The 72,089-nt window shown below is 37.4% G+C and overlaps 2 protein-coding genes across 7 annotated transcripts in view; both read left to right on the forward strand.

Moving 5' to 3' along the window:
* Positions 1–1,392: 1,392 nt before the first annotated feature.
* Positions 1,393–50,436, forward strand: taf3 (TAF3 RNA polymerase II, TATA box binding protein (TBP)-associated facto). Its single transcript, XM_058773090.1, has 7 exons — positions 1,393–1,696; positions 3,338–3,598; positions 37,547–39,255; positions 46,306–46,385; positions 48,540–48,795; positions 49,001–49,107; positions 49,851–50,436. The coding sequence occupies exons 1-7, from the start codon at positions 1,531–1,533 to the stop codon at positions 49,963–49,965; spliced, it is 2,694 nt and encodes an 897-aa protein (XP_058629073.1). The 5' UTR covers positions 1,393–1,530; the 3' UTR covers positions 49,966–50,436.
* Positions 50,437–62,967: 12,531 nt separating this feature from the next.
* gata3 (GATA binding protein 3) overlaps positions 62,968–72,089 on the forward strand; it is a 16,397-nt gene continuing 7,275 nt past the window's right edge. Inside the window, exons 1-3 of one of the 6 annotated variants that reach the window (XM_058773819.1) lie at positions 62,968–63,119; positions 68,687–69,050; positions 70,184–70,720. In XM_058773819.1, coding sequence (XP_058629802.1) covers positions 68,825–69,050; positions 70,184–70,720 — 763 coding nt within the window. In that variant the 5' untranslated portion in view covers positions 62,968–63,119; positions 68,687–68,824. Of the gene's footprint in view, positions 63,120–68,150; positions 69,051–70,183; positions 70,721–72,089 lie in introns of those variants that run through there. The other 5 variants (XM_058773822.1, XM_058773823.1, XM_058773821.1 and 2 more) reach the window with 5 other exon arrangements.

Here is a 72,089-nt window from a genome sequence, read left to right on the forward strand (position 1 = left end):
AAGTAGAAAGTTTGACCATATGGGTCACTCATACATTATTTAATCAGCTGCCACTGGAGCTCAGATTCTGATGGTTATCATCTGAGAACTGATGCGCATCAACATACCCAACCGTTGTTTTTGTTTTTTTTTCTTCTGAAGACATTTTTGAGTCATCCAAGTTCATTATGCATTAGAATAATTATTATTATTATTATTTATTTGTGAATATAAGTAAATGTTTCAGTGCACAATTGACAATCAAACATTTTTATTTGGAGCAAAAATAGCTGAAAAGAAATCATTTATAGCGTTCCATATATATTTTACTAGTAATATAAGCATATGAGCTGACTTTGAAATGACTTTTTAGCATCAAAAACTATTTTCTTGACATTTATGTTTGCATAAAAGTGAATCTTTGACCAAACTTTACACAGTGGTGAAATTGTTATTTTGGAAAATATTAAATCCAACTCAGTCTTTTCTGAGTAAATCATATAAATTGATATAAACTTTTACTTAAAATAACTAATAAAACAACTAGTAACCATACTTCTACTGTAAGCTACCATAATACTGTTAGAACAAAGGTAGACACAGATATATTAAATAAATTGAAATGATAACCTTTGCCATAAATATGTCTAAAATATATGGATGATGTTATACAAATCCACATAATTCACACAGATTTATATATATATATATATATATATATATATATATATATTTTTTTTTTTTGTACCAAATGAGTCACATAATTTATGTTCTGGGTAAATCCTTATATGATCCTATTATAACAATCTGGGACATACAAATTGCAATTTAATATAATTTAATGCACGTAATAAACAGCAGAGCAGCCCTACAAATAGCTTAATTTGCACGTGACCATATAATATGCCACATATGATTATCATTATTAATGCCACGTACAAAAACAATAAAATACACTGAGATGCAATAAAAAAATATATTCATTCAATGGCAAGAAAAGCAAAACACAGGAATAATAATAATAACAAACCAGTGCTGGAGTACAATTATAATACAAAATGTATAATATACATGGTGGAAAAAAGTGGATAAAATATAACTCCATGCAACAATCTGATATTTCGTTTCAATATATTTATGAGAATCTCATAGGACCACTGAATTGTTTGTTGAACCGGTTCATATAAATGAAAGGTTCGAAAAAACTTTAATTACCAGCCGTAACCTTTTGATTACGGGCGTATTATCTATTACAAAGGCCACTCGAAAACAAAGAAGAACAAAAACTATATATTTATAAAAAACATTTTAAAGGAAATATTCAAGGCTATTTTTTCACTACTAACTTATTATGCAGGTGGTCTAATCGAGCACGCTATAATCGATCAGACTCTCCGCTCTTCTGCGCATGCGCGATCGATTGCTCCGCAATGTTTCGCTCGGTAGGTAAAGATGGCGGCTCCTATGGAAGCGCCAGTGTCCCTATTCATGTGAATTACCAAAACAAAGCCTTTCCAGGCGCCGTGAGAGCGGACTTTCGGGACTGGAGACATGTGTGAGAGTTACGCGCGCTCGCTGCTGCGGGTCTCCGTGGCGCAGATGTGTCAGGCGGTGGGCTGGGATGCAGTGCAGCTGAGCGCCTGTGATCTGCTGTCCGATGTGCTGGAGAGATACTTGCAGCAGCTGGCCCGGAGCTGCCACCGATACTCCGAGCTCTGTGAGTCGTTTAACACTCCTTTCTGACCCTTGGAGTAGTGTGCACTAGAGTGAGTTGGTGTACACTGTTGATGGTGTGTTTGTTGTTAAGCCCCGCCCACTACAAGTGTTGTTTGCATGCTAAGCTAACTAGCTCCCCAAATGAGGATTTTACTGTTATTGCGTTAAAACGTTCTTAACGACCTACTTTTAGTCCGTTTCTTTGGCTTCTTAACGCGTTGTTTTTTGTAAGACGTTAGTTTGGACGCTAACGTTTGCCATCGAACTTCCCTGTCTGTATGTTTTGACAGCTGACTAGAGGCTAGTTAGCTGACTATTTAGGTTTTAACAGATATATCAGCTTTTTGCTTAACAGACTGTATGTTGCTCAAAATGAGGTGGAATGTGAAATAGTATCCCTCTCGGAGCTTGAATGTTTGCTGCACCTTAAACCAGATAATGTGGAATAGTTTGCAAGCGTGCAGAGTGTGGATTCCCACTTGTTGCCATAGTGATGATGTTAGCTGCAGCAGCATCTGTGTGTAGTTGCTGTTCATGTGTTTAAAACAGTGTTATTTTAATATCATTCATATTCTGTTATAGTATGTATGTATTCATTTTTTTAGGAATTAGTTTTTGTTTTCATATATTTTAAGTCAAGTTTTAGTTGTGCTTTTAAAGTGTCATTTCAGTTGTGGTTATTTCAGTACATCAAATTTGCATGTAGCTAAAATAAAACAAGTTTAAGTTTTATATATATATATATATATATATATGTATGTGTGTGTGTGTGAAAGTGAGATTTTGCAAAACATTGCTCATTTATGTGGCATTGTTTTTTTTTTTTTATTTAAATGTTTGGAATGTTTTTTTGTTAACATTTGTTTTGAAAGTGTTATTTTATTATCATTGAGAAACTATTATAGTTTTGTCAATATCTTAAATTAGTTTTCATTTTTGAAGTAATTAGTAGTTTTTTTTGTAGTAAGTTTTAGTAATGTTGTTTGTCTGTCATTTTTTTTTTTTTTAATGGTCTTTTTATTAATTTTTATTTCAGTTTTAGTAATTTTAGGACATCAAGAAAGTTGAGAAAAAAAAAGTTTATTTAGATTTTATTTTATTTAAGCTTTTTAAATTTAACTATAATAACACTGATTCAAAACAGATATACTTTCTTTTATTTGTGCATTTATTAATAAAGCAACTGTATCTTAACCTGCTTGTCGTCAAAGTGAGAGTTTACAAAGCGTTGCTCATTGGGGACAATATTTTGCTGTTTTTATGCTTTTAATTTACCATGTTTGTAAAGTTTTTTGTGAAACTTTGGTTTGTTTGCATGCATATGTAGAAATGTTTTGAAAACTTGGTTGTCACATGAAGGCATTTGTTTTTGAGATGTAACTAGTAACATTATGACACAGCAGAAAGGTATTTATTTTATTTAGTTAGTTGTTTGTTTAGTTAGTTAGTTAGTATAATAACCACTAAACTGGGTATTTTACCTTGTCTGAGGTAATTTCCTACTTATTGGTGTGTTTTCTTTCTCTCTTTAAATGTTTTAGGCTTAAATTTGATATTTTTGTCCATTTATTTATTATTTGTTTGCTGAACACACATTAATTCCATATGTTGCATAGCATAATGTGTCTCTCTTTTCTTGCAGATGGACGTACAGACCCTGGACTGAGTGATGTGGACCAGGCTTTTGGACTTTTGGGAGTCAGTATATCTGAACTCGAGGACTATGTAAATAACATGGAGCCTGTTGGCTTGCCACAAACTATCCCTCAGTTTCCCATCAGCAAGAGCAGCGTTCTTCAGTTTCCTGCTTCTGGCTTTGACACGGACGCCCGTGAGGCCCTGAAGGGCGAGAGGAGAGACTATATCCCAGATTACTTCCCTCCGCTCGTCTCACTGCAAGAAGGTACGTACCACCATCGCTATAGAGGCAGAACCAAATATATGCAAGCAATAAGTTATCAAAAGATAATAGAACAGTGCTGAGTAGAAATAACAGTTGATGCTGATTTATTGGCTACTACATTGGCAGATGTGTTTTGTCTGAACGAAAGTGGTATTCTGGGCCCATTTTAACTTGGCAGTTTAAAAATAAAACAGTTTAATGGCAGCAAATGATACACACAGAAATATAGAATTTAAGTGAATAGTAAATTACAATGTTTTTAATATTTAATATTTATATTTTTAATATTTAATTTGAATTAGTAATTTACCTGACCTGTGGTGTGTTTCTGTAAACACTGAAAGAAAAGAATGATAATGCATGATGCATAATATTTTCACATGATCCTTAAAATGTTCTGCAGAGAAATGGGGAAAAAATTATTAGTTTACATTCGTTCCAAATGTTTTTCTTTGGTCACCGCACACACATACTAAAGGAAAATAGAATTAACAAAAATTCAAATTAGGTGAAAATAACTGTGTTTGGAATCAATCCAGTCTCTCATAAAAGAAAAAAATATGGTTTTATTTATTTAATTTATTAAATATTTATCTAAGTTGCATTTCATGTTAAATTATTCTAAAGATACAGTTATTTAATAGTTAATAAAAGCAGTAAAATGGAATAGCTCTGTAACACATTATATACATTTTCCATGGTCTCTTCCATTTCATTATTTTCCCCTCCACATGAAATATTATTTTAAACAAATTCCAGTTGATCCCCGATGATAATGTCTGATGTCTGATACCTTGTGGTAAAGTAAATAGTGTGGACCTAGATTTATCTGAATCATCTGACATAAAAGTGTTGCATTATTTAATACTTTAGTTTAAAATGATTATCGTTCTATTATTATATTTCTATTAATTTATTATATATATATATATATATATATATATATATATATATATATATATATATATATATATATATATATATATATATATATATATATATATATATATATATATATATATATAATTAATTAAAAAAATATTATTTTAAACATATGTACTGTAAATTAATTAATCTTAAAAAAAATGCACTTTATATATATGTCTGTTCATTTCTGTCCCGTACAGTGGTGCACACAGGAACCTACGTATCCCATGATCCCCCAGTGCTACAGTCCTTCACTCTCACCCCATCCGGCTCATATCTCCCACACACAAACACACATTCGCCTTCTCATCACACACAGCGGAGGCAGTGCCAGTGGGTGGTGGAGGGGCGGACATGATCAGGGTTGTTTAGGGTCGGACAGGAAGCTCTCTGGCTGTGAGGTGTGTTTGTGGGTGTCGGTGTGTGTGAAACAGGAAGTCGGTGGGCTGTAGGCTTTCAGCCATGTTTGTGTGAGAAGCTGGCGGAGGTCCGGCCCGGATGGCAGACATCCCAGGTGTGTGTGTGTGTGTGTGTGTGAGAGAGTCCAGCCAGGGCAGGGGGTCTAACTGGGCTTGGAGCCAGCGCTCAGCTGGATGCCCCTCTGCCAGAAGAAAGACTCGGGGTCTCTTTTTCTCCCTCTCCTCCATTTCCATTTGTTTCTTTTTTCCTGTCTCCCTTTTCTTCCTCATAGATCAGTTGGAGGTCGTATTACACCCGAACACACTTCCACACATTCATGCCACAAATCTACATGTGCTCGTATAGGCAAAACAGACAAAAGTTTAAACATACAGTACATTTTTCTGTAATATATAATATGTACTATATGTATTTCGCTCCAAACCACAAAGGTTATGGAGCCCCACTGTGTATTTGAGTGTTACGAACACAAATGGATTTTTGTGTGGTTTGTATTTTTAGTGCTACTTTCTTTAGGAAACTTCTTTTTCACTACTGCTCATGGTTAAGGTTAGTGATTTGTACAAACCCCTTATAATAAGGATTAATTGTTGATAGAGGTGGACAATATACCAGCAGATGCGATTAACTGGTAGAAATTTGTCAACCAGTAGAGATTTTGGACTATCGTCTCTATCGCGGTTACATGCTCATGTGACGTTGATGTGCAACTAGGTCATGAAAACTTGTTTTTACTCGGTTTTAAGCATTGTGGTTTAGAAACAAGTGACGTTAAGCCATTAAAACGCAATCAGCAGTGAAAGAAAACTCATTGCGCTATATGCGTTTATTTTGCTGCTTTATAGGCCTTCAACAGGTAAATACACACACTTGCATGTGTTAAAATGCCCGTCTTCGCAAGTGTACTTGTAAACACAGTAATTTAGATCTTAAGTGAAGCAAACAGCTGAGAAAGAAAACGCACATTTAACAGTATATTGGATCCAGGCAGCTCTTAAAGTGACAGCAGTCTAATATTCCTGCTGTCTGTCATTCATGTTAATCAAACAACAAAAGAGAAAATCTCTCACTGCTCTTCACTTTTGTAACTTTTATAAGAAGAAATATATATTTAATTCACAGAGTGAAGAATGTGCAGAGGTTTTATAGGCTACATTTGTTTACTTTATACAATGTATGTAGCATTTCTTATTTATTTGTTTTTTTTGTCCTATTGATTTTAATTAGTTTCTTATTCTTATTTAATCGCTGACTGATTACTTGTCTTCAGTGAGCTTGAGGATTTTATTTATTTATTTTTTATTTAGGTTAGTATTTTTGTGATATTGACACTGGTAACAAAAATTATGACATTTCTACGGTATCAAAAATTTTGATATCATAAATACCTGATTTAAAGCAAAAATAACTGTATATTGTTACTGTGAAATTAAATTACTCAAATCGTGATATTTAAGATTTTGGTCATATCGCCCACCTCTAATTGTTGACATGCAACCCATCCTGCATTATTGCAAATGGGCCAAAACACTAAAAATCTCGAAGACTTCCATTTGAAGAAGTGACCTGAGACACTAAAAAACAGAATATAGACTTAGACTTTGGGATGGCTGATTTGTTTGAGAACGCCCTATAGCAAATCCATATCAACCAGTGTTATTTTAGTATTAATTATATACTGTTATTTATATTTTGAATGAGCTTTGATGTTCAGTTTTCTTTTTAGTTGAAGTTTGAATCATTTTTATATTTATTATTTATAATTATCTTTAAATGTATATTATTTTATCATATATTTTTTTATTTCTATTCAGCTTTTCAAATTTTTAGTATTAGTAACTTTAGTGCTTCAACTTAAAATGTAAATGTTTCATCTAATATTTGTTTTATTTTACATTAAGCTTAATTAAAATGAACAAAATAGGTTTTTAAGGGAACCAGGATATTAAATATCACCTTAGCAACATTTCCCCCCCCCCCTAGTCTGTTAGTATGATTCACTTCTGCAGTAGCATGTTTAGCCACAGGTTGGCGCTATGTGACCATATTTTTGCCCTTCGTCTGAACGTGTCTTTTTTTTATTTTCTCCATTTCTCTTGTAATTTATAATACTATGTGAATGAAGATTTGAAGTTAATATTAAGATTAAATAGTATTATTATTATTTGCCTAAAATGCATACTGTTTGTTCAAGTAAACAGTGTAGACAAATAAATTCTATTAGTTTTTGAAGTAAAAGTGAAAACTCACCAGCCTGCTAGAGTGTTTTGCAGGGTTGCTAGGGACTTCTGAGTGGTTGCTTACTGACCCAAGTCAAAAGACCTCACTCATAAGACCGTATGATATTCTTGTCCCTAGATGGCTCAGAGAAAATATAAGAAAAGTAATAGCGCACTTCTCCCTAACAAGCCACACAATTTGTGTCAGATATGCATAGTACAAACAATTAAACATTGATAGACACTGAGATCAAATGCACAACATTGAAAATGTGTTTTTAGACCATTCTAATTTTCATTACATGAACACAGATTCGACAGAGTTGTTGTCGTTACTGCAGTGGTGGGTTTTCTCCCAGTCAACAGGCTCTTGTTTGTCTATTGTGTGGGAGCGTATTGTTGTTCAGTCCTGAGGGAAGAAGGTAATGGGAGGTAGAGAGAGCGCGATTGCATCTGTACACTGAAATTACCAGTGATCACACAGGCTGATAAAGTCTCTCCGTCTATGCAGAGAGAGAACAAGATTAAGATGACTGCTCTGGAAATTTACAGCTGTAAAATAAAGCTACGTGAACGGACTGCGCTTTTGAACCACATGCTGATCCAAATGTGCGGCACAAGAACATGGTCCTGTTGGTCTTTATGCTGTAGAGGTGGTAGATGCAATGTCCTTACCACCAGAAACAACTCGATAATTATCTGCATAATTTGATGTGCATATATTCTGTACAATGTGACATAATCACGGTCAGTCAAGACAAGTGTATGCTAAATATAAAGCTGTGTGGAACAGTGATTTAGATCAATGAGATCTGGATGGGCAGGCCTACCCAGCATGACTCCACAAAACGAGCAACGGGATGTCCCAATGCTCATTGCTTCTCGTGGGATAGTTAAGAAACTGAGATTTACTTAAGAGTCTGTTTGTATAAATGCAATTTTTCTTTATTATAATGGTAGCTTCTAGTTGCTATTGCATTGCATGCTTTGCTTGCAGGTTTAGCATCTTTAATTTTAACAGGAGCTGCTAGTTTAGCTGTGTTGCATGCAGCATAGATAGCTCAGTTGATTATAATAGGTGCTGCTGGGTTTGCATGCATAGTCATAAACAATTTTATTGATTTAAATAGACATTGCTAGTTTTGTAGCATTTCATGCTTTCAATTTAGACAGCTTTGTTAATAGTAACAGGCTTCTATTTTTGTCCAATTACATGCTTGCAGCTTTGAAAAAAAAACCTTTTTTGCATTGCGTTGCATGAATGCATCATAGCAGCTTTGTTGATATTAAAAGGCACTGCTAAGTTTGTCGCATTGCATGCATTAGACAGCTTTGTTGATATTAACAGGCACTGCTAATTTTGTCGCATTGCATGCATTAGACAGCTTTGTTGATATTAACAGGCACTGCTAATTTTGTCGCATTGCATGCATTAGACAGCTTTGTTGATATTAACAGGCACTGCTAATTTTGTCGCATTGCATGCATTAGACAGCTTTGTTGATATTAAAAGGCACTGCTAATTTTGTCGCATTGCATGCATTAGACAGCTTTGTTGATATTAACAGGCACTGCTAATTTTGTCGCATTGCATGCATTAGACAGCTTTGTTGATATTAACAGGCACTGCTAATTTTGTCGCATTGCATGCATTAGACAGCTTTGTTGATATTAACAGGCACTGCTAATTTTGTCGCATTGCATGCATTAGACAGCTTTGTTGATATTAACAGGCACTGCTAATTTTGTCGCATTGCATGCATTAGACAGCTTTGTTGATATTAACAGGCACTGCTAATTTTGTCGCATTGCATGCATTAGACAGCTTTGTTGATATTAACAGGCACTGCTAATTTTGTCGCATTGCATGCATTAGATAGCTTTGTTGATATTAAAAGGCACTGCTAATTTTGTCGCATTGCATGCATTAGACAGCTTTGTTGATATTAACAGGCACTGCTAATTTTGTCGCATTACATGCATTAGACAGCTTTGTTGATATTAACAGGCACTGCTAAGTTTGTCGCATTGCATGCATTATAGACAACAGCCACTGCTAGTTATGTCGTATTGCATGCATTACACAGCTTTGTTGATATTACAGGCACCGCTAGTTTTGTCGCATTACATGCATGCATCATAGGGAGTTTTGTTGGTTATTATGGAAGCTGCTAATTTTGTTGGATTACACATATGCATCATTGACTATGTGCAGTGCAGACAACTTTGTTAATTGTAATGTGAGTGTTGCAGTTTTGCCAGCCTTGTATTCAGTCCCTTTCCTTTATTAACGCAATCATCCCATCGACACGGTGCAAGCGACAGAGCTGGTTTTGTTGCAGCACATCGCGCCGCTCTCTCGCAGTGCAGATGCTGTGAATCTCCAGTTCCTGATTATTACCTCAGTCTCTGCTAGCGTGTGCCGTGCTTCTGTTAACTTATGAATTGAGCAAGCTCTGTATTTGACTCGCTTCGTTATCGGCTCTTTTCAAAGCTTCACAAGGGCGTAAAATGATTAGAGGAGAGCCTGACAATGCATGAAGAGATTTGCACAGTTTCCGTAGATGTCAGGTGCAGCCGTTACACTCTAAAAAGAGAAAAGGATGAATATTAAAGGCCTCCGTCTTTTCTCCTTTTCTTCCGCCGCGACATTCACATCTTCTTTAGAGAGAATAGGGCCCAGGGCCCGCTCTGATTGGTAAGGGCACGCTCCCGTAGCCAGGAGAATCCGACCTGATGAAAAGAATTTTGTCTTTTAAGTATAATAGTCATTACTGTCTCACATTCACTCTGCCTGTCTCTCTCAGGTCAGCCGTACCCTGTTTTTACCGAAATAGTGCTGATTCACAGGCTAGAGCCGACGCTTGGTCATTGTCTGGATAGAAATGCTTTGAGAACATATTTTAACTTATTTTGATTTAGCGTCTTGCCATCTTATTTTCACTGATCCTACCACATCTTCAAAAAACACATAACAACAAATAATTTATTCATAAGAATTAATTAGCTAAAAATATTTACTTTTTTTTTTAAATATTGAAAAAATATTTTTAATTAGAATCTAAATACTAATATACAAATAAATCAATACTCCTGCTTTACCTTTCTACCTAAACTAATTTAAAAATCAGCAGGTTTAAGGGGCCAGACAATGTTAACATCCAGAACGGCCTTTTCTACCATGGAAACATGCAGAACGGTTCCAGATTGGCCACTGGTACCCTATCGGTAGAAAAGGGGCTTCGGTGTGCTGTTTATGTCTGTCTGTGACACTCTCGCTGATGTAGTAACTCCTGTATTATCTCTCTCCCCTCCTCTTATCTCAATGTATTTCCCTTCCTCGTCCCCCTTTGCTCATGGAGAGAGAGGGCTATCTGCTCTTTGTAGTTTTCTGACTATTTATGTCGGACAAGGTCAGAATCGTTTAAACTTGCCTGGCTCCCTCAGACCCAAAGATAAGATGAGAGCAGAAAGGATTGGGATCGATGGAGGAGTGCAGATTTATTCTCCTCTCTCTCTTCCACTCTCTCTCTTTGTCTCTCATCCATCCTTCTTGCTCTTTTACAGAGGTTTGGCGACGTTGGATCCATTTGTCTTTTTTACTTTCCATTTGTCGACCCCTTTAAAATACTGTACCTAAACGGGCCACTTTGCTCATCCAGATCAAATCAAAGAGCAAATTAAAACGCTATCAAATAAATCTGACGGACAGTTCGTACTTGCGGGACAAGAGGAGAAGCCTTCGAGAATTTCCTTGTTGTTTGAAAAATTCAACTTTATGCCTTGCTTAAATTAATAGCTCACTCCAAAATGAGTATTCTGTCACTATTTACTCACACTCATGTTGTGCTAAACTTTCTTTCGTTGAACACAAAATGAGGAGTTTTGAAGAATGTTCATGCTGCCCTTTTCCATACAATAAAAGTGGGTTTTCATATCTCAGCAATTCCACATATTCCACATTCCTTGTAAGGATTAATTGTGTTCTGCATCATTGACATCAAACAAAGCTAATTGATAAGTCTTTATAGCGCACAAGTTGTTTGGCCCATTTTTATGAAATTGAATTGTTTAGGGCTGCACGATTAATTGAAAAAAAAAACCCTGATTATCAAATTGCGAAGGCTTAGATTTGTTTATACAAATATATGCGCTGCATGTTTCAGATTCAAGCACTGTTTTATTTGACATTAGAGCAGCTCATGATCCCGGGTTTTCAGCATCTCAGAGTGGCTCGGTTTGCATTCTCTGCATCTGCTCTAAGATCGAGTCACTTTTTACGTGCGTTTGGGAATGCAGTGTATACCAACCAATTTTTCACACCTGTAATGAGAATCACTTATAAAATAAGGGCTCCTTGCTTTTTTTTTTTCTGCCTAAATAAAGTTTAATGGTTTAAAAATGAAGAAATTTACAGTTGTTCTAATAATAATTATTATTATTATTGTTGTTGTTGTTATTATTTTATTAAATTATTCTTACTACACTGTAAAAAAAAATTAAGGCAACCAGCTTCAGCAGATTTTTGAGTTTTCTCAACTTGTTGTTTTAAGTTTATACAACAAAAAATCGAGAATCTCCCACAAAAATAAGTTGAGCAAACTCAATAATCTGCTGAAGCTGGTTGCCTTAAAATTTTGTTGACACTCCTTTTTTTTTTTTTTTAACAGTGTATTACTATAAAATAATAATTTTTTAGTTATTTATATCTTCTTTATTTTACAGTAAAATATTACAATAGTAATATTTTTGTTTAATAATTTCAATTGATAAAAATAATAATAATAGTAATGTGTCGGCCTCCTGAATTAGGCTGTGGATTCGGGGAACAGTGGGTATTTTGCACGCACCCCACTCCAAACTTCCTTTCCATATTTAATTTCGTTTATTAAATGCAAAAGTTTTGTTTCAAAAACATTTCTAGATTAAGTTCTTATTTCCAACAAACGAAAATGTAAGCCACAATAACGAAGTGGTCAAAAAACTGTGAGCTACCACCATGCCCGGTATCCAAACACGATCCCCCAACTTCCTATTCCCTGCCCCTATATGGTGGTGCATACGTCCCTAAAACCCGGCAGGTGGACAATACTAAAACACAAATGTATAAACACATACAAATAATGGTAACACTTTACAATAAGGTTCATTAGTTAACTACATTAGTTAACATTAACTAATAATGAACTGCACTTATTCAGCGTTTATTAATGTTTGTTAATGTTAATTTCAACATTTAATAATACATTATTAAAATCTTGTTAACATTAGGTAATGCACTGTGAACTAACATGAACTAACAATGAACATCTGTATTTTTATTAACTAACGTTAGCGAAGATTAGTAAATACAGTAACAAATGTATTGCTCATGGTTAGTTCATGTTAGTTAATACATTAACTAATGTTTAACTAATGAACCTTATTGTAAAGTGTTACCCAAATAATAATAATAAACAAATGCAAATCATCACGAATAATCGGCTACACCAAGTAATAATAATAATAATAAAGTCATATTGCAATTATAATCACAAATGTTTTAACCAAATTGTGCATCTCTACAAACTGGCACACCAAATCTGGAAGTGTGCAATTACTCTATTTTCCTATAAAACAAGTCACAATTTGTGTATTGGTCACTGCTTTGATTAAATCAATTAAATGAATGATTCATTGACACAGACAGTGACTTGTTGCCACCTACTGGTGGTTTTAATTTCATTTTTAAAGTATCATATAAGTTAATAATTCAAAATTGCACATTTTTTTAAGGTGGCAAATATTGCCTTGTAATGTGAAAGTTATTTATTTTTTAAATTTGACAAATTGAGGGAAAAAAGTGCTCCTAAAAAGAAATGTAAGCGAAGAGCCCTGTCAAAATCCTTAGACCCCATTTACTTTCATTGTTTGCAAAAGGGCAGCTGGGACATTCTGCAAAATATCTCCTTTTATTTATCACAGAAAAAATTCATATGGATTTTATCAACACGAGCACGACTGAACGTTGACAGAATTTTCTTTTTGGTGCGAACTCTCCCTTTAGATGTGTTTGTTAGGTGCTGTCGAGTGAGCTCTGTGTGTGTGTAGAGAGAAGCCTCTGGTCTTATGTTACTCTGTCGTGGCTTTATGATAGATGGCTCAACCCAACCCTACTGCCCCCTGTCACAACCGTTTACATCCCCCCCGTCAGCCCACTGCGTGGATGAGAGAGAGTGTGTGTGTGTGAGAGAGAGACAGAGAGGTTCGTGTTTGCTCGTTGCCACTCTCTGATTGACAGGTCTGGGATGACTCCCTGCTGCACTGGGCCAGGTACCACGAGCCTGTCTTGAGTGTGTGTGAATGGCAGACAGACAGGAGCCGGCTATTGGGCTCGGTGGAGAGGTCACCTGACCCAGGATCAGTCCTGGAGAGCTCGCTACCCTCCTCTGCCCAGGTGTACTAACACAAAACGTGTGTGTGTGTGTGTGTGCAACGAATTTCCTCTCCTATCTTTTATTCCCAGTCCAAACTCTCACATTCTCTGAGGTTTCTCTTATAATTAGGCGACTTGAAAGCGTTTTTGCGACCGCCTCGGTGAGATCTTCATAAAACACATAATCCACGCCATTTTTGTGTCTCCCAAAGAATCGTTTGATTCTTTTGTCACCGTTTCCAGCATGTCCTATTCTTTTCGTCCTACCGCCGCTCTCTTTTCATTCTCTGTCTGTGCCGGTTTTGTGTCCTTCGTTCCAAACTTGATCCTCTTCGTAGCTGAAACGCTCGTGCAAGTGTAAAGTCTTCAGATACAGGTATGAGCAAAGTCAAGCTTATTTTATCTCTATAAAGTTTCATGTCACAGCATGATGTGATTTATCACAGCTCCAAAGTCAAGTCGGAACTTTACAGGTGGATCAGGATTTTTGTTTTGTCTGTTTTATGTGAAAATATAGCCTGTTTTTTTTTTTTTTTGTACAGTTTTGAATAGGGATGCACCAATTTTGAAACTTTGGCCAATATTATAAACAAGATATTATAATCATGTATTGCTATTTGTAAAAAATGTTATTTGTTTGTTGATCAATGTATGTAAATTTCAGTGACATATTGAATGTCACTGTTTTTAATTAAAATTTATTAAGCTGGGTAACAGTTGAAATTGTGAGAAACATCCACAAGCATAAACACTAATTAAGTCACAGTTTTATTTATTAAACAACATGTAGTTTTTTGTTTATTTGTTTGTTTTCTAGTACAAATGTGCGTTTGATTATATAGTGTTCATGCATTCATTAATTTTTTTAATGTTAAAAAAACAACTTATTGTTGAACCCTTCTGTAGTTGCAATGCACTTGGCATAATATAGGTTTAGGAAAAGCCGTAATATTATCTACTTCTAATATTGGTCTATATGCAGATTAAAATAAATAAATACACACATGCATAAATGTTGTATTGCAATAATTATGAGTTGCTTTGAATAAAAGTGTCTGCTAAATGCACGGATGTGAATGACTAAGACACACTAAGATATTTTTTTACAGATGGCTGTTTTTTTTTTTCTTCTCTACAAAACGCTGCAGTTCACCGGCCTGCCTTTGACTCTTTTCATGCCTCTTTACAGTAGGACATCACTGATATCTTTAGATATCCTGATAAAGATGTAAATAAAGCAGTTATGAAGGGGGATTTGAGGGGAGAAGTGATTAAGGTTGTAATTATTAAGTTCTCCTCATTCCCACGTTACTGTCTTCATGCTCGTTCAGTGGCAGGATATGTCGATTTCATTTGATTTGGTGTGATGTGATTTGTCTGACTAAGCTTTTAAGATGTCAACTGCCACCCACTAATTTGGCTGTTGTGCCTCTAGAAACTATTATTTTCTTCTCAATACCTTATTCGGCCCTTTTTACTTACAAATAAATCATTAATTAAATACTACTTTTGAAATGCACTAAAAATTTTGATGGCGTTATACAGTAAAGATTCATTATCAGATATTGCCAGAGAAAATATTTACACCCCTAGTAAACATACTAAATAAAAACTAAACAATACAGATTTTTCGTCTTTACATTTATTTTGCACTGATTTTGTTGGCAGGATAAATTTAGGCATAAATTGTTGTATTTTCTATTACTTGTTTTTATTATTTTTCTGAAATTATTTTATTTTAAATAATTATTTGAAGTGCACAAATAATTCTTTAAAATGATTTGTGTTTTAATAATAAAAAGAATTATATATTTTATTTTTTATTTATTTATTTTTTATTTTTTGATCATGTTTAGATATGAACTTTGTCTTTTTGTCAGTTCATAATTCAGTTTCTTTTATGCCTGTGTTCTGTTAGTGGGAGTTTATTATTAAATTGTGACTCTAAACATCTCACCCCACCAAATATCTTGCAGTACCTCTGCCCCCTTTAGATGGCACTCTTGCACCAGCCAACCTCTTTCCTTCTTTCTGTCTTTCTGTGTCTACGTCTCTCTCTCCTTTGCTGTCTGTCTGTAGCACACAAACATATTCCACGTGTTTTCTCTGGAATCTCTCCCCATGTTTGTTTATATAAAAAATGTACTGTACAATATGTGAATACACACTCTGCAGCGGGCATTGACCTGGTCCGTTGTCCTCCTGGTAAGCGTAGGTGTCATGTGATTAGCTTTGAGGGCCACCGTGTATCTTTCTGGCATTATGATATGAAAGACGGGCTCTTCCAAGCCATGACTCTGGCAGGAAAAATGCTGTTCGTACATTCGATCGCCGCCTACGAAATTCTCACCCACATGCACACCCAATTATGTGGGGTGATACCTTAAAGTCTGCTTTACTGCGTTACGCATATTTGGGTCTTTCTCGGCCTGTCTTTCTGAATCTTTTAACATACAGTTCTTCTAACCAGTGGCTTGGCTAGCATTTTTGGCCGTTGTCGCTTTAAATGTTATGTTGTTATTGTATACATAACCTTTTTGTTGGGAATGTGCAAAGTGACACATGCTTTATACAGAATAATTAGTGGGTTGTTTCAACAGCAATAAAAATTATCGAAGCTTCTCAAAGAAGGTTAACATTTTTATCTATCAGCTTGTTGTAGGTTGCTTTATCTTAATTATATACACGTGAAATAATTATTTTTACTATTAAGTGTGTATATGTGTGTGTGTGTGTGTGTGTATATATATATATATATATATATATACACACACACACACATATATACATATACATATTTGTGCTTGTGCTGAATGTAGAGACTCAGAGAGCGCATCAAAACTGAAAATTATTAAAGCACACCGAATTTGAATTAATCTAGAAAGAAGAAAGAATTTATATAAAATTTAACTAGCTGACCTCACTAATGAACTAGTTGGTTGTTGGGCCATCCGGACCTATTCTGAAGATTCCTGTTCTTGTTTCCTGAAACGGAAAAGTGTTTGACAGTTGTTTAGAAATTCATAGATATTAGCTTCTGTTGCTGTTGGACTCGGTGAGTTCGGGTCAGAGTAGTTTTGTCGGGGCCACCGTGAGTGTTTGTGTGTTGAAACTCTTTTAACTGATGCTGTGTGTAGTGGGCTTGGTTCGTCCGGTGGATGGGAGGGGTAGGAATGTAAATCCTTCCCCAGAGAGGGTGACAGGCTCGCGGGCTCAAAAGAACCTCTGCCCCCGGTCCCAGGGCGCCAGGGTGGGTCACAGTTAACCCGGGCTGAAATAGCTGGTTCCTGAGTGTATGCTTGTGTGTGTGTGTGCGCGCAGACAGTGCAAATACTTTTCTTTTTTGGCTGGCAGCTACTTGCTTTGCCACCAGTAACCTTTGTTATTAACACTGAATACATTTTTAGGGGTGTAAATATAGTGATCTGACAATAAAAAGTTAATGCATTGTTTACATAATTTATTACTAAAGTATAATTACTATACAGAATTTCATATGCTCAATTTGTTCTTAATTTCAGTTGTAAAAATCCACCAAATTCTGATTTCCAGTTTACATCCCATGCGGATTTGAACATAATTATTTTTGTCAATATTGCAGTAGGTGTAAATTGTTTATTTGGGCTGTTTTTCATTTTTGTCTTTACATTTAATATACTTTTTAAGTATGAATTATAAGAAATCAAACTGAATTGAGTCAGATGGAACTGAATTGTATTGACCCATATCAAATATTTGTCAGAGCAAATATTTAAGTTTCTGTGAATGTTAGTATTTGTTTAATGTTAGTTTCTGGTTTCAGAGATTTCAGAGAACTAATGTGTATAAAATAGATTTTTCTATGAGATCCATCAATTAAAAACCAATTACACTTTCCGAATTAGGCAAAACGGTTTATGCATATAAACATTCAGTCTAAAAATACTTGTAAACATTTGTTAAAACCATTATTCATAGTGCTGATGTCAACAATCTAGTTCACCCTTAAATATCAAGTGTTACGCTCTAAAAGTGTGTTCCAGGGGTTCTCTTGTGTGTGTGTTCAGTAATTGGGCTCACACACACACACACACACACACACACACTCAGTGCTGCTGAAGCGTTTAGCGGTGCCAGGGAATTAGTGTGTGTTTATTGTCCTAGCAGAGAGGGAGTCTGGGTAAGCACTTAATGCCACCATAGGAAACAAGAGGTGGATGAGACCAGCATTCTGAAGGAGGGTGGAAAATCACTGCACATGCTGCAAGTCAAGAGGTGCTTTTACCGAAGCAGATGGAACATTTACATTATTAGTCTAATAGTCTAATTTTTGCTCGGTTCAACTTTCAGATTATTATTTTTTTTGTGATATGCATAGTTCATTACATGAGTAATATTACATGATTGTGTGCAAGATTGTGTAGAATGAAGAGCGAGTGTTTGTATTTTTATGTTAATGCGTGTAGCATTTGTTTAGGATTTCCAGCATCACTTAAAATTCATTTGACCTGTACTGTGGTAATCTCAAACTCATCTTATCTGTTTGAGGTTTCTGGTTTTGATACGCTCCCCGCAGTCGTGGGAAACCTGGGAATATCAGGGAGTTTTAAAATTGTGTTTTTAGGCTTTGAAAAGTCATGGGATTTAATAACATATTTTGTAAAAAGTCATTATAATTTTATTTTCTAAAATTATAAATGTTATAATTTTATACAGGCTAATTTTATCATTTATATTAATGATATATTTATAAAATGTTTATGTGGGTGTGCTTATTTAAAATCTTATACAGTAATCACAAAATGAAGTCGTAAGCTGGGGTTCCATCTAAAACATTTGCGAATAAGCACCGTTTCCATCCAACAAGTCAAAGAGAAAAAAATCGTAACTTCCTAATAAACGGGCACTAAATATCACTAAGAAAAGTATGAGAAGACACTGAATATAGTAATTTTCTTATATAATAAATTACTTGCACCTGAGAGCGAGCAGACGAAACACAATAAATGCGCTCATTGCTTTCGGAGGCGGATGCCTGCTGTTTGGAACACAGTCTTGTAAGACAGTTCTGAGAGGCAGTTATACAGAAATACTTGGACTTTGCTCAGGCATTTCAGAATGACCATAACAACATGTCAAATGCTGTGCAACAAGATCAGTCTGCTGGTTAGTGAAATTATACCGTCCCGTCGTGCAAATTCACATGATTTTTTTTGATGCGCATGGTGGAATTTATTTGACAAATGCATTTTAATCTTCCGTTATTTGCATAAGTCAACCCTTTTTCGCATAAGTCAAAAACCACCTCAAGCGAGCGTAAAAATTATTTATTTATTTTATTTTTTTTAATTGGGTATTTCCATCACTCGTTTCTGATGCGATACTTCAAAATGTGATGGTAATGGTAAGAGTCCACATCACAACTATAACGATAAAGGCACTGAGAAACGATATCGTTGGAAAAATTTCTTTCAGAACAATTTTTTTTTCAGCTGATGAACGATAAAAACATTGACAACCTAAGGACGCTAATATCGTTATCTTTATAGTTATCGGTCTTGGTGTGAACGGGGCTTAAGAGTTAATATACTCTTTATTAGACTATAATATATTCTATAAACTCTAGATTATATATGTTACTCTATATACTCTTATATATTCTACTTTTTATTAATGTACTCTGTAATGTATTATACTCTAGCACTCTAGATGTCGTCTAGGTTGATTGTATAGTCAATGTCCTCCACCACCAGTCCTGAAGCTTGTGTTGTGTGATGAGTGACCAACAAAATCTGCTGACAGACATTTTCCCCATGATGATCACGAGCATCTAAAGACGACACACCTGCCTGCTATTTTGGGTTTCCTGATGTGATGTTTGTTTGCATCTCTCTCTAGACCATATGCGGTCCATATATAGTAAGGAAGTTTTTTTTTTCTGCTGGCTTAGTTGGAAAAATTGTGACTGGGGCCCATCACAAAAATATAATTAAATAGTTTTTTAGTAGCATTGGTGTCAATTTTTTTTCTTGGAGACTTGCGGTTTTTCGTATTCGTCATCCTTTCCTATGCTTGCTACGAATGTGAAAACGCAGAAAATCGAACCTGATCCGAACTTTTTTATGACGGTCGAAAGTTTCGGAGGCAGTGTGTAAACGTGATTGACACATCGTGAGGTCGCATTTATTTTTCAACGTGCTAATTTTTCGGACGAAAATTTCAGACTTGGTGTGCAATGTTATTTAGAACATCACAGAAAAGTTTCCAAGACAGCATGTGCTAGATTAATAAACATATAACGTAATACAAATAAAATAGCCCTAGGCCGACCGGGCAAGTGATAGGTCTGGGTCCTGTCGTTATTGTTTCGTCTTCCACATAGAATTACTCTTTATTTAAGAGCATTTTCTGTTGTTAAATAGCTACCTGACTTTGCTTCTAATGCTAACCGCCTTAGGTAGAAACATCTAGAGACGGATGTTTTGGCGGGAGGTCGACCCTGACGTCGAATTAGGTCCATTTTGAATTTGCACTCAACAAAGTATTGACTTTCACTGTGCCAATATAGGACTGTCATTCAGAATATTGGCAGACTGTAGCAAAAGATAATTACTGGCTAAGGTTTATGTGATATAAATGATCTGTCAGGGGGCAGAATGAGGGAGTTTCTATTGAGGTGTGTCGGGGCTGTGGAGTGGAGCAGGAAGCACACTTGTCCACCGACAGAAAGAACGGTAGCTAGATAACGCATATCGGTTTTGTGCCGTCAGAGTTGCGGCTTTGGCTGTAACTTCACACGTTATCTGCATAGGTAGTGAAACTCTGCATTTATGAATTATATCAAGCAGAGGCTGTGCTGCTTTTTATGCGAATGTACGGTTTTGTGTTTGTGTGTATCTTATGTCAAAACGACTATCTTTTCGATGCACAGGTAGTTTGTGTCATAGTATGAAATGGCAATTGTTTGTGATTTTTGTTTGTTTGTTTTTTTCTGTTAAAACAATGAATAAATGTATAAATATTTCTGCTATTAACTGTCATTTTATTCAATTTTTTTTTCAGTCGGCCAGTATTGAAACATAGTCCTTTAGGTCATGTGATATGTTGCATCATATTTCAGATCTTCGAATATTTTCCTGATGTTTGGAATTTTTGTTCTTTCGTATGAAATCCGATGAGAGATTTTGATTTCACTCTTAATTTATAATTTTAAATGTAAGTCTAAATCAACCTTCATAATTATTTCAGATCTTCAGATTAGTTTGTTTGTTTATAAGTTATTTATATAATATATAAATTATGGTTATTTATATAAAAATTCCTGTTAAAAAAAAAAGAAATATATTTATTTTATTATTATTATTATTATTTTATTTTTTTAACAGCCATTTTCTTCCCATTCTTAACTGATCCACAAGTATTGAACGTGAGTTTGAGAAGACCATGCACATTATTTCCTACAGGAGCAGAAAATATTCCTGAATGATATAAATATTTTTCAAAATTTTGTTCAATTTTTCTAATAGCCATGTGAACAGGCACAATTTAGCTTGCTTTGGTTTTTATTTAATCCACCAGTTTTGAACAGGCTAAATTTTGATTCGATTCTTAATTGATCTGCCAATACTGAACATGAGTTTGAGAATGCCATGTGCATACTTCACATGAAAGCAAACAAATATTGCAGAACTTTGAAAATATTTCCTGAATGCTATTTCTTTTTTTTCTTTTCTTTTTTTTTAATGGAAACCATTTGTACTGAAAGCAGCAATTTAAAACGTAACAACAAGAAGACAGAGAGATGGAGAGAGTACAGTGTAGACAGCCGAGAATGGAGAGCAAAAGATTGGATAGCAAGATGGAGAGGAGGGAAAGACGGTGGGGCCGACGACGCGCCTGCAGAATACAAACAGGGTTTTTCCATCTAGAGCGTTTGCCCTCATGGCACCAGCAGAGGCAAGGAAACACAGCTTAGATTAATGCACTGATAGGAGAGTCGGGCGAGAAAGAGAGATAGAGCGACTGGATGAGAGACGGACAGAAAGAAGAGAGTCCAGGATTAATTGGATGACTTCTGGATTGAACTCGTGATGGACGAGTCTTCAAAATGAAGAAGTGGGAGGAAAAAACAATGGCAAATCAAGTAAAATACTCTTAGTGGTAAACCATTCGTGCCATTTTATTTTTACAGCCTAAACGCATTCTAAGTGGACCTGATCCCTCACACTCGCATCGACCGCTGCGATATAAATAGTCAAACCTCATTCGTCACCGAATTCACCGAAACCTAATCCACATACTCCGTATCTTGCTTTGTTATATAGCTCTGTTACTTACTTGGCTTGTAACAAATGTAGAGAGATGTGGCTAACAGACAGCAATATGCCCACGTGGCATTATCAGTTATCGCTGACTGGGTTTCTCTGCGGCCCGTAGCTCATCGCATTCCAGACACGACGTGATCGACTGCAGTTGAAACGCGAGAGAATCCGATAAACGTGTTCACATCTACTTGCACTGAAACATACCCTAAGACGTAGCCGCTTGTGAATCCTAGTCAAGCGGTGCAGATAAATTCTGCATAGAGGATTGCAGTGGGGCTTTTCTCTTCGTAGAGTTAGAGTTAGCGTCAACTGTTGTGTTTAGGGATTTACTGGTTTCTAAATGTCATATTTTATGTAGCATGACTGAGGGACTCTTGTATACTAACATACTACTACATCTGTAGTATGCAGTTTCTTTCGCCATCCCACAATGCAGTGCACTTGACCCTCCTTTTGTTCAGTGTGATCATGTGCACTTATTCAGTGTTATTTAAACTGCTATTTTTTTTTCACTCATTATTTGATTATTGATTGCAATAATGTTCTTGCTTAAAAACAACAACAACAAAATTAACCTAGTGTAGCCTATTCTGTTTATTGTTTTGTTTGTTCTTGCTTTTGTTCTTACCGGCTTGCTTTCGTTCATTTGTTTGTTTGTTGTTTGATTGTTTTTGCTTCCATGTGCTTTTGTTTCTTTTTTTTTCTTATTTTGTTCTTGTTTGCTTGCTTTTATTTGTTTGTTTGCTTTGCTTCAAGTGCACATTGAAGCTTTGATGTTACTTTTTTTACTCATTATTTTATTGAACTGACAAATGTCATATATTTTTACCCAATTTGAATGAAAAATGCAAAATCAGCTTAACTGTTGATAATTCCAAGATAATAACTGGGCGCCGTTGATCATTTCCATGATAAGGTCATGACAAAAGTATAGCATATTATATTTATTCTGTGTTATCTTTGTTTATTGTTTTGTTAGTTCTTGCTTTTGTTCTTACCTACTTGCTTTCGTTCAGTTGTTTGTTGGTTTTCTCATTTGTTTCATCGTCGTTTATTATTGTGTTTGCCCCAACATGCTTTTGTTCCTTTCCTTTTAATTCTTGTTTTGTTCTTGTCTGCTTGCTTTTGTTTGTTTGTTTGCTTGCTCGCTCACTTGTTGGCTTGCTCAATTTTTACTTTGCTCGTTCGTTCTTTCTTTCTTTCTTTCTTTCTTTCTTTCTTTTTCTTTCATTCTATTCAGTGCTCTCTCTGTTACACTGCAGTATCAGGAGTATAGTTCTGTATCAGATGTTATATCATGCTGTAATTCTGTTGTTGATAAAGTGTTTGGCCCTGTGCGTGTTGTGCTGCTGTTATCATGAATCACACAAGCACTTGAGAGCGTGTGTGTGTGTGTGTTATCACTGATCAGAGTGAGGTCGTCTAGGCCATGTGTTGCTTTATATTTCATCATCTTAGGCTTCTTATCTACTGTTGGCTCCACATAACCAAGCCCCTAATTCTGTTTTACCACTGACATACACACAAATACACCACCTGCAGAAACGCACATGGATCCATATTATGAGTGGCGAGGCAAAACGGATCGAATGATCACTCTGTCTTTGGCTAATATATCATTTCAGTGTTATAAGATGATTTCCACTGAAATGTCCACTGCTCTTATATTGATCAGCACTCAACTACATGACGTAACTGTGATGTTTCTCCCTGAGGAAAACACTTGCATATGCACACAAACATGGACACAAAGTTCCCAGACACAGTCTGGCCCTGCGCTGACCTGTGTTGCGCCGTTTATCTAATAACATAATTTAAGGGATTTCCTGAGTGGGCCGAGGAGTGCAAATCCCTACACACACACACACACACACACACACACTCTCTCTTTTTCTCTGTATATTGTAGTATGTCCTGTATGACATGTAGAAAATGTCGGGCTGTAATCAAATTATCCATATGTTTATGAAGATCTGTGTTTATATATCAGTTAACCTGAGTAAAGAATTACAGCCAGTTCTGACCCAAACTTTATTTAGGTGTAACATTAGATAAAAGTATACATCCAGCTTCTTCTCAACCCATCACAGCCAAAACACACACACACACTCTCTCTCTCTCTCTCTCTCTCTCTCTCTCACACACACACACACACACACACACACACACACACACACTTATCTATCTAAATGACTTATAATACAATTCTACTGTTTTTATTTTATTTTATTATTATTATTATTATAACGCTCATTGTTATTGTTATAGATTAACTCAAACTCTACCCATAGAAGAAAACAGAATTTTTGGAATAAAAAAATATCTATCTGTCTATCTATCTCAAAGAATGACACTTATTCGTTGTCATCATATTCATATTCTATGTTCTTTATTCTCTGTATGTGTGCACTTTACTCACAAATAATTGTCATTGACTCTCAAAAAAAAAAAAAAAAAAATTTTCTCCATGCTCCTTTCTTATTTCATCACATGCTCAAGCACACAATACACCCTGACCAATACACTGTCCTTCCTTGAGTTCCCATCTTTCTCCTCGGCAGTTTCCTGTGAAACGGCTGAGCTCAGCAGCTGATTGGCCAGCTCTGGCGACGGGTTAATCATGGGGACGGGTGTTTTTTAGGAGTCGTGTAATGGCTTCCGATTTTCTCAGGGAGGAAGCAAAATGTAAATTAAGCAATTATGTATCTTAACGAGGGTAACACGGTATTTATAGACCTTAATAACCTTAAGTGGGCTGGTTTGGAAGCTCGTCAAGGGAATTAATGCAGTCTAAACAGCCTGCTCTCCTGTTTGACTTGGAGTGGCTCCCTCCACATGTCTGCTGTCGCACAGAAATATGAAAATGAGTTTTACAGGCAGCCGTAGTGTTGGGCGCACAACGCATGCTGGAGCTCTTTGCGCTTATTGTTGTGTTTGGATACCTTTTCCTAACTTTGTAAGAAATGGGTAAATTTAAAAGTCAGAAAAGTTCTGACATGTTGAGAAAACTACATGAACTAGTCAAACCCACTAATCTTTTTGTGGACAACCACATCGACCCATACTTGGGTATGACCTTGTTCTCACTTTAATACCACAAGAACAAATATCTGAGGTTGAATGTCTTCACCTCAGACTGTTTTTGGCCTGTTCAAGCTTTTTTTGGATTCACAGTGTCACTGTTCTGCACCAAAGAGAAAAAAGTTGTACGTTCAGAAGGCTGATTTGACATTTGAAGTGAACTGGAACAGAGCAAGTGCCTTCTGTGGTAAAATATTTGGGCTGCACAATTGTGCCGACGGCAGCACAAACGTATTTTTGTAGGAGTAAGCAGCCAGTCTTTTTAAGTTCAGCCCATCTTCTTAAACACACTTTTAATATATGGGGGTTTTTAGATTGAGTTGCGTGTGTCTCAAGTGGTAGGCTAGTTTGGGATTATATTCCTCACATATTGAGATTGAGGAGCTTTATTTTACTGCTTGCCTGTAGTGTGTCGACCCAGCACTTTGTACGATTTTAGAAAATAAAAACAAATTGGAAAAATTAAAGTAATCTTAATACACCAATGTGAAAGCAAGACACATTTGAATGTGTTTTCCGCTGTGTTTGGGGGGGGGAGACCCTCCTGCTTTCTTCTCATAGGATTATTATTGTTTCTATTTGTTTGTGGTGAAAGTTTGAGTTTAAAAGACATCAAATAACAAAAAAAAAAAATACAAAAAACAACCTGACCATGGCAAGTTTCTTAAATTATCAGATAATTTGACTTTATGATTAGGCAAGGTTAGTTGAGATTGTAAAATGTCATGTGGTGTAACTATATATATATATATATATATATATATATATATATATATATATATATATAGTTACACCACATGACATTTTAAAATCTGTGTGTATATAATATATTATACTACCAGTCAAAAGTTTTTGAATAGTAAGATTGATAATGTTTTTTAAAGAATTCTGTTCTGCTTACCAAGCCTGCATTTATTTGATCTAAAATACAGCAAAAATAAATATTTTTACTATTTAAAATAACATTTTAATTTGAATGTATTTTAAAATGTAATTTTATTCCTGTAATTTCAAAGCTGAATTTTTTGCATCATTACTCCAGTCACATGATCCTTCAGAAATCATTCTAATATTCTGATTTGCTGCTTAAAAACATTTCTTGTTATTGTTATGTTAAAAACAGCTGAGTATAGAAAGTTTCGTAAGAACAGAATTTATCTGGAATAGAAATAAAGAAATCTTTATCACTTTTGATCAATTTAAAGCATCCTTGCTAAGTAAAAGTCTTCATTTCTGTAATTTATTTCCCTGTGGAACGAATAAATGTAGGCTTGGTGAGCAAAAGAAAATTCTTACTGTTCAGAAACTTTTGACTTGTAGTGTATATAATTTAAATGATTGAAAACATCTCTCACTCACTTTTTATTATTTATTTATTTTACTTGATTTTACTTTAAGCTTTTACTGAAATGTTTCCAAAAACCATATCAAACTCATTTGAATACAGAGAGTGCAACAATTTTAAACCACCTTATATGCAATTGACCCATTTTGATCTAATTTCTATAGCCTTTTAAAATATTCCTATTGGAATTGAACTCCCATATTAACGTCTCTCGCTTGGTTAAATGAGGCTTCAAGTTGCATTGGAAATTCACCTGAACGGGGTCGTGAAGGCGTACGTTCGGTTGTTGCTTTGTGTGATTTGGTGTGTCTGTAAGTCACCTGTGTGTGTCGACACTGATACACGCCGGCACCAAGTGGAATTTGTCCTGGTGCCATTCTGTCGAATTTCTCTCTTTTTTTTATTTGTATTTTGTTCGTACGGGCGCGAGGAATCCTGGCCCTCTCTATCACAAAGAGATGCAAATCTCTCTCTCGCTCTCTCAGTCTTCTGCCGTCGTTCAGCCGTTACGGGAAGGGCAGACTGCTGGCGCCGAGCTGTTTGGGCTCTCTTCAGTACACGCACACACTCCCACACGCACACTTGTTCTCCCACACGATGCTGTCACACAACATACCAACACACAATGTATGCACATGCATGAACTTTGTTTGGTATTTCACCCATTATTAATGAATACAAATATATAAATATGCCACACACACACATATATTTGACTGCACGCGCATTAAATGCATCCATTAAGCCTAAATGAGGCGTATTGTTGTGTTGCGCTGGTCATGTAGGAAACGTTCAAGACTTTGGTTCCACAACCCTCATGCGGGTCCCCTCCACTAGGCGGTAGACCCCCTCTGTTTCTTTTCCTTTTCTCTGCTGTTCCTGCTTGTAGTTCACCAAAAGGTGAAGAGTTCATAGACTCCGAAGCGGTCAATTCAGGTAGACCACAGGATGGTGACCTGTCAAAGCAAACTCATCCTGAACCGGAAACATTAGACATTTTTTCCCTTAAATTTCCCCCGTTCTTTATACTTCAAACCAGTCCGACCATGTTATGCACCAGAATGTGGTAGGAAAAATAGGTTAGCTTCCTCAAGTGCATGGTCCCTTTCTGAGAAGGTCCTCTGTTATATTTTTATACTTCTCGAAGCTTGAAAAACCGCATGTCTTCATTACGAATTTAGACGTCAATCATAAGTTGGACGTTCCGACCAAAAGAAAAAGAGATGAGCGTAAATCGGCCGGTCACTTTGTCTGAATTTAGCTCCTTTATTTACCTACCAGAAACTTTTTAAAAAGTTTATTTGACTGCTTCCATAAAAAAGTAAAGTACAGTGTTTATTGACTTGAAGCGCCGATTATTTATTCTGGCTAATTTGAAGCAGCGGTCTCCTCTCCCCGTTCCTCCGTCTCTCCCTTCGTGTTTTCGGATAATCCCGGGCAGTGGTAAAGGAGTGGAGTCAGATGAAAGATTAAATAAATAAATAAAGCGCTTTGGATAACATTCCCCTCTGATTGACCTGACCCCGTGACCCGAGAGACACTCACAGAAAGGTCACGACCTGGCCACAGGAATGTTCATTTTGAATTGCACTTGTAAATAGCCAACATGCCCTTACTTTTAGTAAAGTAAAGCTACATGAATATTTTACCATTTGCAAGTGTAATATAATATTATAATATCTTGTTCTCTGTTGATCATACAAATAAAATACTTTTGAAATTGAGCCTGTCTGTATATCAGATTTTATACATTTATTTTGAGCGGTTAAACCTTAAAAGATAATTAAAAATAAACTTCATCTCCTTTTTTTTTTAGTTTGTTGTGTTTTGATGACTTTATTCAAGATTGCATGGCTTATTTATTGTCAAACCAAACATCTGTAAGTGGGCCAGATTTAAATGATAGTAAAGATTTGAAACAACACCATAACTGTTTTACTACTGTATGCGAGACCTCCTTGTGCTCGACTGCACTGTCCGAACGTGCTTTGCGTGATGGCTCCGGCTCTCTATGTTGGAAATGTAGTGTATCTGGATTCCTCCCACATCACGCGCAGACGCTCAGACGGATTAGATAACTATTGTTGAACATTTTTGATGTCCGAAAGATTAGGCCATTGTCAGTGACATCTCAAAGAATTTGTTATCTTTAAGGAAATGTATGCAAAATTTGCATATGTACTTTCCACGTTTTAAATAATGTCATAAGTTTGGATACATGTTTATATTTAAGTAAAAATATGTTGAGGTATTTATTTATTTTTTCTAAAAATTATTTTGTGCCTATTTTTTTTTTGGTAACACTTTACAGTTAGGTTCATTAGTTAACATTAGTTAACAACACTAGTAAATATGAACTACGAATGAACAATACTTCTACAGCATTTATTAATCTTAGTTGATGTTAATTTCAGCATTTACTAATGCATTATTAAAATCACAAGTTGTGTTTGTTAACATTAGTTAATGCACTGTGAATTAACATGAATAAACGATGAACAATTGTATTTTCATTAACTAACATTAACAAAGATGAATAAATAGTGTAATAAATGCATTGTTCATGTTAGTTAATACATTAACTAATGTTAACAAATGACACCTTATTGTAAAGTGTTACCGTTTTTTTTAATGAAAATTTTTCAGTTGGATTTGTTTTTAATTGTACACATTGCAATTAAAATTCTTCAATTCTACATTTTTGCTAATTATCTATTTGATTGATTAAAAAGAGGCACTCGATATATGTATTAGTAATATAGACTCATCAATAAATGTTTTTTCTTTTGTTTTTTGAGAAAAAAAAACTGACTTCCTCCAAGCTGTCAAAATATGCGCAATTATACACGATTGCATCTTGTACTTTTCAAAACATTTATTATAATAAATTCAAATCTTGAAAAACATACGTTGTGCGAGTATCTCTTCTTCGCAACGTGTTAATGTATGTTCTGCAGTAGCAAGAGGAGAGTTCATCAGAACCAGCAGTAGGTCGCCGTTACTGATCTGCGCAGGAACAAAGTCAACTCAGCTAGACGCTGCACTGCACTGCTCCTTATCTGTTTATGTGATGGACTTTTTCAAACGCAAACATTTTCTTTAGATGCGCTGGGAACACACAGACCTGATAGGGATCGGATGCAGTCTAATTGCTTCAGATAGCGGCGTGTTATTAGCATTAAAACCGAACACAGGAGCAAAAGCTTCCTGACTTCAGCATCGCTGATGAACGGAGACCAGACTCCTGTTTCTTACAGTATTAAACCTGGGAACGATTCAAATGCACTAAGATTGCAGTTGTTTGTTACACATCCTCCCCAACTTTTGATCGCCTAATAGTTTTCTTGTGTATAAATCTGTTGGAACATTTATTGTGCGTGTCACAAAAGTTTGTGTGCGGGAAAGTACTTTTTAACCCCGCTTTTAACCCCGCTTTTGACCCTTCTCTGACATGCATCGCATGGGTGTGTGTGCAGTGCTGGTTTCAGATGTGCGTTCTTGCCAAGGCGTCTGAGTTGCTCAGACTCCCAGGACAATACCCAACCCACCCCCACCCCTCCGTGAGCTGGCTAGAGGGCATTCCTCCACCGGTTCACTGGCAAGGCTCAAGTGGGTTCCGTTTTTTCAAGCACTCTAATTGCTGAAAGACATAATTGTGGAGCACTTTGAAGTAAAAGTCAATTTGCCATAAGTCCACCGTTAAGTGTTCAACTGGCCTGTTTTTTCTTCCCCTCAGCGCTGTTCGCTTGCCAGCAAACTTGTCCTGATGTATCGATAACGGCAACTCTAAGACCTGTTTATTTAACAAGGCCAAAATATCAAGGTCTTTTTGTTGTCGTTAGCCAAACTGCGCGTTTACGATTGCGTTTAATACATTAATGGCATCCGGCGAAGACGGCGTTTGTTTTGGGAGTTTTACGCACGCTGACGAGTTCAAGGCAGGTGACCTGGCGTCGTGCAGGCGCTGTCTCAGGTTTTCGATGTCTATAAGGCCGATGACAGGGTTATGGGAAGTGTAACAGGCACTGACACAATACCTCCATGCTCTGCCTCTCAATACAATTCAAATTAGTCAGCGCTCACACGTTGATCCTGAACACCTACGCGTGCGGTGTGTGTGTGTACGTGCTTGCTTCCGTGTGTGTTGTGTGCGCAACAGGCTTCATCCGTCAGTGTTTATTGTTTACTGTACTCCTGGTGGCGCCAGGGCTAGAGAAAACAGAAGCCTTAAAAACACTTTGTTTTGGGGAACGGCAAAATTCTGCGGTTTTTCTAATCGCAAAGGCGATCAGGGCCCCTGATCTGTGTGCCGGCTGAGGGAGGGAGGGAGGGAGGGAGGGGAGGGGAGCGTTACTCAACTGAAGTTCCATGTATGGCGCTGAGAACATGTGGGCGCACCAGTCTGTCTGTCTCCAGCGCGCTCCTGAAAGAAAAAACGAAAGAAAGACTGTGAAAGACAGTGAGTCACAACGATGGACAAAAGACCTTGCGCCACAATAAAGCGAAAGGTGTCTGTTGTTTGATTTCCCAGTAGTCACGCCGCTCGATATTCCAAAATAGCACTTTAGTGTTCTGGAAAATGCTTGTTAGCTGGTATTCTTCCTCTCTCGGATGATTTGTTGACGATCAGAGGAGTCATAATTTAATCCGAACTCGTATTCCTTGCTAAATATATTCAAAAAATTTAAAGCAAAAATTGTGAAATTGCTGTTTTAAATTGAAATCTACAAAAAAAAGGGTTTAGGATTTACTAGTGAATGCTTACTAGTGTCATTTAGAAATAATTACAAAAAAATAATTGGTAAGAAACATTACATTAAACCTGAAATTTGTAAGTAGAAATAGTGTTTTCTTGTAAATTGTACTCCAGTAATCTTTGTTTTATTTACAGTATTTTTTACATTGTAGTATAAAAATAATCAAGGCATCATTTACACTTTTTTTTCTTTTCAGTATTAAAAAGAACAATATGCAGTCGTATGTATTTACATGTCCTGTTTTAATTGTGAATAGCAATAAATAACAACATTTATTTGAGATGCACTAATATTAAAATTCTGGCCAAAACCGATTATTGCTGATATTGCTGGTTGATATTAAAATTGTATATTATTTGTCTATATTTATCTATATACAGATTTGTCTAAATATATATATAAAAAATAAAATGTACTCTAAAAAAAATAATTCAGTCATTTTAAATTATTGAAATTTTACCGTTTTATTAAATTACTGCTGTTTTAAAGGGATTGTTCTCCCAAAATGAAAATTTTGTCATTTACAAAGTCATACATGTGAGAGTGAAACATAACAGTGAGTCAGTGATGACAGAATTTTCATTTTTGACTGAACTATCACTGTAAGTATTAAGTATTTAATATTTACGTTTTTAAGGGAATGTTAGATGACTACAAAATATGTAAAATTATGAGATGTGAATTAAATATTCAGTATTTGCTGGTATATATCCAGTAATGGCCAATATATGTGTGTGTGTGTGTGTGTGTGTGTGTATATATGTATATGTATATATATATGTATGTATGTAATGTATGTATGTATGTATGTATGTATGTATAGTTTGGTAGAACTGATTTGCATATATTAAACTTATTGCAATGGGTGCACAACTGCCTTACATGATTTAGAAACTGTTTGCCAAATAAAAAGTGCTTGAAAAATAAAGTGTTCACTACCCTCCAGCCCTACCTTTGTCCATGCAGGTGCAAAATATCATTACTCTATATTTACCGTTGATCGGAAGACTTATTTTGTCAAATAAGTCTGTGGCACAGAGACGGGTGCAGTCAGAGAAAAGAAATGTCCAAATAAACCACTTCACTTTAATCAGGCGTCATTGATGGACTCCTGTCGAAGTGTGTAAATTAATTCCAAATGAACCTTTTTTTTCTCTCCAAACTCAAATCACGCAATGTACACTATTGGCATGAAAGCCCAATAAAATGCTCTTTTCTTATAGGAAAGCAATAATTGATTTGACATTTCTTGCCACTTCAAAGGCTCTGAGCCCTGTAGGCATGGCACTAAATTACTGGAGAAAGAAGATTTGCTATTAGCTGAGTGTTAAGTGTTCACCACTGTCTTACTCTATTCGCTTTACCTTTCTACCTCAACACGCTTGTGTGTCCATGAAAAGAAAGAGAATGTGGGTTTCTTATTGAAGATAGTTACATTCTGACACCACAAAGGCCCTGTGTGTTTATCAGTAAACTTTAATATTTCTGTCTCTTTCCGCACACTAGTTTTGTATGGGTTTTTTTCCCCCCCGTTCTCTGTTTTTAGGCAAACCAGCATCAAGAATTTTGATGTGTAAATACATTTTCACTGCCTTTATCATTGTGTGCATTTCCCTTTATTATGACATTAGAAGTTGGCTGTCACTCTGAATTTAAAGTTTTATTTGTAGTTAAAACATAGATGAAATGACAGTGTATACCAATGGTATATAAACTTCTGGTTGACGTTTTGCAATATTATTTACATCGTAGTAGGTATATTAGGACTTTTTTCAAACATTACCACACCATCGGGTTATTGTAGAATTCACATGACCCTGGAGCACAAAACCAGTCTTAAGTCGCTGGGGTATATTTGTAGCAATAGCCAAAAATACATTGTATGGGTCAAAATTATCGATTTTTCTTTTATGCCAAAAATCATTAAGATATTAAATAAAGATCATGTTCCATGAAAATATTTTGTAAATTTCCTACCGTAAATGTATCAAAACTTAATTTTTGATTAGTAATATGCATTGCTAAGAATTAATTTTGACAACTTTAAAGGCTATTTTCTCAATATGTAGATTTTTTTGCACCCTCAGATTCCAGATTTACAAATAGTTGTATCAAATATTGTCCTATCCTAACAAACCACACATCAATGGAAAGCTTATTTATTCAGCTTTCAGATGATGTATAAATCTCAATTTTTAAAAAAAATGACCCTTATGACTGGTTTTGTGGTCCAGGGTCACAGATGAACATATAAGTTGTTTTGTACTGATGCCTGACTTCATTCATATGATCATTTGTCATAAAGAATAACATCTTTCAGTTTGCGCAAGTCATTTTTATCAAGTAAAATTGATCAAAAATAAAGTACAAAAATCGTTTGAGATAAAGTACCTTCATTCGTTAAGTTTAGAGGATTATCCAAGAACAGACTTTACCACAAAACTATTTAACATATTAATTTTAATGTAGAATTATAGTGTACAAATATACAAAATATGTAATATGAATTATAAATATTATATAACTTATTCATTTACATAGCAAATCAAATTATATATTAAAGTAAAAAACTATCGCTGCCCTGATACAAAATGAATCATATTGTGTCTATGGCTACGCTGCCTACTAGATTCATGTACACTTTGATACATGCTATAATGTACTTCCTTGAACATTTTGCTCAAGTCTGTGTTAAACCCACTCTTGCATGTTAACCCAAGCAAAGCCGGATCTCCACACTCTCAGATAAACAGTGTGTGTTGTGATTAGGGGACTCGGCAGGGCCCTGCAGTGAGCGCCGGAGCCACAGAACGAGAGAGAAGCTGCTCTTATCTCAGGCAATTAATCAGAGAGACTCATATTGCGGGACAATTATTCAAAGCTTATTCTTGAATAACTTACAGCCGGAAGCGTGCAGAAGTTTCCCTGCTGGACGTGAAGGTCGTGAGAGCAAGGAGACGCTGCAGGACAGAAGGCCGTGGTACATTTGTGTGTGTTTAAGATAGATACTGCAGACAAGGTCAAAGTCACGGCAAACTCTGCTTCTGCTCCCATTTATTTCACACCAGGCAGGTTTTTCTTATGCATCATGTTTAAAGTTGATTACGGATGCGTTGATCAAGGAAGTTTAGTCGATAAATAATATGATGGCTGATATTATAAATCAGTTTATTTAAATCCGCATTCATATTATACTCCAATCTGTAATTTTAAGCTGTAGCCTATATTTTACACTAAAATAATTAATAAATGCTTAATTTTGTTGAAACCTGATAGAATTTGAAATCATAAGTTTAAATATTTTTTTACTAATTAAATAATTGACAACAATACAGATTGTTTAAAAATGCTAATATTTAGTAGAGATATTGTCACTTGATTTTCACATAATTTAGACAACATGTAGCAGATCACTTACTAAGCTGAATTATTGGACATCTGTTTATACATAACATGTTTATGAATAATTATATGTTGTCATTTATCTGTTTGGATTGTTAATAGTGTACAAATATTCAATATAGTTTTATGAAGGAAAACTCTTGTGCACACTTATGATGGAACTGTATTCGCAATCCAATCTGAGTTAAATAAATAAATAAATAGAACCCAAATTTTCTCATCGGAAATTGAAAAGTAAAAAAAAAAGAAGACCGCTTGCAATGAAATGGGCTTTATGATTTCATGTTAAAAAATCTAAATCAAAACATTTCAGAGGCAGAGCAACTATTACATTTTAATTAAAGACGACAAAATAGTATTGTGCTTTATTATTATGAATTTTATTTTTATTTTTTCTAACTCATAATATGATAACATATAATTGCAATTAAACCAGTATAAGGTGTTTTGGGAATCTTTGTGTGGTGTAGATGTTCATTAAACACTCCTACAGGTTGATTTATTTATTTATTTTTTGCACATGCACGCAGGACGCTCTCAGATGTTAGTAATTGTCCCGCACAGAGGCTGTGCGGAATTGGAACATTAAACGCATCTTATCTCTTCTCGTTTAGCCTGCTTCTCGCACTCTCCATTGATTGGAGCCCCCCAATAAATGAGCTGCTTTTAATTGCAGTAGGCCTTAATCCAACTTTTCCTTTTTAATGTACCACAGAGGGAGGGGTGGGGGAGATTTTAATGAAAGTGATATGACCCCCCCCCCCACCACCACCACCATACCTAACTATTTGTGTGTGTGTGTGTCAGTACGAGAAAGCTGGTTAGTTGCATCAGGCATTGGTCTCCAGTAAATTGACAGCTCTCTCTCTCTTCTCATTCACTCTCTTTCTTATCTATCCATTTTAATTACTTCACAATGTGTGTGTAAGCTTGTTTTCATTCCCATGTACCATTTTTGGCACAGTGGCTTTTTCCCGTTATCACTCCCTGTCTTTAGTCTTATTCGCATTTGTAAGTGACACAATCAATTAAGCGCCGTGTGTTTATGTGTGCAAGTGTACAAATCTGTGCTTTTCTTCGGCAGTGCCAAATGAAATGGGAAGGAGGGGGTGAATTTTTTTTTTTTTTTTTTTTTTTGATATCAGATGAAAGAGAAACTGGTTGCAAGTGAAAGCGGAGCTGTTTCTCCACTGGACGGACGAGTAGAGGCCTGATGTCTGAAAATGATCACACGCATTTGCAGATATCTCTCATTTCAATCCCTCCCATGAACACTTTGTTTCATACACACACTGATTTTCACGTAATATGTGGGTCTTAAGTATGATGTCGTTTATTTGATTTGAAATCACTACAGGCACAAACGCCATGTGTACTGAGAACTATGACTATTAGATTTATTTATTTTTTATTATTAATTAGTATTAACATATGTTTGACACACAATAAAATGCAAGTAGTTTTAAACATCATATCCACCCCACCCAATTAGATTAATTTTAGATTAATTTTTTACTGAAAATGTAAAATTTAGCCATGTCCTTTTTTCTTTTTTTTTTAGCTGCCACATGATTTTCATCCTATTGCAAATAATGTAACGTTCCAGTGTGTAATGATTTGGACACTTTCTGCATAGCATATGTATAAAACTCATAGTATGTATATAAAATGTGTTAGCAACATTAATTAATCTAAACCTTTTAGCCCTGTTGCCAGAGTTAATAAAAAAGTTAATTAAAAACAAATAGTTTCTTGAATTATAGGTAAAAAAAAATTATTTGATCATTAACAACTACAAACTAATTTGGTCCTGAATAAGTAATGAGTCACCCATTCTAGTGTTTAATTTTTATGTATTTCAACTTAGAAGAAATTAATTTTAAAACTTCTTAACTTGACCTCATGAGGTGGATGAACAAAATTACCTGAAGGTTAAGAACCTCTTTACACTGACCATTTAGTGGATTAAAAAAATTGACTTCAGACTGTATTTTTGTACCTTGTTCGTGGAAACGTCCAATAGTATGAAAGAAAAGAGAGAGTACTTCTATTCCAGGAAGAAAGGAAATGGAGGATAGAGCCATAAAATGCAAATATCACCCATGCTGCTTTTCCTTTTTTTCCATACAAATTAAATGTCAGCGTTGTGAAATACTGTCACTTTACTTCATGCTGAGGAGGCGATGACAAATCCATATTCTTCCCTTAAATAAAAATTCTTATTACGGTGCTGGCGCGGTAATCACGCCGGCACAAAGCCTTCCCGTGATTAACGATAGCAATTTATTGTGGGAGAGGGCCGAGGAGAGGGAGAGCGACCGACGCAGAAGAGACATCATCTTTATCATAATTCGTATCATAAATAACCGGCCCCAGCCAATCAGAGAGCAGCCGGCGTGTCATTCCCAAATAACCTTTGATAACTATTACCATTCCACCGGCCGGAAGAAAGCCTAAAGTCACAATGTTATCTTATCCCCATTCTGTGCTTATAGAATACAACAATATTACCATATAGATTACACTATTTATAATAGAGAGTGTCAGAGGGCCCTGCCTGCACTTCCTGTCATCCATTGTGGTACGGAAAGTCGCAGTGGCCAGATTACCACTGGTTAACTGGTATCACGCCACCCTAGTGTGTAGTGTGTGTGTGTGCATTTGGAGTGTTTGGAGACATTAAAAAAAGTTTGATTTAACCAGAGATTGCTTCCGCACTTGAATGTGGGTCTGATTTTTGTGTGTGTGTATCTTGTTCGCTCTGTTGTTCTGCTGCGTAATCAGGTGTGGATGATTTTGATCTGTTGCTCTGATATCCGCCCTCCATTCCACCCTGAGATGTTCCCTCTCTGTTAATATTGTTCATATGTCAATATTGCCCTTTTTTTCTTATTTTTCCCTCTCATGTTTTCTTTCTTATTATCTGTATTATTTACAAAACAGGGCTGAATCAGGTGTGTAATTAGTGGTTTTCAGTCTGGCTTGCACATTTATCTGATCCTGTTTCTCAACTCTCTGTTCTTGCTTTTTGCAAATTCTGGTTGCACTTGATTTATATTTGTATGTTTCCTTCTGGCAGATGAGGAAGAGGAGGAGCCGGTCCCTGCAGATATGGGCACTTCTGCCGAGGCCATGCAGGTCTCCCTGGGTGAGGAAGAGGAGGTTGAGGAAGAGGAGAATGATGAGAACTGGCTTAGTTGTCATGGTGGAGAGAGTCCCAGGCCTGAGGGTCTATTACCCGCCGCCAAGAGACCCCGCCTGAGCAGCAAACCCGGTGTTAGCCCCGAATGGAGTTACGAGCCACGGGAACCTCTCAGTTCCCTCAACTCCCAACACATGCCCCATTCCCCCTCCCCTCCCCTCTCCCCTGAATTACCCCGACCTCCTTTGGCACCCCCTACACCTGGACACAAGCCAAAACTGCCCTCACCTTCTCCTGCACGGCAGAAGAACAAATCACCCAAAAGAGGTGCTGGTTCTGCACCCACTGGTGTATTGGGGCGACCACTTATTTTGACCCCACCCAAGACCAATCAGAAGGCAGGAAAGAGGTCACCAGGTAGGCCCAAAAGCCCCCGCAGCCCAAGGCCAAGCTCTGCCCTTTTGGGTGCAACTGGACGTGGTTGGGGTGGACCTCCTGCAGATGATAGTTCTCATGATGGCCAGTTCAGAGCTCAAGATACAGGAGACGAGGATATTGAGAACTCTATTGCTGCTGTGATTGCACGGGCTTGTGCGGCTGGAGATGGCACATCAGACCCATTTGCTTACGACTCGGACTCAGACAGTGAGGTGCCAAACCCTCCAAAACCTGCACCCAAACATATACTAAGCCACATCAAACCTCCACAAGCTCTCACCGTAAAACACCCACTTCCACCAGTTCCCCCAAATCTCAACCCACCTAATCGCTGGACGATGGATGACTCTATAGACGAGGTCATCCGAAAGGCCAATCAGGTTCAAAAGCCAATTCAGGTCTTTCACACAAGTCTTTCACCTCCAGAACCTACTTACCTGTCGTCCCCACCTGACTCACCTCCCACACCACCGCCACTTCTAAAACCTCCCCAGGAACGGAAAGACCCTGCTACCGCTACCCTTCTGAAGAAAAAACTAAAGAAAGACATCAGGATCAAGTTGAAGAAGAAAGACAAGGAGCGACTCAAGGAGAAGGGCAAAGAGAAAGGAAAGAACAAGGAGAAAAACAAGGAGAAGAAGAGGGAAAAGGAGCGAGGGCAGGTAGAGGAGAACAAGATGCCCTGGCCGGAGCTATTGCTGGGAGGTGAAGAGCGGAGAGACGGCATTAGCGGGAAGAAAGAGAAGGACAAGCACAAGGACAAGAAGAAAGATAAAGAGAAAAGCAAGAAAGAGAAAGAGAAACGAGACAAGGGCAAGGAGCGAGGCAAGGAGGAGAAGAGGATATCTCAAGGAACCAAAGACATCGCCGCTGCCGTTGGCGCCACCAGCCCACTCTTCAGCCCCCAGACCTGCCTACGAATCCCGTCAATGTTGCCCCCTTTGCCACCTATACTCCCTGATAAATTATTCCCACACCCCAAGGATACCAAGAGCAAAGACAAGGACAAGAAAAAGGACAAGAAAGAGAAGAAGAAGAAAAAAGAGAAGGAGAAAGACAGAGAGAAGGAGCGCGAAAAGGAACGGGAGAAGGAACGGGCAAGGGAGAAGGAGCGAGATAAAGAGGAGAAGAAGAAGGACAAAGAGAAGAAAGAAAAGACAAAGGAAAAGGAGAAAGACAAGCCAAAACTTGAGAAATCAAGTTTATTGGTAAGACGCCCTATAGCACTTACGAAGTCCCTGGTCTCACGCATTATTGGGAAAGCTACTTTCACTGCTTACACCACAAGCTACTCTAAACTAGTTAGAACTAGTTAAAGTCAACATGAAATGATCTTCACAACCATTTTATATCTCTAACCTCGTATTTCTGAGTGAAGCACAATATGCGGAGGCAACAAGGTGTACATGTACACAGCTTTGTATCGTATGCATATGCAACTGCATGATGTACTCATCATTGAATGCCAACTACATAAGGCCGCATAGGCCATTCATAAAACTTCCACATGAATTCAATATGACTATCAGGTGCAGCATCAATAATGCAATACACAAGAGAGTCACACAGATAGATTTACCAGCTGGCCCCGTTACTAGCTCAGTGTGTGTGTATCTTTCTGTCTTTTTGTCCTTGTGTGTGTGTACCTTTGAGATCAGAGGTAGATCGCTGAGCTACATTTACATTTCCGTCTTTTCCGGTCGATTTGTCCCTGGAATCCTGCTCCTTGCATGGAGCCCCTGTGCACACACACACACATACACAATAGACTATCAATCTGTGTGCAAATCAAACAAGGGATAATACACCTCAAAGCCTCTGTTTACCCAATTCATACCCCATTTTACAGCGTGTATACGTATGTGTGTCTGCAAAAGAGCTTGAGCAAAAGAGTGTGTTAGTTCTTCTTTATCAAACTCATCCTCCAATCGCTTTTCACCGTCCAATGACAGTGATAATGTATGTACACCACATCAGAGCAGCTTGAATTGATTTGGACTGCTGCGGAATTCCATTTTTTCTGCTTTCTGTCTCTTTTTCTTTCGTTACCTGAATCCCTGACCCCCGCACTCTCTTTTTCTCTCCATCTTTTTCTCCGTCTCCTGCTGCCACTGGGAGATGGGATTGAGAAAGTGATTTCTCTCGTTCTCCACCTGCTTAAATCTTTCCATCACTTTAATTTTTTGCAAGGCTGCTTTGCTGCCATCCAGGAGAAAAGAAAAAGAGACAAGAGACAAGAGAGTGAGAGGAAAGAGGAAAAAAGGAGAGGGAGAGAGCTGAGGGGGTGGGGAGCCGGGGGGGTTATCAGTCCCTGGCCTGAGGTATGTGTGCAAGGGACTTAAATCCGTAGAGATTAGCAGAAAAATGCCGTCGGTAGCAGTAAGGGGCTTTACGCCACTGGTTGTATTAGTTCAGGTGAAAAGAGTATTGCGTTTACATAAAACCGGACAAATCCAGCTACAATGCCAATGCTGTGGGACCACAATGCAATCTGCTATCTCTGGACCTTAACCACAACATCCAGTGCTGTTTCCTGAGAACTGCCACGGAACTACTGCTACCAAACACGGAATTACAGAAATTGAGAGAGAACGATGGCGGGAGAGAGAGAAGAGATGGGGGCAAAAGTGGAAACAAATGATACAGTGTACAGAGAGATGGAAACAAGAGAAAGAGATTATGCCATTTTTTTCTCAAAATGGGTCTTTAGTCTTTACTTAGTCTTTAGTTGCTTGCTTGAAAACAAGTGGCAAAAAGTCAAAACAAAATGTTTTTTGCCGCCATCTTCACGTTTTTAATTGAAACATGACATTCAATTTTAAAAAAAAGTTATAATGTGTACAAAACATATTATCACAATGTGTTTTCCCATCGATATTTATCACAATATCAATTTACCATTAATGGGGAATGAAAACCTTTCCACGTTTGAATGTACACATAACTTCTTTGTTCACAATTAAACTCCACAAAGTACCTACCTTTTAATTTAGGGCTCCACAAAATCCATTTTATTTTTACTTAAATTCTGTGTTTTCCGTTGATTTTATTTATTTTTTTATTTTTCATTTTATGATTTACTACAAATTTGTCACCAAAAATGGTGATTAATGAAATTAATTTCAATGTGAATCTCCATATGTTATCGTTTATCACCCATCCTTGTTGTATAGAAAGGTATTGTTGAAATCAGCCAAAAACTAATTTCAGATGATATATTATTGTTACAGAACAACCAGTCAGTAATTACACTGATTTTTTTTTTTTTCAGTCTTGTAAGCCTTACACCACGTCGTTACACCAAACATGAGTGACGTGATGCAATTAGCAAATAGAAACCGTTATAATCAGCGGATGTGGCATGATGAGTCATCAACAGTTGCCCCTATTTGTTTCTGACATACTCCACGTGTTTGCGCTGCTTCTGACAACAGGATAAATGGATTTGGATTGTCCAGTGCAGTAGACAGTCTCAAGCCGTTTGCGGAAATCCTTTTAGTCATGTTGGGTATTCCGTGATGGCCAAGATATACTCAGTGCTTCTGCGTGGTTCCATCATCTGTGAATCTTGAAGACATTCCAGGGATGACATGAATGCCATAACTACATGAAATATTTTCAAAATGTGAGATCAGGGTCATTAGCAACATGGGCATTGAATTTACCCCTGTTTATTTTTAATATTGTGTGTAAATGCATCCCATGTGATTTTGATTCAAGTTCCATTGTACAACCTGAGAAGAGTCTCCTCACACTCTCTAATCTCCACCTCTACTGAACACGGACTCTTTGCTAAACGACACAAAAAGGGCCTTTGTATCATATTTAATTGTATTGTGCTTTATGGTATTACGCTCTTGTAAAATTTCGAGAGTTCCTTTTTCACTTTTTCGTTATCGGTTCTTTAGCTCATAGCACTTTTAAAGAGCGACGCTGGCCTTCAGGTCATGCTAGCTACAGCACTTTACATCCATTTAGAAGCTGATTAATCAATTTACGCGATCCCGCAGCCATTTATGTTGGGTGCACGTGCAGTGCGTGTTTGAATGAGCGGGCCTAATCGTGATAGGAGTAGGTTAAGTAGGATGGGGCACTTTTAGGGAGAAAGACATTGCTGCCACCTCCTCAACCACTTAAAGACTAATTAACATAAGCAGATAGTACTATCTCGTCCTGCTATTGTGGGTCACCCTGAGTGTGTGCACACGTTCGTTCTTACAGACGCGCACACACACACACGTACACGGGCCTTATCATCTAGACACATGGCCTTAGCTCCTTCCTTAGGGAGGTTGAAAGGTCTGTACTCGCTCGTGTGTTGGACGGCTGTTCCCCATTGCCCGACTGCGGTTAGAAAACACAGGTGTCGTCCTTCCGAATGGGAGATATCGCAATCTGAAGTTATTTGCATTTTAAACTTTAACGACTGTTAAGAACCTAAAATTTGTTGCTACTTACTGCCAGTCCTGCTGGTAAATTTAATTATTTACTAAACTACATACGGTACTATTTTTTGTAAAAAAAAAATAAAATTATATTTAAATGCTTTTTTTAATATAATTTACTTTTTATATCACTTTTTATACATATTTTTATCAGCATGTGATTTGGTTATTCATTCTGCAATTGTTTTGACTGATTCAGCAAGCAATACGTAAGACTCATTCCAACTGTTAACTTGAGCCTTTTTAACTGATTCATTTCAAGAATTTGTTAACCGTAAAGTTAGCCAGAACTGGCACTATTTACCCCCAATTGTCGACCAACCATCTCCCTTTATTCTGGTTGAGATTTTTAATCGCTGACAAGTGAATTAGTCAGTGATTTTAAATAAGAAAAAGAAACTAATAAGAAGAAATATATCACAGTGAAAAATATGCAATGTTTTTATACATTTGATTACTTTATACAAATGTAGCATTTCTTATTTATTTGTTCTACTGTAGTTTTTTTGTCCAATTGCTTGTTATTAAAGTTACCAAAGTGATTTAGTCAAGAGCAGTGAACGATTAACTCTCTTTTGTTGTTTAATTAACATGAATGACAGACAGCAGGAATATTAGACTGCTGTCACTATAAGAGCTGCCCGGATACTGTTAAACGTGTTTTCTTTCTCAGCTGTTTGCTTTCAATTAAGACCTAAATTACTGTGTTTACGAGAATACTTGCAAAGACGGGCATTTTGAGACATACATGTGTGTATTTAACTCTTCAAGGCCCTTAAAGCGGCAGAAATAACTCAGTTTAATAGTCCCGTGCTCTATGAGCACCGTCTTTAGACAGCGCATGCATATAGCGAAATGAGTTCCCTTTCGCTGCTGATTGCATTTCAACGGCTTAAAAACACTTGTTTGACTGCAAACGATAAGTTTTTGTTACCACGTAGCACAGCAAAGTCATGTGAGCGTGTAACCGCAATAGAGATGATAGTCAAAAATCTCAGCCGATTGACAAATTTTTTACCGGTATATCGCCCACCCCTACTTTCTGTACAGTAAACAGTTTAGTTACTGTGTTGGGACACCATTTGAGTCCAAAGTAAAATCTGGGTCCTGAAGCAAAACCAATTTTTAGAATCTGTTTATTGTCTTTGTATTATTTTGTACTACCAACTCTTCATTTCATCACATTCAATTCAGACTGCAAAGTCACATCTCAGAGAAAATATAATTTATTTTGCCGCGGTGCAGCAGATTAAGCAGTGCCACTGTTGAATAGTTGAGCAGAAAACACCGGTACCAGGTGAAACAAGTTTGTTTTGCCCGTTTCTCTCAGAGGAGTTTTCCATAGATTAACACGGCAGTCTAAAATGCATTGTGCCGAGTCCAGCGTTAACTCAAGAGCTCCTCTAATCAACTGAAGTACAAACTGCTGATAAATCTTTTATGGCAGTTTAGAGTTGCAGCCCTTGTTATAGTCCCAGTATAGTGTAACCCGTATATAGGAGTAATCGGGGTGCTTTCCCAAGCACGTATCGCTAGAAGAGACGTGTGATAGTCATGGTTATAATGCTTCATAAAAGCCATCCGTTTGGGTCGATCGGATCTGAAAGCGAATCGGAGAAGGAGAATTGCGAGCGTAGGCATACCTCCAGACATTTTTTTGTTTTTTTTGGCGCCACTCGCCTGGTTTGTTCATGCATATATGCTAATGCAGCGGCTAACATGGCTTCTCACGCTCCTATTCTCTCCAAATGATGCAACCTGCCAGCCATCCTCTCAATTCTGCTGATACTTACGTTCCCCTCTTTCCATAGAAGAAAGGACGTGAAAAACAGAGAGAAAGAGAGAGGATGGGGTGGCAGACAGAGAGAGTGAACGAGACACAGGGAGGAGTCTCCAAATCCACAAAGGTTTTGTAATGAATGCGCGGCGCAACAATAAAAACAAAAACATTAAAGAGAGAAAAGACATGTTTCTGTGTTAAACAATTAGTGCAGCGGCATTATGGGGGATCTGGGCGGACAAAAGCACCACAGCGGCAGGGGTTCTCCCCAACACAAATGCACAAAGAGCACCTCGCTCTCGTTAAGCCTCGGAAAAACCCCCGAGACACACTCTACACCGGTCTCCTCCGCCAACGCCGCGTTATCCGTCCCAACGCTATCATCTCCTCCATCTCTCATGCGCTTTGTTCTGTTCATCATCCCATTCTGCTGTTTTTATCTCTGTTCTGGGGTCTGTTCGTACCCCTCTCTCCGTTCCTCCCCGCCTCCATGGCCTCAGACAGGACAGACTACTGCCAGCATCAGAGGTGTGTGTACATAAAGGGCTTTTCAGGAGCACTGACCCTGGTGCTAGCTAAACTGGATTAGCAGGACACTATGTTGTCCATCTGCCGTGCTAAGTCTGAGGTGAAGCCGTTTGGTCTTGTCCACATTAGTACCTGATTTGTAGTTTAATATCTGACTCACAATTATGTCGTCACTGCAAGTTTTTGAAAAAGCAATCCTGCTTTCCTTGTAGTCATTCCATGTGTATGAGGAATACCGGATTGATCCTTCCCCAAACCTGTGATGGTTGATAACTTGGGTGATAACTGACTTGGTGATTTGCAGCTGTGAAAAAAACATGTATACCAACATTTTAACCTGTTTGGTTTTCAGGAAACTGTTGTCAACTGAGATGCCATGTTTTATGCACGTGATTAGTTGTTTAGTTCTTTACACATTCTTTGGATTCAGTGAAAATTCTGTTGTCACTACCTGAATTTTTTTTTAGTACTGAATTTAGCTTTAAAAAGCATTGTCATTCCTGTAACCATATCTGGTTAGAACAGGATAAAGCCCTCAGAAGAGGAGTGACCACTGCATGTAACCTGTGTGAAATTTGCCGCTTTTAGAGTTATGTATCCATCAGGCCAATATTTTGAATTTCTTTTTTTGTATTTTTCTTTTATTGTAGTTTATTCTTTTAAAACCCGATATTGATGCATATTGATTCATTTTTCCTGTTCTTTTTTTACTGTACATTGTGTTGTTGCCTGATTTTGCCAAGAAGCATGTCAAATGTCCATGCACAGCTTTAATAGGAATTAAAAAAAACAAAAAACAGGCAAAACAGAATGGATTGATTACATTTGACTGGTATATTGGTTATCATGAGATAATTATTGGTCATTTGTATAACATCAGTGAATCCCTATTTAACAGACTACAGCATCAAAGAAACCTTAAATAGGGTTGGGTGATAAATTAATGTTGATATTTATAATAAATAATAAAAATAAAATATATCTATAGTAATCTTTTTTTTAAATGAATTGCTGTATGGATTAAATTTAGTATTCAGTTATATTTGATAGCATTTTTATGATAAATATCTATTAAATCAAAATACAAAAAAAAAGATATCTGTAATATTCTTTTTCTTGTTTTTTTTTTTATTATTAATATTGATTACATTTTAGAAGATTTGTTAAATTGTCACCAATTTATAAATGATACATTTCATTTGGTAGCATTTTTACGATCATTTTGGATTAAATCAAAATCCAGAATCAAAAAGAACAAAAGATTTTGGGGAAAAAATAAAATGGGTTCTTAAATTAAAAGGTGGCTTACTCTGTGTTATGTTTAAATTCTCAAGGTCTAATGTGGAATTTCCTTTCCTTTGTGCAATAAATATTCTGACAAATGTCAATGTCAAATGATTAGAAAAAATTATTGTGGTAATATTTTTGGCCACATAGCTAATAATTCAATGATGACCTGACCTGAGTTTATATATATATATTACAAATTATTTCTCTCTGTTTAGGCTGATATTCTTCCTGCTGTCCCACCGTCTCCTGTCATACCCCGACTGACCCTCAGAGTGGGTGCTGGACAAGACAAGATGTAAGTACTTCACACACACATACACACACGAAGGGTTGAGAGTATCAAGCAGCTCTCTGTGTGGTCAGAGTCTCTGAGTCTGTGTACAGGTGTGAGTTTCAGGCTTTGGGTCTTGTGACCAGTCCCAGACGGCCCATGAGGTCTTTGAGGGGGGCAAACACACACACACACACACACACCCCACATCATGGCCCCCTCCTGCACACTCCTATCAATAGCGCCAGTGTTCACACCACTTAACCCCCTCACACACACACAGCGCCATACTACAGGTAAGGCGATTACTGATTCCTGAATGTCTACATGTGACTGATGTTGCTTTAATGGCCAGTGTGATTTAGACTCAGAAAGTACAGCGTCTGCAGTGTTTTGACTGTGCTTTTGAATTTCTTCCTCACCTCTTCAGTTCCACCTGCATGCAGGACAGGAAACATTAGTGTTTACGTCTGTGTGTGTGTCTGTTTGTACAGGAAGGCCTTTATTCTCAGCCTGAGCGTGTGTGTTGTGCCTCTGATGTTGCCTGTGTTGTGCTCTTTTCTTGCACCTGTAGTCTGGTGTGTAGAAAAACACAATCAGCAGTGCTTTCAAGAGGAAAATGTGTTTTTATGTCTGTCTTTGTGTTTTGTTTCGTTTACGTAAGCACAAAGCTTTAGATGTTGTTTATGTTTAACTTTTATTTTAGCTTGAAAGACATTAGGGATGCACAGTGTATCAGTGATGAAAGTAAAAGATAAAAGAGTATTTATATCAACTATAACCAAAAATAGTGATCGATAAAGTGTACATTTTTGCGAGATCTCCACAGAAGGTCCTTTGATGCACGTGGAAACATTGGCACGGGTGACCTTTTGATCTCTGAAAGGTTGTGAGGTCACATCCTGGACAGGGCATACCCCACACCGTCCTTACCCCGAGAGGGAGCCCTGTGCATGGTTGTGGTGTGTGTGTGTGTGTGTGTCAGTCAGATGAAGCATAAATAATGAGTGTCTGTGTGTGTAATCGGAGCTGACCGTTTGACACGCCCTTCTCAGGGTCAATACCACAGCAAGCGCCGCTGTCCACTCTCTCCGAGCCTGTCAATCAACCTGTTACTCGGCAACAGCAGGGTTTAATCAGTTTGTCTGACAGCATTTAAAAGACGAACAGTTCTTCTCTATTGCCAGATTATAATTATTAAGGATCCTCAATATATTGGTGAAAATATCAGCTGACATTGAAAGCAGATAATATAAGAACTGTTTATTGTGTACAATATTCAGACAAAAGCACTCAAACAGGCAAAAGTATAGCATCAAAAAATAGATAAAATGTATGTTGTTTACTCATATTATTTTAGAGATTTGGTGTGAACTTTTTTTTTTCTAAACAATACATAGAAATACTTACATATTCATAATGTTTTGATATATTATATATAATACTGGCCATTATAATGGTTTTTAGCCATAATAAAATGATATTGCATGATATAACCTTTTTTTTTTCTTTTCTTTTTTTTACAAAATCAGTAACAAAAATAATTACGGTAACAGTTTATTTTAGCATGCATATTACTAGAATATTAGCCATTTATTAGTATTAATTAAGCACATATTAATGCCTCAATACCTACCCAATACCTAAACTTAACAGCTACCTTACTAGCGGCAAATAAGGAATTTATTGAGGGAAAAGTCGTAGTTAATGGTGAATAAGTGTTCCCTATTCTAAAGTGTTACCATAATTACAATACCAGTTTTTGCATAAATGCACATACAACAAATGTACGAAAATGTGAGGGGAAACAAAAACAAAAAAACAACAGTAAAACTTTATTTTAAAAACCAATTCTCGCTATTAACTAGCATGCATGTTACTACCAAATTGGCTGTTTGTTAGTACTTATAAAGAACATATTAATGCCTAATTCTGTATGATCATATTTTAGATCCCTTAATTATATTCCATATCTAAACTTTACAACTACCTTACTATTAATAAGCAGCATATTAAGAGTATTAATAGTCATATTAAGTCGTAGTTAATAGTTAGTTAATAGTGAGAATTAGACAATGCACAATAAAGTTTGACCTTAATTAAAACAAACAGTAGTACAATAAACTATTCATTCAATGACATAAATTAAATTTCTGTTTCTCTCTCTTTCTTCACCAGTGTGATCAGTAAGGTGGTCCCAGATTCAGAACCCACCCCTCCACCACCACGGACCCCAGTGGTCAGGGCCAGTCCAGCAGCACGGATGCGTTCCCCTCCTGCTCCCCCTCCACCTGCCCCGGCTCCTGTAGCACCTCCACCCCGCCCTCCTCCTGTCCTGCCCCCTCCACCCCCAGCCGCCCCCATTCAGCCGCCACCCAGCCAGGCCAAAGCACGGGGATGCAGCGTTGTCACAGAGACCGTCAGTGCATACGTGGTGAGTCTCACATATACACACACAAATGAATAAATTTACAGTCAAGCAAATATACAGTATATTAGTGGGACCTCAGACTCGAAATGATATAGGATGTGACGTATTTAATAGTATAGCACTTGCTTTTACTTCTCTTTTCAACCAGTGCCACAAGTGTTAAGTTGGTTTGATTTGTTTGATTGATTCTCGTGTTTGTTCATCACAGATTCGGGATGAATGGGGAAATCAGATCTGGATTTGTCCAGGATGTAATAAACCTGATGACGGCAGTCCCATGATCGGATGCGACGAGTGTGACGACTGGTATCACTGGTAAAAACCTTTTTCAGCTTCTCTTACATTAGATAATAATCACTATTTTTATCCCTCTCTCCAGCAGTCAACGCCAAACATGTTTTTGTTTGTTGTTTGTTTGGTTGTTTTTTTTTCCCTGTAATGTGACATTTTCTGAGGAATCAGAACGCAGGTTCGACTAAAACGTTATCTGCAATGGAAGTTGTCTCAGGTTTGATTTTCTTCAGGTGAAGTCACACAGTTGTGTCTTTATTCATCTTAAGTGGTGCATGAGACCTTTTTTTTTTTGACATACAAACACAAAATGCAAAATGTGTTTTGGTTATAATTAAAGTTACAAGGCTTCTATATTTTACACTAATTCTCTTTCATGTAATTTTAAGAGCCACACACACCTCAAACAAAGTGAATAAGAGGAAGTGCCAATCAAAAAAGCCCAAACTGAGCCTAGATTACCTGGCAGTACTGTAAAGCTTTTTGGGAATCATCTTTTTCATGCGCTTTGCTTAAAGATCAAAAATACACAAACGCACACAGAACAAATTGTGTCTCTTTCAAGATAAAAGGAGATATTTTGATGGTGAGAACGATCAACAATTTTTATATATAAAAGACATGCCTTCTCCATTTTTGAATTTATGTAGAATTAAATAAAAAATAGAAACTTGGCACATAAGTTGTGTAGTTCATCATACCGATCGATATCATTCCGGTTTATCTTGTAACTGAGACTCATCTATCTCTCTTTCTGTCTCTTTCAGGCCCTGTGTGGGTCTTGTAGCCGCCCCTCCAGAGGACCAGTCGTGGTACTGTGTGAAATGCGCTGGCAAGAAAAAAGACAAGAAGACAAAAAAAAGGAAACGCAAAGCGCACTGACCCACATTTCTTTTTCTCTCGTCTCCGTCTTCATCTGTTTTCGCCTTAATTCATTTCCAACTCTATTTCGCCTCATTTGTTTTTGTTTTTTGTTTTCTTTTTTTCCCCACCCAGCCCTTCTTTTAACTTGGTTAACTTAACTCAGTGTCCAGTATCATAATGTATTTTTTAAAATGAAAATTTCAAATGTGTATATGTTACTTTTTTATGTGGAGAATCGTATAGTATGTCTATATGATCTTTGTATCGAGCTCATGATTGTTCAGTAGATGTGTTGAAATGAACCTCTCAGTTTGCCCTCATTAAAGGTTGTTCCATGTATGTGCTGATTCATCAAATCTACATCACCCATGAGAAAAAGCATTCTGTACTATAATCTGCCTTTTAATATCGTTCTTCTGATTGATTTTGACTGGAGGTGCATTTTCATTTTACTATGGATTTAATTAAAAGTTGCTTTTTCACATCTTATTGTTTTGTTTACTTGTCGTTTGTTTGGGTACAGATAGACTACTCACTCAGATTCTTAAAAAAAAAAAAACTGAAAAAATGCTAAATCAATGATTGTGAATGCACGAGTTTCATGAGCCAAAATTATAAATATATTTTATTATTTGAGTTAAGTGATATCTCTGTACGCTTTATTCAGTTGGTTTGTTTTGATTTTTGGATTGAATAAGGCATTTCTCTCATATGATCTCTGGGAACTGAAGTGCAAATGTTTTTATATTGCCATAAAGGTTACAGTGAGTTAAATATGGTAAATGAAGTGTCAATTATGCATTGAAATGTTTATCCAAAAAAAAAAAAATAGATGACCAGCGATGGCATTGTTTATTCAAATATGATGATACTTTGTGCATACAAAACCCTCAATCCCCACAAGGTCAAGTGGCCCAGAAAAGTATTTGGACACTTCAGTCACAGATAAAGGTTTCGCAAGCAAGAAGTATTTATTTCAAGGAAAGACAAAACAGAACATAACATTTTCACATAAGGATGTTTTTAATGACAATGAATTGTGACACTTTCTCACTGTCAAACTTTAGAGGAATATGTTCATTGTTAATGTGAAAAGCTAGAATTGAGGTTACTCTGTAAGGACACCTGTGTGAACTTGAGTGTAAAGGCCTTAAAAATTACCAATCTTTTGAAGCATCATTTGTTTGCCGCTTATATTGATAATTTAAAGTATACAGTTACATTAGTGTAGTTCCCACAAACGTATTGAGGCGTTTTTATGAGTGAATCACCGAGTCATTCACTCATCCGTTTCTTTCAAAAGCAACGATTCACTCAAGAACTAACGAATAGAATGTTCTTCAGATCGCGGCCACTTCTGCTTTGGCTTTGTTTTCGTTGGCGGAGCGAAACCAGACAAAATAACTGGCAAATGTTGTGTCTAAAATGTAAGATACTCAGTATTAACTTATTGTTTATTCAACTGTTATTTGTTGGTTAAAAGCACACTCTCAACTGCGATGTTTTTACGAATATCAACACGACCACGATAAGCCTATGCGTTTCATATTTGACTTACTTTAGACGGGTATAGCCAACTGTTTAGTTATTTAAAACATACAAATGTCTTTGTGATGTTTGTTTGTGTTATTTCTTTTAAAATAGCCTAAATGCCTCTTGGTTTAGCCCTATGCAAACATTAAGAAAAATTTGAAGTGTCAAAATAAATTTTAGGGCAATATGATATTTTCAGCAATGAAATAGGCCTAATGAGGGCAAATGTTATAATTTTATTAATATACTACTAAAGTGCATTTACATCTACACATATGAAAGGTAGCCTACAACAGGGTAAAAATACTCTTCTTATCAGTCTGTTCCTTTGTAGTTCTGCCAATATGACTAGTATTTAGCTCCCACACAGCAGCTTTGAAGTAAGTATTCAACCTGATGCGGACTCTCCGCCACTGAACTCATTTAAAATCTCCTCAAATATCCCCTCACTACCTGTCATTTCTGCTAATCGCACAGATACGGCTGGCTAAATGAGCCTTTACCGTGGCTAGATCATTTCTTTATGTTAGCGCTTATCACAGAAAACTGAGGCCTTTATTGTTGCATTGTTATTGGTTTCAAAGCAGAAATGACGGTTCTGATGCAGCAGGGAGCAGTTAGCAGTGGACTGGATGGTGATAAGAAATGCTTTCCACATGTAGACTGGTATCCAGAGCTGCCTGTTAAATGAGAGTGTATCTACAGACAATAGCTGTGAGCTCTGAGCACCGTCTATAACAAAAACACCCATCTGAAACGTTCACATGCCTTTAACGCAACAAAGATGAGCGGGAAGGTCATGATATGCGTAAAAGTAATGGACAATGATAACTAATATCATACAGTGATATTGAACTTTGCTATTCTTCTGAGTTGAGATTTAAAACTTTTATAGAGTTATTTATCTGGTAGTATATCGTTATCATTCTTGGTGTGAACGGGCTTTATGTCACCCTTAAAGTATGAATGCCATTTAATTAGGAAACAAAATATCAATCCAGGTGGCATTTGCAAACATCTAGCCCTATTTAGAACATCACTTTTATAAGCCATTTTATTATCGACTTTTAAGCAACTAGTATGTAGTGTGATTTTGAATGAATGTATAAAGTCAGTTCCCCTCAAGCTCATGAAGCTGCATGAAAGGTGTGTGATTTATTTGTATATCAGGTGGTTTTAGATGGTCAAGGAAAACAATTCATCAAGCCGTTCATCAAGCACTTTAATTAAATTGAAATTATTTACATGCATGTCTGAATGCTCTACTGAGTGACTTTAGTTTTTTGCAGATTAGAAGATAAATGTCACTCACAGCTTCCCCAAAGGTCAGAGGTCACACTGAGATGGATATACAGCAGTTTCCTCTAAAGGTGAGAAGAAAACAAAAAACAAAGCACTTCATGGCAGACTGGTTAATACAATCATTGATAATCTCGAAATTAACAAGTTTTCTTATGAATTTGAAATGGGATTGTACTTTCTTGTCCATGCTTTATTAATATATTTTTGTTCTGTTATATCTGAAGCTTGCTGAAAAACACAGGCAAAAAAGTCCATTCTGCCTTTTAAGCAGTATGTTTGACTTTTTCCTCAGTAAATATCTGAACAGCCCTCTCTTAAAGTATTCATTTACATGACTAAATTAACACAAGATATCAAGACTTAGTTCTGGCTTTTTGGCTTTTATTTGTTTTTATTTTAACTTGTTTTAGGCATGAATCAGTAATGCTACACTATTTCTTACTTTTCCATTTTCTTGCAATTGGGTTTCGCAAAAGTATTTTTATATCACACTTTTTGGCCTTCAGCTGGTCTTGCGGTTGGACTAATGTTCTTGTTTTCATCTGTTTTCTGAAAAACTGTATGCGTTTATGTATGAGTGTTACGGTCTACTTAAGCAGCTGCCTTATTAACTTTGAATGAACTAACACTGGCAATGTCAGTGAGATCAAATCTATAAAAAAGCCCTTTTATTTGACAAATTTAGACGCTACACTGAAACCTACATAAACTGCTCATTTGCAAGTAAAATGTATATATGCAAATTAACGCAGTCCAGGTTTTCAGGTGTTAAAATAACATTCAAACACACAAATAACAAATATTCCACACTAAAATGGACACTACTACCCCCAACACTAATATAAAATGATGATGATGAAGATGATGGTACCAAATCACGTCGCCCTCTGTTGGTAAACTTTATAAAACAATTCAGCGCTGTTTGTGAGATTACAATAAATCAACAGACACGTTAACTCTAACATTAACTTTATCTATAATTTGCATCAACTTTATCTATAATCTATCATTTGAAAAACAAAGTAATTAATGCAAACATATCCGTTTAACCTTCAGAGACCTGGCGTTGGCATTTATATTATTTTCTTGTACATTATACGAAGCCACTTTAGTATGTTCATGTGAAAACAACCCGTGCACTCTATAAAGTTATTAGGCTACATCAAAAATCGTCGAATATTTTTGTGACTTTAAATATTATAGAAAATGATTTTTTCAATAATTAAACATAAAAAAAAAAAAATGACAGCTTCAATATTTGGAAAAATGCTACTTAGTTAAAAAAGACATTAGTTAAGGGTGTAAACCAAACTGCATTTTTACAGTGGGTCTTTAAGGTTAAATCTATGACCCGACACTATGGGTGTAATCTCATTTGCTTTCATTTAAGCTTGCAGTAGGCCATCAATGCTATCAAGCCACAATGTTAAAAGAATTTTATCAGTTTGTTTGAAACATTGAACATTTAGACAATAAAAAAGGATGTGGTATAGAGTATCACAGATACGCATCACGGGATAAAATGCATTTGTTAATTCACCTGAAAGTTCCTTTCATTTCATATGGCCTGTTTTTCCATATATTGCACCTTTTGGCGATTAACCCCTCTTATAAAAGAAAAGCATTCATATTGTACTGGTTAAAGGCATATAAAAGGACGTTCATCAAAAGAATCATCGGAGGCCTTGAAGTTTCTCCCTTGCGATATGTAAGATTGTGAACAGAACTTTTAAGGTGAACGGCCCGTTCCTCCCTTTTTGAATTCAGAAAGTGCCACACAGATGAGAGTTTTTTTCTTTTGTATGTGTTTGCTGCATACTTTTTGTGAGAGAGTGAAATTGTGATTTATCGGAGGCACTGTAAGCTACACTCGGAGCTTATCTTCCTTTTACGCAAAGGTAGCGCATTTCTTTATCAATTGTTTTGAAACGACAAGCTTCAAAAGCAATTAAGGACGTGATATGACACCAACGCAGAGGAATTTCGAATACATTTTAATTAGAATATTTATTTATTTCGAGTTTCTCCTCAGCCCGAAGCTCCTTGTGCAATTAAAGAGGGTGCGCGCGTGATGTTTGAATAGCCTGATCAATAGCCTGAACACTGACGCGCGCGCGCGTGGATTTAACATAATCAGCCTCGTGGGCGTCACGCGAACTTCCAGCGTGAAGGTGCAGCGCGGAGATAGGTAATTATTTCACCAAAGGCACTAATGAACGCTCTATCTGCCTTCCACAACTCGCATCGCGTTCTGCCCTTACGCCATTTATTATAAACTTTCTCCTTCTGATGAGGAAAGAAGAGAAAGAATAAACAAAACGAATCTGGGAGGGGGATTCATAGTGCACATCGCAAAGGGGTGTGAGGTATCATCATTTGTCGCCATAAACTGTTTTAATGCCAAGTTTAACAAGCTTTTCTCCATGAACATTCCATGAAAAATATCTGAACAGGTGAATATTTACCACAACCTGTTTAGCTGCAAGTGTGAATGGAGACCGGGGCCAGTTGCCACACTTTTTTACTCCATTTATTATTTCTCAAGGTTTATTCTGTCAACAACTGCTGGCACTATAAAATTACTTTTTAACATTTTCACCGTTTCACCATCACCGTTTTCGCCCAGGTCAATTTCGCCTAGGTTGATCGTTTGTGCTGTCACACTATGTGGGGTAAGTTGTCACAGTGAGAGCCTGACATTTTAAAGCCTATATTATTGCCTTTTCAGCATAATTTAATATTGGAGATAAAAAAACAAACAAACAAACAAACAAACAAACAAACAGAAAACTGTTTATGAAACTGCATTGAAAATATCAAACCATTGTTTTGACAAATAAATATTGTTAGCTACAACTTGCCCACAAGTTGAACACAGTTCAACCTTTCAATTAAAATCTACCTTCATGATATAGTTGTCTGAAAGCCAGTGTAATTTTATTGCGTTCACTTGATTGCCCAATAGCTATTACAAAAAAATATGATAATTTTGGGGTGTTAGGTTTGACAATAAAATTCACAATAATTTAATTTTGAAGAAAATTGTTTAGATTTAACCTTGTGAAAACTTTCCTAATGTGACAACTTGCCCCGATCCCCTCTATATGAATGACAAGGCAAACAGACAGCCAAAGCCGTTAAGAACGAATGAATGAATGAATGAATGAATGTAATTATCGTGTGCATTGGTACCATCGAAGTTTGTCGCATGACACCGGAGTGCAGCTTTTGAGTCTATTCAGTTTTCCCGTCATGCTTCCCAGTCATGCAATATGCATTCTTCATCCTGAAAGGCTGGAATAGATTGTCGATATAAAATGTCAAAATAAAACGCTAGCGCGCCTCGCGCTCTCTGTAGTATTTAGATTGAAAGTAAAGGCATTTTTCTCCTTGCGCATTAGAGAGGGGAGGGAGTGATAGAGAGGGGGGAGGTATAGCATAAAGACACCTACACGAGGCCATGCATCTCCTTTGATCAGAAAGGGCAGTTGCGTCATCAGATGCTGATGTTGGGGAGCGCGCGCGCACGCGCTCGGTGAGGAGAAAAGAACGGGAAAGTGTCATCATAAACGCGCGCTGTGTCGGGGAATGACTTTGTGACGACCTTTGTTGCAAATGGGCTGCAGACATGGAAATGGCTTAGCGCTATCGCCGTCTCCCAGGCAACCATCAGGGTCCCCATCTCTCGCGGAGAAATGAGTTATGAAAAGGCTGGAGTGAAGCAGGGATTAAACATGATCCTGGGGACAGGGTGTCAATCAAAAAAGCCAACTCACAAACCGCGCTCCTTTTTTCCCCACTACAAAATTGTATTTTGAAACGCAGCATATATTTACTGCCAAAGGTGCCACTGTCTATTTTATATTTATTTAAGGCCGATAATGAATTGGTGCTTTAGTGCGCCTATAAAGATGGGGAGGTTGTGCTTTTAAAATCCGTTATCGGAGAGGATTTAGCTCGGCGCAGTGCTCACAGGCAATGGGTATTTTTCAATTACCCAGATTAATTGCACTGCATAAATTAGAATACAAGTAAAGTGAATGGAGATCAAAGTTGTTGATGAATCTGAGACATGGTGGAAGCTGAACTGGCGCACAATGTGAATGTATGTTAGGTTGCCAGATTTGTGTTTATCGCGAACATTTGGAAATTGGACGCTATGCCGTATAGTGGACCTTGTTCTTGTTCATGGCAGCCGCCATTTTTAATTTGACGCGACTGAAAATGAGGCTGCAAGGGACCAAGTTCAGTTCGCTCGGTATTTCTTAGGCCTGCTCTGGTGTCGATCGTTCTGCGAAAAAAAAAAAAAAAAACTTGAAGAAAAAAAAAAATATTACAATGGAGAGAAACTCTGGAAATGAAAATTAAACGTGACCTAATACCTATTAAACGTCTGACAGTCTGCATATGTCCACCGAAGCCTCGTTTCGCGTCAATTGGTTTCGCCTCTACGTTGACTAAAGCGCCAGGGATACCAAATCAACACGATCTTAATTGTATTTATAACGTCAATGTGTCGCGAATATAAGAGAAAGAGCCGTTGTTTGTCTAACCTAATTTCACCGGCTGGAGCTAAGCTGGACCGTTTAGAGTGGAGATGAGGGAGGGGGCGTTCTTCAAATTGGCTTGACCCGATGCTATTTGATATTTGGCTCTTTGACACTCATTTAAAGGCGCGCGGCAGCAAAGCAGAACGCGGACAAGCCCGGTCTGAAACCGGATCCGCGCGCGCGCGGGGGGATCTGGAGAACACGATAGCCGGGGGCTCGCGCTCTCCAAAGGCTCTCTGGTCATCTTAGACCGGCTCGCTCGAGCCTGCAGCGCCAGCGCGTCGCCAGGCGGCGTGTAAACGGTAAATGTTCGCTATTTGTTCCAAAGATTGCAATGAAAATCAAGTCTGCCTCCTCTTCTCTCAGGCTCCCTATTCTCCGCTTTCTCTCACACACTCGAGATACCAACAAATAGCCATTGAGTAAGAGGCTTAAAGACCCCTTCTCCCCCCACACAATACTTAAATGAATTCATCAAGCGAGTAAAGGCGACATTAAAAGGAGAGAGACGGAGAAAAGGAGAAATATTGGTATTTATTGAATCGTTAAAGGCAAGATACCGGACACCTTTCGACAAAAGCCTTCTCGGAGTGGCCTCTGAACTGCTTACATTAACCCCCCTCCAAAAAACCACGAAATTCCAGGTGAAACTGGGGCGATTGTGGCCATGTTTGATGTCGAGTGTAAAGAGAAGGCAGATCAGAAATCCATTTCACATGGGAGTAAGTCAGGACACTTTTAATAAACGTCTCGTTAGAGCAGGTTTAGTGCAGATAAAGCGATGCCATTGTGCGCGCGCCCCTGGAGAGCAGGCAATGATGTAACGCGCGCATTTGTGTCCAATTCCCCTGTCATCCATTTCATTAGTTAATCTACTCATCTCAGTCTCTCCATCTCTGTTACCCTCGCTTCTCTCCTGCCAATCTGCGCATCTCTACCAACAAACAGTTCTACAAATAAAAGACCCTTCTCTCAGATTGCTTATTATGATCGTGGGCTGTATGATGTGCTTTGATAAAAGCTGGTTCGTCACCAAAAGGCTGTTCAAGCTAGGCCTATCCTAAAGGAACCCATTGAGAAATCCATATATCTGGGTTTTCTGAAAAAAAAAAAGCCTTTGGCCTAACAAAAAAAAGTATAATTAGCATATTTACGTAGGCCTGTACAATATATAGGGCCTATATAAAACAGAGCGTGAGAAATCTCTCTTTCCCCATTTCTTCAAACCCATCTCTCTTTCGATGTCTTTCCCCGTTCCTGTCTAATATCCTCTCGCTCTCATTTCGGTTCTGCCCCCTCTTCTCTTTCTCTGTCGTTCTCCGACGTGCCCTGAGATGCTGGATATAGGGGAAATAAATAAAGCGATAAAATCTCTGCAGCACATTGGAAAAATGACGGATCAAGCTAGAAAACCTCAGAAATAAATAAATAGATAGGACTATACAAAGCAAAATATGGTGCTATAATATAGTGAGAAAAGGTGAGAGAAAATATGATTAAACGTGAAAAAGATTAATTACCACAAGAAATGCAAAAAGAAAAGAAAAGAAAAAAGAAATCAAATAGTCTTTATTTAAATTACAGGAAATTGTAGGCTACATCGACGGGTCCAGGGCGGCCCATTCGCATTTCAATTATTCTTTTAACAACAACAACAACAACAATAGGCCTAATAATAATAATGATAATAATATATTATTATAATATTAAATTGTTTATTTTAGTTCCTTATTTTTGCAGTGTTTTGTTGTTTGTACATTTTGCGGTTTGATTAGTTTCCCTATGTCATCAAACGGCTGATAAGATGTAGATAGGAAAAGCCACAACCACAAGATGTATCTTGTGTTGTATCTTTTATCTTATTTTGATATCAGGGTTTTGGTATCATAATGATATCCGTTATCGCAGCTTTTCGTTAAAGCTCAGGTAGCCTGCAATATCTACAAGACGGTTTGTTGCCAAAGCCACAAGCATGAAGCTCTGAGAGGTGAGCTGAACTCATGCCCACCCCTCACACCACCAATCCCTGCTCGGTGATTAATGATATTTCACTAAGATTAATCACAGAAAATGAAAGATCTTGGAGGTTTTCAGTGGATAGGCGGGGGAGGTGGAGATGATGTAGAGGAGAATTAGCACCATCGAATCTTTTTAGATGCAAATATTGCGTTATCTCCGCGTTACTGCACTGTTTTTGGTGTTTATGATTAATTATCTCCTCATGGTGAAAAATAAATCATGCGAAATTAGGATCTCGCAGCCTCCACCAGCCTTGCAGTTGATGGCAGGTCGTTGTTGTTAATTTCTGGTCGAAATTGACACACTAATTATAGTGCGGCATATGAACACTAGAAGGCAAGATTACCTCTGCTTTTTTATTTTTTTTAATTTATTTATTTTTTATTTATCAGATTCCCCCTTATATTTTACCAATTAAAAATCGCAAAGGCATTTCATTGCCCCGGGATAAAAAAAAAAAAAAAACATCCTCTTTCACAACATTGGCCATCACTTTTCCCCATCAGATTCATTGTGATGTATTAGATGCAATAAATTATCCCATGTAACAAAACATGGCGCGCTGAAAGGCAGATAATCTGGAGGCGCGAGATAAGGATTCATTATTCCTCATCATTATGGCTCTGCCTTCTTTCTTAATCAGACTCTCTGATCCTGCAGGATCTGGGCACAGAGCAGATAAGCGCCAGTCGTTTATAATTCTCCCCACCTTGGCCTAATATTTTCAAATCAAATCGGGAGGAAGAGGCAGCTGGAACAAAAAACAGGCTTATGGTTGTAGGGAGAGCACACGGTTGGAGAATGGTAAAACAGAAAGGGAGAGAGAGAGAGAAAGAGAGACAGAAAGAGGGAGGCAATACTGTGGCTATATTCACTGATTTTAACATTACATTCTGAAGAAGAAAAAAATCGCCAATGAGTTCTTTTCACCAAAGTATGAGTGTTAAAAATGTTAGATTAAATAAACTGATGTCTCATTTCACCATTCAAAATGAACAATTTTATCATATGGTGTTGATTTTGATCATAATATAAGGGTCAACAATGACAATAATAAAACCTTCGGGTGGATCATGCGAATAAGATCAATGGCAACTGATAAACAAGCGATAAATTAATACGGTTAGGTGCAAATGAACGCTGAATTGAGAGGCTGTCCAAACAACTCAACTGAGCGACACATTGGCTCAAAGTGTTTAAACAGACCACCCCGCTTTCTGCTGCTGAAATTAATCGCTTTATAAACGTGATATCATAATCCCCTGCTCTATCTGCCGATAAGACTGAGGGAGTTATAAATACCAAAAGCATAAATAAATAAATTAGTGGAATAAACAGCGCTGTGTGTTAGTATCAAACTCAAGGTTTACACTTGGCTGTTGTCAGTTGTACTGTCACGCTGAGGTTCACGTCAACTATACGACATTAATCACTGAATTTCACGGCGCGAGAAGCAGCGGAGTGTGTGTGTGTGTTTGTGTGACCGGAGTGTGTTTTTATTGCCCCCCAAAATTATTCTCACCACAAATTGCGCTATCCCTCAAAACGGTTCAGAAATAACGTTATGCATTTCTCCAAAACCTAACGAAAAATGCAGGCCCGGCGTTGTCGTTTTTCAAACATCCTTTTTTTTTTTTTTTTTTTTTTTTTAAGATTGCCTCCATATTTTACTTCACACATAATCTAACTAATATTTGTGATATTTGCGGAATGGATGATGTCGATACGTCAGTATTTTCCCTACCAGATCAATCTTATTTATGCTATGCGTTCAGAGATAAAAGATAATAAGAAAGGAGAGATAATTGATTTGAAAATTAATTTGCTCTCAAAAGAAATAGATTGAACTAATTAATTCAAAAATGTTTTAAACCGCCGTTGACGTTAATCTGTATTTATCATATTTATAATGTGTTCTAATTATCTGTGCAATATTTCTTCATTTGACTTTTTTGTTTTATTACATCTAGTATGCGCATTCATCATTGACGCATATTAAAAACATTTTTACATAGATATTAGGGTGCTGTTTATTTTACTAAGCACTTTATTTAAGACTGAGGCAGATTATTAAATCATTATCTTCTGAATGTGCCTTTGCCTAATTCCATTATTAAATCAAATACATAACATTCGAGGTCTTGTTGATGCTCTGGAAACGTTGAATAATTTATTTTTTAAAGAGCCTCGTTTTGGCTAGACGTTGCTGTAAGTTTATAGTGCAGTTTCAGCCAATTATCTTTAATTTACGACCTTAATTGAATTTCTTCTCCAAAGACAGATATTGGTGTGATCAGTTTACTTGCCTCAACGCAATGTGAGAGATACAGGCAAGTCTTTCTTTCTTTCTTTTTCTTTCTTTCTTTCTTTCTTTGTCACTGCCGTTTCAGCATCCTATCTCCTTTTCTCTAACTCTCTCTCTCTCTTTGTTGCACATCATCCAACCTCGCCCCCCACCCCACTCTTCAACCCCCACCCCCATGAAGAGAACAGAAAGCCACTCCGTCAATAAATGGGCGTGTTAGCCGAAACAGCTGCTTGTCATCTGCAATCAGCACATCACTAGAAGAAAAAACACTATGGTTGTATTTCGAATAGGAAGTGTACCTGAACCGCGATTACATTGCATGTGTTCTGATTTCTGACATTCTCAAAGGCCTCTCAAACGCTCTGGCTACAGAGCCGAGGACTTACCTTCAGCGAGTTTCCACTGCAAACCTGCAACAGAACATCTGTAATGATTTATGCATATCTACATTTTTAAAATTTCAATAAAAAACAATATCAAATATTAAAGAGTAATACAATCAAAATACTGGAAATTTTAAAATTTTAGTGCTGGAGATGTCATATATACAAACACCACGATTTACCTACCAATATATATCATGGCCAAGATAAAATATTTTGTTTAGGAATTAGCTGACATTATCGACACAGACAAGTAATAATTCTACACATAGCATCATCTGATTTGAATTGTTTTAATATCGCATGTATCTATGCAAATCACGATAACTTTCATGTGGAAATACATCTATAATATTTCTAGTAAAATATCGCTGGATAAAATATTACGTTAAAAATAGCCTACGTGTTTAAGCAAGCGTGTAGCCCGTTATTTCTTACCGTAGGCTATATTTAGGCTACCATTTCAAATAAAACATAAATAGAAATATTCGAACAGAATTTCAACAGATAGCTAGCTATTTCATTAGAAATTATTTACAAAATATAGTTACCGCGAAGGTTTAGTGAACAAAAACAAATTCAAATGGTCAAACCGTGGCAGGCGCTATCAGTCATCTCATGCATTATAGAGCATCAGCCTGGCATCTAACGGGCTGCGTTATTACGACTCACGGAGAAAAGCGGCGTGCTACCGAACGCACGCGGGTGGTACCTGTTCCCTCTCCGCGGCCCGTACGTCCACGTCCCCTCTCTCTGTGTTAAAAAGGTTCGTTACGGACGCGTATGATCGCTCCCATTCAGATTTAAGTGTGTGTTTTTACTCCGCAGCCTGCACCGACCCGGAAGAGCTCGCGCTTGGTGTACAGTAAGTACGGTAAGTGTGTGTGTGTGCGTGCCCGCGCGAGCTAGAGAGACGGTGTGTGTGTGTGTGTGTGTGTGTAGGCTAGAAGAAAAAAAGGAGCCTAGTTTTTTTCTCTCCTGCTGTAAATGCCATCGGCACTTCCATCTGTGTGTCACTTCACATCTGAAGCCCATCAGAAAAAAACGTCTGACCACGCGTCAGCCACAATTCCGCAGGTCAGTAAATATTCGGATTTATATTTTCCATATTTCTAAAGTCATTTCTAGCTCCACAATTAGCCTAGCTTACAAAATTGTCGAATAAATTGATTTAGCTTGCATGTTCCTAAGCGTTATGCATGCGTTTATATGCCAGTTCTTCGAATGCTTTGTCCCCCCATTTCATATTTGGAGCAATACACATGGATATGATAACAAACCTTTCTGCATCAGAAATGTCGGGTTTGCGAGTGTCCGTTATTTAAAAAAAAAATTGATCATTTTTTTCACATGTTCTGTTCTGTCTGAGGGTGGTACAGTCATTTAACAATTTCAGACGTGTAGATGTCAACTCTCATGAGCTTATTCATTTCACCCGACACATATATAGGCTATGAGTGTCACCAGCACCCACGTCCACTTTCCGACAATCGGGGTGGGATTTTATGGACGCCCCTGTATTTTAAGAGTCATTTTCCCGCCTACCGTCCTCTAGATGAAGGATTTTAATGATCTATTACCACCTGAGTGTGAGCGAGTATGCTTCCCTTAACCCGTGAAATTGATCTGATTAGCCCCGCAATGGGTCATAAAGAGAAGTGGATTTGCTGAAACTGCGCTTCCAGTGTGTGTGTAGGAAGAGAGAGAGAGGCAGAAAGAGAGAGAGAGGATGCATTTGTGTTGCTGGTTTGAAGAGCATTGGAAACACAGAGAAGAGGACGCGACATTAAGGCACATCATAGGCCATCTTTCATGGGAGCGAGCTCGTTTGGTTTGTATTTGCATGTAGAGAGCAGCAGCTTCCATTGATTGGAGCTGAATGCGCGTAAAACAGCTGTTTCTCCCTGATAGCACGAGACCGGCCACTCCATTCAGCTGCACAGAGAAATGATCTGAAACCATGTCCTCAAATCAGCACTCGACCGAAAGGAAGAGATGCACTTTTGTTTGAACGAGAATATTCCTGCGATGTGCCTCTTTGTTTACCCTCTTTGAGTTATGAAGTTGTTACATGCGACATCCCAAAGAGCACCAGTGGAGATCAAATAAATGCATTAGGCCTATAAGAAGCCGAACACAGGGTGATGGTGTTATACGAACAGACGGATTCATATTTTGAAGGCTAATATCGGGGATGGATCAATGAGAACGAATAACCAAATGGAGACTAAATAACGAATATTTGGGAAATTAATTGTTTGGCCTGTTGCAGATTTGTGGAGTTTGCTGTCATCTGCATCAATTGAAAACCATCTTTAGATGTTTCTCTCTCGAGCGAGGAATTATCAAAAACAAAACCTGCACTCGAGGCTCTCGTGTTTTTTCCCTCTCACCTTTTTTTCGTCAGTTGTTCTTAGAAATAAGTCAAACTCTCATTATGACGCAACTATCAGAATTTCAGGTCCTCGAATGGGTTCTAAGAATTTGCTGCATATAGGCCACCATCACACAGTATACAAATTCATAAAGAAAGTTCGTTCTTGAAAAGACGAAGTGCATGAATCACAATCCGCCTAACGTTCCGAGTTACCGTTTTAATTATTTTTCTTCTTCGTCTTTTTTCTATTATTATAATTATTATTATGTTATAAAATTGCTGTTATTATTATTATTATGCTATATGACACAATTATAATAATTACTATGTTTATATTAAATTGTTTACTATTGTTTTTGTTTTTTTAGAGATAACACACACACACATACACGCATAATAATAATAATAATAATAATAATTTATCTTCCAAATATTTTGGGCATAATTTATTATAACATTACGCTTTTTACAGTTGAGCTTCTTTGTTGTGATTTTCCACCGCTGGTAACTGAGAAGAGAAACGTTTTGTTGCTTAAAAATAAATGTGACGAACAAGCCTTTAAAAGCGTGAATATTGCAAGTGTAGCGCTCATGTTTCGCTATGGACTGAACCCCCCTCCCCTGTCTTCATCATTCGGTAGCTGGGGTGAAGTGTGTGTCCTCTGGTTCACCCTTCTCTGTTTGGACAGCTTTACCTGGGCACTCTAGGCCGACCCTTTCATCAAATCTCCTCACATCTTCAAATGGTCGCTACAAACGTCATGGAAGCTTGCGTTAAAATTTGATTCATCGCCATACAACCTACACATGTATAACGTGTGTATGGAGGGCCCATATACATATAGGCCTACATAAATGACAAAATCAGTCATGCAGAAGATGAACAGATAACAATCGCACTCGCCTCCACGATCAACCAAAAATGAAAGCGGATGAAAATTAACACAATTGTTTTGATTTAGTGAATTGTATAATCCACAAAAAATAACAACAGTAATAATAACAGTAGTTGCAGTAGAAAATGGTATGTTTTTTGTTGTTGTTTTAATTAGTATTATTGTGCACCATATTGTTTGTGATAGCTTCTACCTTCATGACCTTCTTTCGGATTTTATCATTTGTTCACCCGTTCAAAAACACACTTCACCAAAATTATTACAGAGAGGTTTTATGTGTCGATAAATGGTGCTCGATAAACAAAGCGTGTTATCAGCGCACATCTTCTAACCCTTGTTATAGGATAGACTAAAATAAAACGGCCGGGTCTTAAGTTCTCACCCACAGTGAAAAGTGTGATGCCTACTGATTTTAATCTGCCTAGCCTGACATAATCATTCACAAATTATCTACCCAATCTCCAACCTGACCCAGTATCGCTGTCTACCACCGATTTACTGTAGTGTCTATGAATCAACCTGGTGGCCCCGGCTAAAAAGAACTGGCCTGATTTAACATACCGCCCACCCCTCATATATATATATATATATATATATATATATATATATATATATATATATATATATATATATGTACGGAACTGCAATGTATTTATGGATTTATTTTTTCTCTTTCTCTTGTACAACATATAGCTGTATAATAGGATTCTATTCCATGTTTTGTTTTGACAACCCGAAGTATCATAAATTACAGCATTTTTTTGAGAGGGAAGCTCCTCGAATACTTCCAAACTCGTGTCATAGTGTTCGGGACTGTTTCCATCCATGTCCCGCGTACTAAGCTTAAGACATTCAGTCAAGAAACAAAACACATAATCAGGATTTCACTTTTACCGTCGCGTGTTGCCTTCGAGTACCTCTAATGTACGCTCGCGCGCGGGATAATAGCTCGCGCGGATCATTACACGCGTCCGCTGACAGCTCGACAATGACAGTGAGCCAGTGCAACACTTTCCATCCAACTTCGGTCTTTACCAGCGAAAGGAGAGGCTTTCCTCTTCGTACGGGGGGGAGAGAAAATGCACATTCCCTGAATCAGCATTTTCAACCAATTCCATTTTTTAAAGGAACATGAAAGGTTAGTCGCCACGATGGAATGTAAATTATCGCTATTATTATATAATTTATTATATAAATCATTCTTACTCGTTTTATTATTCATTTGAAATCACATTAAGCTATTTGAGTAGCATTGGTGTTTTCCTATGGTTTTCTGGACACCTAAAGAGAAATAACTATCGCGAGAGAAACGCAAGCTTGCAGAGCACATATTTTTCATCCAATGCGTAGAGTATATTTCCTGCCTGTTTACTGACGTCACGTCCAGCGGCGTCGGCTGGGCTGGCCATCATCTCAGCGCATTTCAGAGCATCAAACGAGCAGCCCAATTACATTTTGTCAATCAGTGGGGACGGGCCGGCCAAACCGGAGCTTTGCAGACAAAATATCACCCTAAGGGCCAAGCCCCCTTATTACAGCGCATCCAAGTAGAATGATTGCGAATAATACCTGATACTGTCCCTTAACGTGGCGTCTGAACACACTCTCAGAAGAAATACGTTCCCATTAGGCCTATATATTATGGGTTAAAGTTTTACCCGTGCGCACTGAAACGCTAATGTAGCTATTTGCATCATGTTACATGTAATAGCCCCTTAAATGAATAATGATGCAGTCGTTCGACTGGTGTCCTTCAAGGAATAAAGAAAAACGCCTAAAGATACCGAGGGAAAGCCTGTGTTTAAAGTGTGAGAAGAGAGGAAGGTTTGGCCGTACTCTTACCGCACCACTAGCCTATATGTCGCAGTCAGTGTTTAAGAGCCTCGTTTGAACATGCAGAGAGAACCATTAGAAAAACGTGCTTGTCACCGCGAGAGGACGCACTGTCACAATTTAAAAGAGCACACACACCACAAGAGCTCCCACTGATAACACAGTCGTAGACACAAAAGACAGCAGGCCAAAGAACGATGGTGCTCTTAGGACATATCAACTGATATTTCAAGATTTGTATATATTTATTTATTTATTTTTTAATTTATGTTAATATAATTTATATTAAAATAAATGCCTATTTATTTTACTAAGCGACCTTAATAAATTCAATAATTATTCAGCATTTAATTCATTCCAAAAATCTGTTAAAGAAATATTTTTGGTTTAAGGAAAACAAATTTAAGTTTCTATTTCAGACGTTGCCATCGTCCTAATTTAAATTCGTTACTTTTTATCCAAATTGCTACTTGATTCATGAACAGGTTTTTAATTTTTATTTATTTTTTTTATGATTTAGGCCTAAATTAATTTAGCTTAAACTTTATTTTACAGTGTCTGTTACATACTTCAGTCATAACAGTGAATTATGCAATTAGATGCAACTAACCCTAAACCAAAATATAACTCTACAATAAGTAGACTACCTGTTGTTAATTAATATTACTCAGTTCTTAAATCTATAATTACAGTGTAACAAGGGCACCTGAAAATAAAGTGTAACCTAAATGTATTTAAGCTACGTAAATACATTTGGCGTGCTTGAGTTATGTGTGTTGAATATTTACACATTCAAAAAATGTACTTCTACTCAAAAAAAACAAACAACAACAACAACAACAACAACAAAAAAAAAACTGCTCCATTTTGTTGGCTATATGAATGGGGAGCAGAATTGGGCGCAGCTTCTGGTCATCTTTCCCTGGCCCACTTTATTCAATTAGTCCAGGCTGTTGGGCCCCGCCCCTGCTGATGACACCACAGACCCTCCTTAAGTTGCGTCGCGCCACAGCTGTCTGCGAGCATTGAGCTGACTGGCGCCATCCTGAAAGAATGCCTTCACTGTAAAAAAACACAGAGAGAGCAGTGCATTCAGAGACAGAGGGAGTGAGCACTAGAGAGAGCGAGCGAGAGAGAGAGAGAGAGATAGAGGGAGGGATGGAAATAGAGTAAGAGGGAAGAGGGTTACTACTACTGCGCATAAACACAGATTTGATCAAACTTGTGTTCGGTCAGAAGGCAGAAAACTTATCCAGATCGACCCGGCTCAGCCTGAACCGTCAAACTCACTTGTTGAGTCTACGCAACGCAACAGTACAATACAGAGAGAAAAACTTGCGGAACTTGACGCGCGTTTGGATGCGTACGCGGACTTATGACCAGCATTAGTATAAATGCATTTGACTTTCACAAGTTAATGCGCGTTTATTGAACGGACGGATCCAGTTAATACGTGCTTCTGACAATTTGCCAATGACTGAAATAACACAAACGAACGGACGGACTTTGTAAAAACAAATTGTCTTGTTCAATTTCAGGTGATCGGAAGTAAAAAAAAAAATCGAACCTGTGGATTAAACAAAGGAGGAGTTTGGACTTTTTTGAACTTTCGTGTCGTGTGTTTCGGTGAGTGTATGAACGCTTGTTAAAAAAAAAAACAACCAAACAAAAAAACGATGGAAGTAAGTCCGGAGCAGCCCCGTTGGATGACCCACCATCACCCGGTCATTAACGGCCAGCATCCCGAGACACACCACCCAGGACTGGGACACTCCTACATGGACCCGTCGCAGTATCCCCTCGCGGAAGATGTGGATGTATTGTTTAATATCGACGGACAGAGCAACCACCCGTACTACGGGAACTCGGTTCGGGCTGTGCAGAGGTACCCGCCACCTCACGGTAAGTATATCAGCCCTAAATTATTACATTATTCCTCTTAGTCCATTCTGACAAAATTAATAATACGTAAAAAGACAGAAACCCCTTTTAGGATTGTACTGAAAATGCAACTGACATTTTGAATAATGTCAGTGTAGTTTACGTGTGGCTTACCTGAAGTGGTGTGTCACTGGTTTCACATCTTTCTAGTATTCTATGGTTATATGACTTTTTAAGGTATACTATAATTATATAATATTGGATAATGCAATGTATTCCTTTAATTTTAGAAAAAATGTTTAGTTACATTTTAATGTGAGCAAAAATCAAATGTGAACAAGCAGTGTTATTCGAAAACACACATAGCTAGTTGAAATATATAATGTTGGTAATATATTAAAGTAAAAATATTTCTATTAGCACTAGCTGGCTGGGATTCAATTGAATGATTTAATGATTTAAAAGTCGGTCTCTAAATAATGAAGCGCATTTTTCCTGTACTAGGTACTTGAATTTTAGTGCGGAAGAACAATTGCTTTAATTTATTGACATGACTTCCTGAGCTGAATGGGGCAAAGCGTGACCTTGTTTCTCTTTTGAATTGCCCCATCTCTAAACATATCAAAACTTTCAAAATCCGTGCAGCATCAATTGATACTGGTGGGTATCGAAAGTCTTTTGAAAGAGAGAAACTCTCGAGGGCTGTTAATTGCGACCCTTCCCAGCGCCATCGAAAGTCTCTCAGAGTAATGTAGGCCTTTACGTGCAGTTTCACAGTTTTACTCATTTAGGCTAGTCAAGTTGCACTAGTTCTTTCATGCAATAAAAGACCGTTGCTAAAGGGTTTCAGCGCATAAAATACCAGATATGCGTGAAATACATAACATACCAATCAAAGTGTAAAGAAATATCCTGACCGATTTTTTTTGCATGTAAATTTATATGTATATTTATTTATACGTGTTATTATTATACACCTTTCTTTAATTCTATCCTTTATTACACACACATAATTGCGACGTTTAACGACCGTGTTTACAAAACACAGTGTGCTTTTTCTAATCGTTCACATGTTATTTCTTGGCTTGTTAATGTGAAGAATCCCACAGCCCCACCTCGTCCTTTCCTAACAGCAGGCTTGTCTTTTGATTCAGCAGGTACTCAGGTGTGTCGCCCATCATTGCTGCACGGCTCTCTTCCTTGGCTCGATGGAAGTAAACCTATCGGCCCTCACCACAGTACCTCCCCCTGGAACCTCGGGCCTTTCCCCAAGAGTTCCCTGCATCACAGTTCCCCTGGGCCTCTGTCCGTCTACCCCCCAGCCTCCTCCTCCTCGCTGTCCGCTGGCCACTCCAGCCCACACCTCTTCACCTTTCCCCCCACTCCACCCAAAGATGTGTCCCCTGACCCCGCAATTTCCACGTCAGGCTCGGGCTCATCCATACGGCAGGAGGACAAAGAGTGCATTAAGTACCAGGTGTCTCTGGCCGAAAGCATGAAGCTGGATTCGGCTCATAGTCGGAGCATGGCCTCTATCGGACCGGGCGCGTCCTCCGCGCACCACCCCATCGCCACTTACCCATCCTATGTGTCCGATTACGGGCCGGGGCTCTTCCCACCAAGTAGCCTGATAGGTGGGTCCTCTTCTAGTTATGGTTCCAAAACGAGACCAAAAACAAGGTCCTGTTCAGGTAGGCGTGCGCTTTACTACCCTTTGATTTTTACTAACATAATCATAGTAAGATCATTCAACAGTAGATTTTCCTCTAAAAAGCTCTATTATTGTGCACTTGCCATTCTTTTCGTTTTCCTCAAAAACAGCCTCCCAGGTTAGCCAATTACCAGACTATTGATTTGGTCCTGGATTTTTTTTTCTCTTTTCTTTTTTTTGTTCTGTGCCAAGGCTTGGCTATCAGATTTGGGCACAGTCCACCTCCCTTATTCAAAGTGCATCAGTGGCTCCATTCCTTAAAATACAAAGGAATCTATAATGATTCAAGATATTACAACAAGATAAGGTTAAATAAAATAAAGCAACATCTATTTATTAAAAAAAAAAAAAAATCTATTAATAATTAAACATTTTGGGAATTAATATAATTAATTTGAGCTATGATATAATCCTGTTCGCTTGATTAATTTATGATGCAATAATCTAATCTTTTTTTTGTTGTGGTATCAGTTTAAATGATCAATCCGCAATAGATTTTTCTTTTACAGAAATTAGAGATTTGTTAACACGCCTGCCTTGCACTATTCCGTTATTATATTCCGCTCCGAAGAATATTATATCTAATGTCGTCTAGTTACAAAGCGGAATTAGCTTCCCTGATTTATTAAACGTCGCTCAGCATATGCAGATGAGTCTACACGTTTAAAGCGGAGCGCTAGGGTTTTCCGGATGTAGATGTGTGTGTGTGTGCGTGCGTGTGTTTTCTCTCTCATCTCTTGCTCCTCTTGTGCCTCGCAGTGCACGGCCCCGTCTCTCTCGCGTTTATATGTTTAAGCTAATCCAATTATTTTCAGACTGCTGCACGCGACAGTTGCATTGTTTACTTTGCGCAGAAACTTTGATAGAGTCCGGATGCGCCGCGGATCGCTCGGAATAACGAATGAGCTGGCGCAATGCACGGCCGACATGCACAGACAGAGTGCTATCCAAACACACAGAGAAAATGATTTCAAAAGGTCAACCAGCTTTTTAAATGCGATGCGATGTCTGTTCAGAACGATTGATTTTATCATAATGAGAGAAAATATCTATTCTAATCTCTCTTATAATCGTTTTAACCTGTGTGTTACTATTTAAAAAAAAAAAAAAATTAAGGTTTTTATTATTATTATTATTATTATTTATTTATTTATTTTGGATAAATATCATTGCTATCATAATTCGTTTGCTGTTTTATTTGGAATACATAGATACACAATAAGCATAAACTATAAGGAAGCACTACCACTAACGTTCTAGTGTCGTTCTTTTTAGGTTTTATTTTGAACCAAAGTTTTATGCTGCGCGATTTTCTATAGGTGCAGCAGAACGCTCTTTTACGCGCTTGT

The sequence above is a fragment of the Onychostoma macrolepis genome, chromosome 04 (assembly GCF_012432095.1).
Source record: "Onychostoma macrolepis isolate SWU-2019 chromosome 04, ASM1243209v1, whole genome shotgun sequence".
NCBI classification, from domain to species: Eukaryota; Metazoa; Chordata; class Actinopteri; order Cypriniformes; family Cyprinidae; genus Onychostoma; species Onychostoma macrolepis.

Bases quoted from the DNA above. Each gene is read 5' to 3' on its own strand.
- taf3 (XM_058773090.1), top strand. From the start codon at position 1,531: ATGTGTGAGAGTTACGCGCGCTCGCTGCTGCGGGTCTCCGTGGCGCAG. The intron at 3,599-37,546 runs GTACGTACCACC...TCCTTCTGGCAG, and splicing joins GCTCGTCTCACTGCAAGAAG to ATGAGGAAGAGGAGGAGCCG. The intron at 39,256-46,305 runs GTAAGACGCCCT...CTCTCTGTTTAG, and splicing joins TTGAGAAATCAAGTTTATTG to GCTGATATTCTTCCTGCTGT.